General features: G+C 51.5%; 1 protein-coding gene and 1 long non-coding RNA gene across 2 annotated transcripts; one reads left to right on the top strand and one right to left on the bottom strand.

The window, feature by feature from the left end:
- Positions 1-631: 631 nt before the first annotated feature.
- Positions 632-58,839, bottom strand: Clip2 (CAP-Gly domain containing linker protein 2). Its single transcript, XM_038345570.1, has 16 exons — positions 58,543-58,839; positions 44,157-44,347; positions 31,961-32,517; positions 27,431-27,555; positions 26,382-26,595; positions 25,642-25,839; positions 23,421-23,524; positions 20,412-20,472; positions 12,970-13,884; positions 11,438-11,495; positions 9,845-9,928; positions 7,683-7,839; positions 5,486-5,645; positions 3,723-3,905; positions 3,299-3,361; positions 632-1,995 (listed from the first exon to the last, which is right to left on the bottom strand). The coding sequence occupies exons 2-16, from the start codon at positions 44,278-44,280 to the stop codon at positions 1,984-1,986; spliced, it is 3,015 nt and encodes a 1,004-aa protein (XP_038201498.1). The 5' UTR covers positions 44,281-44,347; positions 58,543-58,839; the 3' UTR covers positions 632-1,983.
- Positions 31,953-33,032, top strand: LOC119824981. Its single transcript, XR_005287153.1, has 2 exons — positions 31,953-32,096; positions 32,700-33,032. It is a non-coding gene; the product is annotated as an uncharacterized LOC119824981 (long non-coding RNA).
- Positions 58,840-70,888: the final 12,049 nt, after the last annotated feature.

A 70,888-nucleotide genomic window follows, 5' to 3' on the forward strand; every position in this document is an offset into this window, starting at 1 on the left:
GGTCACGGTGCTCTGTCACAACATCGGAAAAGTAGCTAGGACAGGACCTCGATTGAGAAAATGTCCCCACCAGACTGGCCTGTAGCTAAGTCTGTGGGGCATCTTCTTAACGAATGGTATGGGAAGATCTAGCTTACTGGGGACAGGGTCACTCCTGGGCAGGTAATCCTTGTGTGTGTAAGAGAGAAGGGCTGAGCAAACCACGGGGAGCAAGCCACCAAGCAGCACCGCTCCATGGCTTCTGCTCCAGTTCCTGCCCTGATTCTCAGCGGCGGACCGTGATGTGAAACGGACCGTGATGTGAAACCGTAAGCTGCAAGAAGCCCTTTTCTTCCCAAGTTGCTCATGCTGTTTTATTACAGCAATAGAAAACCTACGATACCTGCAGATTTAAAAAACAGGCTTGTGTATGGTGTATGTGTGTGCCTGTGTATGAATGTGTGTGTGGAAGTCAGGGGACAAACTCGGGTGTTATTCTGTAGGGACACGGTCCACCTCCTTCAAATCCAGCCCCTAGAAAGCACCCCCCCCCCCACCTCTGTTGACCCTTCACAGTTGAGAGCCAAGTCAGAACCCACTCCTGTCCCCAGGGTGTCCAAGACAGAAGCAGGCGACAGCAGGAGTCCTGTACCTCAGTCACAAGCTTTATTGTCCAAACAAGGACTGCCACACTTCCACAATTCCACTGGAGAAGGGGTGGGGAGGGGACGGCTGAGCCACAGTTGTGTGGTCACACCGGGTAGGCTGAGGGGGCCTTCAAAGGCCAGTGCTTGTGAGGAAATGGCTTCTTGCACACCTCCCAGGTGCAAGCCCACTCCGGGGTGGGGCTCAGCCCCTTTTGGTCCCTACTGTGGGAGCCTTTGGCTATTAGTTCCTAATCCGTGAGCTGCCCGATTGTGCTGAAAAGAGCAATATTTGGCTCTGCAGTTAGGCCACTAAAGCGTCAACTCTAGGCTCTAGGCTGCTTGTTGTTAAAGGCGAGCGCTACCCAAAGCAGAAAGGAGGGTGGAGATGCTAATTCGACGCCTCCCGACAGGCGAGCATGAGCGCCACCTGCTGGTCCCCAGGGGTGCTCATGGAGGCCACCTGGGCCATCCTTATAACTTATCATAGCGGTCACCCCCTGTGGTCCCACCCTGGGAAGACAGGAGCAGAGCCCTCTGTGGGTTGCTGGAGTCTTTGGAGGAACATGGCAGGGGTTCCCAGAAATAAAGGGAACCAGATCTATTTCTCTCCCCCCAGCAAAACACCATGTGAATGCTTTGTTTACGGAGTCTTGTACCTGTTCCAGCTTGACTCCAAGCCCCAAGCCAGGCCTGGCTCAAGGTCAGGAGGGGAGGAGGAAGGTCTGCGTGCTCACCTAATACTGTAGCTGTCTGCTCAATGCTTTCTGGGCAGCAGGTGGGGTAAGTATGCATACTAGCCTGGTGTTGAGGAAGGAGGAGCCTGTCAATCCCCAAATCTCCCCTGGCTAAAGAGGCCCAAGAGACCTTGTACCAATGTGTAAAAGAGTCAAGAATGCCCTTCCTAGTTTCTGAAGACTGAAGCCCTTCTCAGTGTGTAGGTGTCCAAGCAGGGGCCCTGCACCACTTCTCAGAGGCCTGCAAGAGACCTGGGGACACCAGAAGGGAAGGGAGGCAGGCAAGTACCCAGGTGCCCAGACAAGACTCAGAGCAGCCTGCTGTAGCCAAGAGAGGCCTAATTGGATCACTCCAGCCTCTGCAAAGTCCAGAAGCGCCTTGGGACAAGAGAGGTTGTCTGGGGCCAGGCCCAGCTGTACCGCGCTCTGTGGAAGGCCGTGTCTGTGGGAGCCTCCTGGTCCGGCAGGGGGTTCAGGTGGGAACTGTCCACAGCGGTGAGGACAATACAAACACAGTCTCATCTCCAAAGAGATAGTTCTGGCTCCTGCCTGGAGGTGGAGCCGCAGATGGGAAGCCCGGCGGGGCTCTGGTGGGAATGGGGCTGGTTCATGGCGTCCCTGGGTCAGTGTTTGTCCTAGAGAGAACAAGGGTTTGATCATCAACAGTCTTGAGGTATGAATGGGCAGATGAGGGAGGGACAGGGGGAAGAGAGCATGCAGGGTAGGGGAATACCATGTGTCAAGGCCCTGTGGCAGGAAAAGCCTGGATTCTATAAGGAGACCCAAGAACCTTTGTGGAGAATGGATCTCAAGAAATAAGAAGCAAGCTGGGTGATGGCAGCTGTCTCGAAAAAACCAAATAAATAAATAAGTTAAATTATATATATAAAAAAGAGAAAGAAACATGAAGCAGACCCTAAACTTCAGTCTCCACATCTGGAAGTGATAAGGACCATATTTCTTACAAGGTTGCTGGGAAAACAAACCTTCTCGTGGTCTAGACAACAGTTCCTAGGGTGGCAGCTGCTCTGCCACCCCAATGCTGCCAGCTGTGCTGCCCTCAGCTACCTGGCGAAGGACAGCCTTCAAGGTCCTCGTTCCCAAGCCCAACCCTTGTTAAATGCAGAAGGTCAAGGAGTAGCTGAGTTTGTCTTCATTCCAGCCTCACCTACCCAGGGTCATACAACTATCTGGGGACAAAGATGCTCCTAGACTAGGGGCTACGTCCATCATGGATGCTTGCAATAATCTGGGTGAATAATCTGGGGGAAAGGTGAGAAACTGGAACACTCTGTCTCTTCCAAAACCAAGGGCTGGGGATGTGGTTAGCAGTACAGCGCTTGCCTAGAATCCCCCAGTGAGGGGCTGGGGTGTGGCTCAGTGGTAGAGCCCCTGCCTAGAATCCCCCAGTGAGGGGCTGGGGTGTGGCTCAGCAGTGGAGCACCTGCCTAGAATCCCCCCCGTGAGGGGCTGGGGTGTGACTCAGTGGTAGAGCCCCTGCCTAGAATCCTCCAGTGAGGGACTGTGGTGTGGCTCAGTGGTAGAGCCCCTGCCTAGAATCCCCCAGTGAGGGACTGTGGTGTGGCTCAGTGGTAGAGCCCCTGCCTAGAGTCCCCCAGTGAGGGGCTGGGGTGTGGCTCAGTGGTAGAGCCCCTGCCTAGAATCCTCCAGTGAGGGGCTGGGGATCAATGCTAGGGCCCTGGTTCTATTCCCAGAACCACAGGGAGAAAAAAAGAAAGAAAAGCAGGACCATTCCTTGATAGGATAGACTAGTACTAGAATCTTCCTAAGCAAGCAATCCCCTGCTGTTACAGGGCACACACACACACACACACACACACACAGTGTTCTTGTTCCTTTGTGTACTTAATGACTTTCAAGAATCTTTTCAGAGGCCTGCTGGCTTGGGCGACCTAGAGAGACTGCTGGCGCACTTACCTCCTGTTTGTGGGCCTTGTCTGGCTGGTGGATACCGTTGGCAGAACCGGAATTGCTGATGGTCTGTGAAGGAAGGGAGGGAGGGATGGGGAGGGGGAGGCACCACTGAGCAGTTGGCCAGGATGCAGTTCCACATGTAACCACAAGGGGGAGCGGGGTCCCCAGTGGGACCAACGAGGCTCAGAGCCTAAGCCTTGTAGCAGGACCGGGCTGCTTGCTTCCTTTTCAGATTTAGATTCTTAGGATGGGACCACCCTCCTCATACTCGGGGATGGGGGGGGGTTTCCAAAGTTTGGTCAATCTCCTCTCTCAGATTGGGGTCCCCAGGATGGAGCTGCCTCCCATTTGGGGCTGGGGTTCTCGGACTCGGCCACCCTCCCACGACGGGGGCTTCCTGAGGCTGCAGCCCCGGATGTGTGCTCACCGGAGTCCTGTCTGAGCCCCTCAGAGCCTCCACCAGCCTCTCCACCTGTTGGGCCTGGTCCAGTGCGTCCCGCAGGGCATCCTCCGTGCTCACCAACTGGTGCTGCAGTCGCAGTAGCTCGGGCGCTGACGCTGGGTCAATGAGGGAGTAGCGTCTCTGCTCTGACAGGGACTTCTCCTTGTCCTGGAAGGGTGGAGGTGCGGGCGCGTGACCTGCCTGGGTGGGTGCTAACTGGTCCCACCTCCCTTTTGAGTGGAGCCTGGGTTTTACAGGGACCTCCCTTATAACATCTCCAAGCCCTAGACTCTAAAACCTCCCCCTTCAGCCTTACCCGAGCTGCCCCTTCCAAGTTCCACAGACTCAGCTACACCCAGTGCTCCTCTCTCACTCCCAAGTCCATGTGACGCTCCTCCCATCTCTCCCCGGCCCCTTACACGTGTCTCTTCTCTCCTCGCCACGATTTATGATGGTCAGTGTCCACATATGATACTCTGTCCTCCCATTAAAGCATCCTCCCAAGATGCACCTGGCCGGCCCAGCCTCCCCACTCCTCTCACCCCAGCCTGAGACTTCAGGCCTAGCTCTGAGCATCTATGCAAACCTCACTGTGGACCAGGACTCAGGCTCTTCATATGGCTTCCAGCTTATCACTGTTTTCCCTGAAGGACCAGGGCTGGTCTGTCGGGAGCCCCAGGGTACAAATACAAACTCCCCTCTACCTGTACCTCATATGGAAAGTCCACCAGCATAGGCTCCTCCTTCCTCCTGTGTCACAGAGCCACACAGGCCACAAGTACCCCGGAGTACACGTGTGCGCTGACACCTAAGCAGGCTAGACACAGGACCTGAATGCTGTCAGGGCATCTGGGCCTGACAGCCGCCATTCCTAGGACCCATGAAACCAGATGAACCCCATATGCCTAAAGAGCTCCTTTGTTTCCTGGGACAGGGTCTCATGTAGACCAGGCTAGCACAGAGCTTGCTATGTAGCTGAGGATAGCCTTAAACGACACCTCCCCAATACTGGGATCACAATCATAGGACACTCCATTTGGTTTTATATAGTGCTGGGGATAGAACCTAGGACTTCAAGCACCGAACAGCATCCCCAGCTCCCTGAATGTTCTTTACTGTTCCACCTTCCTTCCTGCCCCACGGATTCCTCCAGGGCCAGAAACGGCAGATCTAATCCCTGTACTCCAAAGTGCTGGGGTAAAGAAGCTCCCACCCTCCTTGGTCTACCCAATTCATACACCAAAGACGGCCAGAGATGGCCGGGGATCAAGCTTGCTGAAACGCCAATCAAAAAGGGAAGGGGGGTGGTCCTAATTCTGTCCTGTGTTGCCAATATCACCACCTGTCTCCATCCCCACCCTGGACAATTCAGCTCGAAGCCAAGTCGTTTTTACGGAAGAAACTCCAGCATCCTCTGACTGAACCTCTCGTCTCTTTGCCGAGACGGCCAACAACCCCACACAGCACTGAATAAGGAGCCCAGCCCCTGGTTTCTGGTTGCTTACCTCACCGCATGGATGTTTTCTGCCCTCCACACATGACTGACTTTTGCTCGTCTGGCTCTGGTCAGACCAGGCTGTGTGTGAGTGTGTGAGCATCTCTAGCTATGATGTACAAAAAGGGGCTACTAGGGACCCTCCAATTACAATGTGCTTGGGATCCCAGAGGACTGAATTTTCAGCCCCTCTGTAACTCTGGAAGGTCACTGTGGGGCTCCTTGGCCCGGCAACCCCTTTGCCTCCACGTACCAGCCCCGTCAGCTTTTCACGCAGGCTCCGGATGTCATCCTTCAGTTTTTGTTCCTTTATCCGCCATTCTGCCTTGTGCACCTCACGGCTCAGGTCTCTCTCGGGCCCTGGGGAGTGGCGATTGGCTTCTAACAGCAACACCCTCAGCTCATTCAGACTCCTGGGTGGGCAGACAGTCAGAGAACCAGGGCTTCAGTGCTGTACCTCACCCCCTTGTACAATGTAGTGTAAATCAGGTGCCTGGAGGCCTGGTACCACCAGGGGGCGCCAGCCACAGGCAATGGTGCATCAGAGACTAGCACGGAAGAGGGTAGTGGGTCTGCCACACCCAAGAGGGGCCTTTGGATGCAGGATGATCAAGAGGACTTGGCTTGTTTGGTTTTTAAAAAGGTTTATTTGTTTTTGTTTTATGTGTAAAAGTGTTTGGTCTTCATGTACGTCTGTGGACCATGTGCATACTTGGTAACCCCAGGGGCCAGAAGACCGTGTTGGATTCCCCCTGGAATTGGAGGTACAGATGTTTGGAGCCACCATGTAGGTGCTGGGAAGCAGCTATCTCCCCAGTCTCAGAACTTTTTTCCTGTTTTGTTTTGACAGAATCTCATGTAGCCTGGGCTGGCCTCCAATTCTCTACGGAGCACCTTGAATTCCTGACCCTCCTGCCTTCCCCTCCCAGATTTGATAACCACAGCCACGGGCCATTATGTCTGGTGTATGCGGTGCTGGGCATGGAATCCAGACGTCGTGTCTGCCAGTCAGGATTGCTACCAACGGAGTCACATCCCTTAGCCCTTAGATTCCCTTAGATTCGGTAATCTCTCGAATATCGGGATCACATGTGACACCATTGTGCTGGGTGTTACCAATCTGAGGTTAGAAGTAAATGAGAAAAGTATTCAAAGTCAGAGGAGGGCTGGTGGGACGGCTCAGTGGGTAAAGGCACTTGCCGCCAAGTTTGAGGACCTCGGTTCAATCCCCTGGGGCCCACACAGTGGAAGGAGAGATCTAACTCCTGACGGTTGCTTTCTGGACTTCACACCTATTCTGTGGCATACACAACCTCCCATAGGCAAATAAAAAATAAATAAATAAATGCAATTTAAAAAAAAAAAAGAAACAGGAGCCAGGCAGTGGTGGCACACACCTATAATTCCAGCACTTGGGAGGCAGAGGTAGACAGATCTCTGTGACGTTGAAGACAGCCTGGTCTACAGAGTGAGTTCCAGGACAGCCAAGGCTACACAGAGAGAAACCCTGTCTTGAAAAAAAAAAAAAGAAAGAAAGAAAAAGAAAAAACAAAACAAAACAAATGACAAACCTGAAAAACGCTTACATTAGATGAGCTGGGCATGGTGGCTCACCTCTATAATCCTAACACGTGGGGAGCTGAGGCAGGAGGATTAGGGAGTTCAAGGCAGGCCTGGGGTATGCAGAGAGGCCGTATATGAAAAAACAGAAACAAAAGCCAGAGCTGGAGAAACGGCTCCGTGGTTAGAACACTGGCTGATCTTTCAGACGACCTGAGTTTGATTCTCAGTTCCACCTGTAACTCCAGATCCAGATCTGATGCCCCCTCCCCTCAGCTTCCACAGGCACCTGCATACACACGGTGCACATTCAGACACACACACTAAAGTTCCGAGTAAACTTAATTATTTTACAAGTGGAGAGACATTCGCAAGACCACAACGTGAGGGGGGCACTCATCTTTCTCATACGTTAGGCTCTCGGAGGGGCTGGAGAGATTACTCAGTGGTTAGAGCACCTATTACTCCCGCAGAAGAGCCGAGTTCCATTCCCAGAACACACGTGTCAGCTCACAACCTTCTGTTACCTCAGTTTCCTGGGATCTGATGTCCTCTTCTGGCCTCTGTGAGCATCAGGCACCCATGGGGTACACAGACATACATGCAGGCAAAACACTCACATACATAAAATAAAGACATCTAAAAAAACAGTCAGGTGGTGGAGGCGGCATTCCCCTTTGATCCCAGCATTCGAGAGGCAGAGACAGGTGGATCTCTGTGAGTTCTAGGCCAGCCTGGTCTACAGAGTGAGATCCAGGACAGCCAGGGCCACACAGAGAAACCCTGACTCAAAAAAACAAAAAACAAAAAGAAAAAAATAAAGAAGGAAGGAAGAAGGAAGAAAAGCAACAGTCTTTGCAGCCTCATTGCAACTGAGCGGAGCCACTCACCGCTCCTTCCGCAGCAACTCTTGGCTAATGTGGACCAGCTGGCCAGAGGCATCATGGGTCTTCCGAGACACAGCTTCCAGCTCTGCCTCTAGACGCCTCTTCTCCTTCAGGACAGACTCCATCTTCTTCTCTCCTGATTTGCACTTGTTCTCCAGGGCTGGCGGAAGCCACAGAGAAAGGAGAAAGTTCAGACACAAATGGGAACTGGGGCTGTGGCTCAGTGGGTAGAGTGCTGGCTCCAGCACATCAGAGGCCCTGGGTTCGAGTCCCAGCACTGCCTACACTGGAGTGTAGCATACACTGGCCTATGATGCAAACACTTCAGATATGGAAACAGGAGGAGGATCAGGAATTCAAGGCCAGTCTGGGAAAACCAGGGTTTCAGGAGACCCCCACTGCATCTCAAACACCAATGAGAGGCTGGTCTAGCCAGAGTGGTCACCCTAAGATGCAGGCGGTGCCAAACATTGTGCACAGGTTTTTAATTCCAACACTGGGGAGGCTGAGGCAGGAGGATCACTGGTTACATAGTGAGTTTCAGATCAGCCTAGGATAGAGAGACCCTGTCCCATACAACAACAAGAGTAGTCAAGGCCTCGCAAGCATGACGCCCTGGGTCCACCCCCAGCACCACTTAAACCAGGCGTGGAAGCACACATGGGTCCCCTCAGCACCTGGGAGGCAGAAGGAGGGTTAGCACTTCAAGGCCATTCTCAGCTATGTTGGGAATTCAGGATCTGCTATAACTACATGAGACTCTGCCTCAAAAAAGAAGGGAAAGAAAAGAAGGGGAGGGGCTGGAGAGATGGCTCAGAGGTTAAGAGCACTGACTGTTCTTCCAGAGGTTCTGAATTCAATTCTCAGCAACCACATGATGGCTCACAACCATCTGTAATAAGATCTGGTGCCCTTTTCTGGCCTGCAGGGACACATGCAAGTAGAATGCTGTACACGTAATTAAGAAATAAATCTTAAAAAAAGGAAAAGAAAAGAAAGGAAGAAAGGGAAGAAAAAAAGGAGGTAGCGTCTAAGTTAGTACTGACTCCCAATTGGACACAGTCTAGAGTCAACCAAAAAGAGCATTGCAACTGAGTTACTCTCTTTATCAGGCTGGTCTGTGGGTCTGTGAATGTGTATTCTTCTGATTGTTAATTGATACAAGTGGGTCCAGCCCACTGTAGGCAGCACCATTCCCTAGACAGATAGTCCAGCCCACTGTGGGCGCACCATTCCCTAGACAGATAGTCCAGCCCACTGTGGGCACACCATTCCCTGGACAGGTGGTCCTGGGCTGTATCACAAAGCTAACAACACACAAGGCATCTACCAAGCCAGTAAGCAACTTTCCTGTGGTTTCTACTTTATGCTCCTGCTTGAGTTTCTGCCCTGACTTCCTTCAGTGATAGACTGTGACTTGATAAGCCCAGCTCACCCAAGCCAGCATCCCTGGCTCTGTAGGGTGGGGATGTACAGTCACTATGGCTGTTTTCACACTGCTATCCAGACAAAGGAAAAGCTGAGGCTATTGGGAGAGTCTACAGTCCAATTACCTTTCTCAAGACCTGTGAGGCCAGGTAAATGTAACCAGGACTGGAAGAAAAGTGGGGTAGGAACCAGGCCCCGGGAGTTAGCGGGGTGTTCCTAGAGCAATGCCAAGGGCACTCTGAACCAGTGAGTTCCACAGTCAGAATTCTAGACTTCCGACCTCTCCCAGGCCCTTTGTATACTTTGCTTATGGCTGTGGCCCAGACTCTATATTTTATTTCATCTCTTTTATATTTTATTTCTTTTAAGACTGTTTTATGTAGCCCAGGCTAGCCCCGAAATTTCAACACAGCCTTGAATGTTCTGATCCTCCTGCCTCTACCTCCTGAGTGCTGGGATTACAGGTGTGTGGCACCATGCCAGGTTTCTTGCAGTCCCTCCTACCTTTCCTGGGGACCAGGGGCTGCGTGGAAGAGGCCTGTGAGACTCAAGTCTTCAAGAAGGCCATGGACAAGACCTGGTGGGTCCTAGGCGCATGAACTCAGTTCCATATATGTGATTGCTCAGCAGAGCCCAGGTATGGATCTCAAGGAGACAGCCCAGCCCAGCTGGACCTCAGAGCCGCAGAGCCAGCCTCCACTAAGCCCCAACATCCGGCCCTAGGGAAGGAGACTTACCACTTACTTGGGCCCTGAGCATGTCCATCTGGGATGTCAAGGCTGCTACCTCTTTGTCTCTCTTGTTCAGTTTGTCCTGCAGGCCTAGAAGAGGAAGAAAAGACAGGGACCCATGAATACCCAAGGGTCACTAGTGTGGGCAAGGGGTGACCCTCCTAGGGGCCACACTCTTGTGTCAAAGATCTCTTCTAACCGCCTGATCACCCACTCAGGAGAAGATGATCCAATACCCTGTGGTTCAGGGAACATGAATCTCCATCTCCTTGGCTTCCTCAAGCCAAAGGATTCGAACTAGTGAAGTAAGGATGGTGGCTGTAGAACCATCACAACAATCCTGTACGGGATTGCTTCCCAAACCACCAGGAAGATGCGTTGGAGCCTATGGACGGTTCTCAAGTTCGTTTGTTTATCACCTAGCTCTTTTGCATAGCCCAGGCTGGCCTCAAATGTATGACACAGCTGAGGATAACCTTGAACTTCTCATTCTCTTGCTTCCATTTCCAAAGGATCACAGACACACATCACCAAGCTGTTTTATGTGGTGCTGGGGGCATAACCAGGGCTGCACACATGCCAAACAAGCACCCCACCGAGCCACACCCTCAGCTGCAACATATACCTACTTTTCTTGAAATAGCATCCTGATACACAGCCCAGGCTAGATCTGGTCTCATGAGAAGACCATCTTACAGATTTTTTTTTTTGAGACAGGGTTTCTCTGTAGCTTTGGAGCCTGTCCTGGAGCTAGCTCTTATAGACCAGGCTGGCCTCAAACTCACAGAGATCCACCTGCCTCTGCCTCCCGAGTGCTGGGATTAAAAGTGTTCACCACCACTGCCTGGCACAATTATTTTTTGAGACAGGGCCTCCACATGTAACCCATGCTAGCCTTGAATTCATGGCAGCCTTGCCCCAGCCTCCCTAATGCTGGGATTGTAAGTGTGTGCCACTGTGCCTGGCTAGTTTACATCTAATTTTTAAAAGATAAGGTAAAAACCAAACAAATGTCAAGGGGCAGCAGTAGGCAGAGAGGCATCTGTTGTCTGCAATCCCACCTTACTTACTGCATCCCAGCTTTCCAGAGCGAACCGTCACCAAGGTCAGAGCGGCTCACCACAGGGAGGCCGACGCTCCGCGAGTCACAATTTTAGCATACATTCTCCAGTTTCCCATCTCTGTATATCCCAGACATGGACGGTCCTTCAGTTCTTGTTTACAAATTCCACTTATTTATCTTATTGTGTAGATGTGTGTGTGTGTGTGTGCGTGCTCACAGCTCATAGGTGGAGCAACTTGCAGGCCAGAGAGCAAACTTCAAAAGTAGATTCTCTCCTGCCAACCACGTGCCAGCCAGGGAATCGAACTTAACTCCTCAGGCTTGGCGAGTATCTTTACCTGCAGGGCCACCTCACAGGCCCATGGGAAGGTGGCTTATGAGATACCAAGACACCTGTTCCTTCCCTGGTTCTGGAGGGGTGACTGCACACAGCAGGTGGCTCAATGAGGAGCTGATGACAGACCTTGTGACTGAGCTCCAAGGAGGCCTCCAGGGGTCTTTCCACAAAGCCTGGATTCCCGCCCAAGGCTACTTACCCTCCACAGTCTCTTTCATGCGAATCTTCTCCTCAGAAAGGTCATTGGGCTCGATCACCTGAAAGGACAGTTCAGTAAGAGGACACACTTGCCACCCTACCCAAGACGGTTCTTACACCTCAGCTTATGAGAAGAAACCTTGCGGATGCAGGGACCCAGTATGCCAGCAGAGGGCGCAGACATACTTGGATTCTTCTGAGAAAAGAAAAGCCCAGGTTGGCTTCCAAGTCCCTTGAAGGATTCCCCTGCAGCCCCAGATCCACTATTTTGGAGAGTGAGGAACAGAGGATGGACCTTAGAACCTTTTCCTTATTAGGCAGGTGCCCTAAGCCACGCCCCCAGCCCCTCACTGGGGGATTCTAGGCAGATGCTCTACCACTGAGCCACACTCAAGCCCCACACTGGGGGATTCTAGGCAGGGGCTCTACAGCTGAGTCCCATCCCCAACCCTTTTAAATTTCTCATTTTCACCATTGACTCATTAGATTGTATAAACTGGCTTTCGACTCTCTCTGTAGCCTCAAACTTGCGACCCTCCTACCTCAGTCTCCTCAGGTATTATGTATTGGTCTGGTGTAGATAGCTCCTTGATTAAACAGGTTTATTACAATAAATTGGTGCCTCTTTTCTTGAGATCTGCCTTGGGAATCTTTCCAGTCATCCCTAGGAACCCGGTCTTGATGCTCCAATCATAAACTAAGCACTGACTGCATACAGCAGAGCCCAGGGCCGGCTCCTCCAGGGACACCCTTACACTGCATTCTACCCAGCGCTTATTTAATAGTAAACTCGGAGTCAAGGAAGAAAAAGTTGATTGAAAAAGAAAAATTGGGGATCTGGGTAGATGATTCAATTGGTAAAGTACTTCCCTTGAAATCAGGACTTGAGTTTGGGACCCAGAAGCCACATAAAGAACCTGGGCACAGCCGGGTATGGTGACACACACTTTCAATCCCACCCCTGGGAAGCAGAGGCCTGCCGGTGCTAGATGGACAGCCAGCCAGCCTAGCCTACCTCCAGGCCAGGTAAATGGGTCAAAAACAAAGTAGATAGCAGCCAAGGTTGACCTCCGGCCTCCACACACGCACACGTGTGTATGCGCACACACCTGAGCATGCGCACAGAGACACATATCCGCAAAGTGTAAGCATAGCTCTTGAGAGGTAAAGGCAGAGGACTGGGAACTTAGGGTTATCCTCAGCCACAGATGAGTCTGTAAGTTTGAGGCTAGCCTGAGACAAACAAACAAATAAGAAATGTCTCTTCCTGGGAGAAAGGCTACAGACAACTGATTCCCTAAACGGCACACTGCAGAGAGAGACCGTGCCTCTCTATGAAGAACCAAACAGGGTCGTCTCAGACCACGCTGCTCCCAATGATCACCATGGCTCTGAGGGAGATGAAAAGGCCCCCTTTGAACCCCCTTTCGGCTAGCTCTGAGCACAAGGGAAATGCTCCCCACGCAGCACACAGAGGCCCCACCTTCCCAGCCCCTCCCCATCGGAGCCCCAGAGGAGCAAAGTGCAGCCTACATGGCTGTGCTGGGCAGAGCACAGGGACTCCACGGCTTGGAGTCTATTCTCAGCCACCAGAAGCTTTTCCCGCAGCTGCTCTCCCTCCCTCTGCAGCATCTCGAAATCCAACATCTTCTTCTCGGCCAGGGAGATCTGTTCTTTGAGGAACTCGATGGCCCGAGTCTGGCCACGGTACTCCAGGTCCAGCCCCTCCAGCTCCTGCACGCGCAGCTGGGCGTCGCGACACTGGTCCTGGGCCTCCTGGAGCTCCAGCCGGTGCTGGCTGGCCTGCTCCTCCAGTTGCGCCCTCCAGTGCTGCTGCAGCCCGGCCAACTCCTCCTGAGCCTCCTGCAGCTTCTGCCGCAGGCCCTCCTTCTCCTTCCCGAGCATGGCTGTCTCCAAGTCGTGCTTGGCCTGCAGGTTGCCTAATTCCAGCTGGTGTTCCATCTTGATGCCCTCTACCAGCGCCTTCAGCTCCCCGATCTCCTTCTGCTGAGCGCCGGGGCCAGAGTTCAGCGTGGCTTTCAGGTCCTCCAGGGACTTCTGGTGATCGGAGGCCAGGGAGTCCAGCTTGGATTTCCAGTTGTCCATGAGCCCCATGTTCTCGCTGGTGGCCTGCTGGACCTTGGCTTTGAGGTCTGCCACCTCCTGTGCGTACTTCTCGTTGGCCGTCCGGAGCTTGTCCACCTCAGCCTGGTAAGTCTTTAGCATCTTCTCATACTTGTCCTGGAGCAGGGTGCTGTCTCGCTGGTGCTCTTTGCTAGCCGACAGCAGTCGCTCTCGCAGCCGCAGGGTCTCGGCGGCCTCAGGGTGGTCCTGGGGTGGTGGGCCCGACTGCAGGAGACACTGCTGCAGCTCTTCGATCTCACCGCGCCGCAGGCTCAGCTCCTCTTCTAGCTGCAGCACCCGAGACTTCTCGGCCACTGTGGTGAGCTAGCGTGAGAGAAAGGGAGACGGGTCAGTGGCCCAGGCTGAGCGTAGTAGACACACAAGCCCTGACGGAGGGGAGTCAGATGACGGGAAGGTGCCTATTCCTACCTAGGTACTGGCTTTTCTCCAGGACCCTACTGGACCCTGAATGATAGGGTGAAGCACAAAGCCTTGTTGCTCAGGTGACTTAGAACCCATAAGTGCATGAGAGAAGTTTGAGGTTAGAACTTTCTAGAAGCCAATGCTATAGGTGCATGCCTGTCTCAACAGTCTTCCTGCCTCCACTTTCCAAAGGCTGGGATTGCAGGTATGTGCCACTATGCCCAGCTGGAGAGACTTTCTCTGACTTGCAGTCTGGCTGAGCCTGTCTAGAGGGCGCTAATCCATCTAGTGAGTTTCTCCGCAAATGGCATTCTGGCACACAAAGCGCATAGGGCATTTGATCACCAGGCAAAGGCCAGTGTACATACGAATGTGTCTCCAGCCGCCCACGTGCCCTGCATGGCGCTATGGCCACCAAGCAGAAACGGAGCCCTTGCCTCAAGCCTGCCTGTAAGGAAGTTTTCCTGATCAATGCTTGCTGTTTGGTCAAACTCCTCCCCGTAGAGCTATCGCTGGGTTGGACAGCTGTATGGACACATGTACAGTGCATGTACAACAGGTGTGGAAGGGTCAGCTGGGTCTCGAGTGTGGGACACAGAACCACACCCTCGGATTGATGGGACCATTGTCCCAAATGTAGCTTCTCAGGGCCTCCCTGACACACTTATGGCTACGTTCAGACTTGGAGACTGACATAGTTCTATTCTTTGGGAATATCCCAACTTACGAAAAGCCCCACTGCTTGAGCCCCAGAGATTCTCCAGGTTGGCCCTCTGCTGCCACCCTAAGACTCTCTAGGCTAGAGTACCCTGTATCTGCATTGCTATCTCTGACCTCCAAGGCAGCTCTGACAAGGAAGCCCGTGTCCACCTGAGACCGCTAAGACCACTCCCAGAAGGCTTCTTTGTCGCGATGGACAGAAAGGAGGCTCAGGGGAAGGTCTCAGAGAGATGCCTCGGTTCAAGGAGTCATAAACTTGGGAGCAATCCCAGAGAACCAATACCCCCTTCCCAAAGAGCCACAGTGGGCCTGACTCAAATCTCAACTTCCGTCCCAAAGGGGAGCACAGAAGGAAATTCTAAAAAGGGAGAGCGGCCATCGCGATGGCTGAGGAAATGATAACAGGCAAGAGGGGTATCGAGGGGCCGAGGTGACGGCCAGGTGGGTGGCGGTGGCGGGCGCGTTTTACCCTGTTATCCGCTAATTCTCTGAGCAGCCGCTCGGCCTGCGCCTTCTCCAATAGCAGGCTCTGCTCCAACTCCCCAATGCGCGCGTGCTCCAGCTGGGTCTGGGTCTGCTCCACCCAGAGGGAGGGGAAGGGATGGCAGGGCAGACAAGGAAGGCAGGGGTGTGGGGAGGAGGGCACAGGGAACAGGAAGCCGGAGAAAGAAAGAATGGGAGTGAGAGAGAAAAGGAGAAGGAGAAAGAGAGAAAGAGAGGAGGCGTCATCTTCAGCGAACAAGACTGTGAAAACAGATCAATGAGCCGGAATCTCTTGGGGGGAAGAGAGAGAAGATCTCAGAAGTGGGGTGCGTGGGGGGCTGGGTGCCCTCCCCTCATGGTAACATAGCCGTGATTATATTCAAAGCAGAGGAGGCTGTGGGAACCATCCCTTACCAGCCTCTGGCGATGCCGTGGCAATGGCTTCCCGAATTTCCTCTCCTGACTCTCAAGTCCTGCCCTTTCCTGCTGCCGCTTTGGGAGCCTGTGGGCTTTTTTAAGGGTCTTCTCCCTCCCCACCCCGAAACAGGGTTTCTCTGAGTAACAGTCCTGGCTGTCCTTGAACTCATTTTGTAGACTAGGCTGGCCTCAAATGCACAGAGTTCCGCCTACCTCTAAGTCCCGGGATCAAACAAGTGTGCCACCACCACCCAGCCTTTTCTTTCTTTTTTGCTAATTACATTTTATTGATTCATTTAGTGCATGCGTGTGCGAGCGTGCACATATACACATGCCACGGTGCACATGAGGGCAGTTTGAGTTCTCACCTTCCACTATGTGGGTCCCGGGGATCAAACTCAGGCTGTCAGTTTGGGCAGCAAGCCCCTTTACCTGCTGGGCCATCTTGCCAGCCCTTCCTGTCTTGTCAACTCTGGCTGGCCTTGAATGCCCTACATACACCTCTGCCTCCTGAGTGCTGGGACTAAAGGCACACACCACCGCACCTGCTTTCTTTTTGGTCTTTCGAAGCAGGGTTTTACTACACAGCCAATCAAGTGCTGTCTTTACGTGTAGGCGCGTGCCTTTACTTCCAGCTTTAAGTCTTAGCTATAGCCTCCTCAGAGAGGATGAAATAATGATCCCAGGACTTCAAGACACCCAGGCCTGTATTCAAGGGGGGAAAACCTTACAGATCACGGTTTCCCAAATCATCTTGACTTTGCTGTTTAGTTTGGTTGGTTTTTTGAGACAGGGGCTCACTATGTTGTCAAGGCTGACCCCTCACTTCCCAAGTATGAAAACTGTACCAAGCCCAGCTTGGTTTAGAACTCAGTATGTAATCCAGAATGCCCTTGAACCTACAATCCTTCTGCCTCAGCCTCCTTAGTGCTGGGATAAGAGGTACCCGCCAGTGGTGATCCCTGCCTAACGGAACTCACGCCATCTTGATTCTCCTCAGCAGACCTCCTAGGTGGGGACTGGGCTAACACCCACTGCCCTTCCTGGAGCCTAGCTTAGCCGGCATCCCTCCTCCTCCTCCCTGTCCCCCAGGCTCTGCAGAGGATGCCTGGTCTCTGTGAAGGACAAGGGCATTCTTGTCCCCCTCTTTACAACACCCGTTTCATTAGAGAACAAAGCACGACATTCTCTGGGTGGCACAGGGTTGGCATTCGGGTGGCCCGTGATGGATTTTTGCAAGTCAGCGGGGAGGTGGGGAAGGACACGCACCCTGGGGTACTCCTAGGAGACCAGAATGGAAACCAGGTTTGTCTCGGGAGAGTGGGGAGGGTGCAACTCACCCTTAGGGAAGCACAGGTTAAAGCGACATCTCCCCCACCCCCACAACCCTGCAGCAAGTCTGAAGGGGTGGGCGGGGCTTAGACATCAGGGATAATATTCAGATGCCAGGAAGAAGTGGCCAGCCATGGAGACTGGAAGATTGGAACCTAATACCAGCCACTCAGGAAAAGAAAGGGGAGAGGGAGGCCTAACGAGCAATAATGAGTTTAGTCACGAGAGTCACGAGGACAGTAAAGGATGGGGTGACCTGGCCCGAGGGGATCAAGTGTTCTCTTTAGGACAGGGTTCAGGCTTTCAATTTTGACTTTGGTGTGTGTGTGTGTGTGTGTGTGTGTGTGTGTGTGTGTGTGTGTGTGTGTGTGTGTGCGTGCGTGCGTGTGTGTGTGTGTGTGTGTGTGTGTGTGTAGACCAGAGGTGGATACCAGGATTTAACCAATCTCCACCCTGTTTTCGGAGGGCAGGGTCTTGTTGACACTGGAGCTCACCGGCTAGGCCAGCCAGCTTGTCTCCAGGGATCCTGTCTCTAGTTCCTCAGCCATGGGGTTAGACATGTGCCATGCCAGTTTCTAAGGAGAGTGCTAGGGATCCAAACTCTGTTGATTGTCCTCATCGTGGGCCCCTAACTAGGGGGTCCTACATAAGTCCTGCTGAGTCATGCCCCTAATGTCCCTAGGCCCTATGGATTTCTAGGTAAGTTATTTACTGCTGAGTCAAACCCCCAGCCCTTGGTTTTGACTTAGTCTTTTTTCTATTTATGTATTTATTTTCATGTGTGTAAGTGTATCGCCTGCATGTATGTATAATACCATGTATGTGCAGTGCCCTTGGAGGCTAAAAGGTATCAGACGCCCTGGAACTGGAGTTACAGATGGTTGTGAGCCACCATGTGGGTGCTAGGAGCAGAATTCAGGTCCTCTGCAATAATAGCAAGTTCTCTTAACCACCCAGATTTTTGTCTGTTTGTGTTTTTTATTTTTTTTTTTTGAGACAGGATTTCTCTATGTAGCCCTGGCTGTCCTGGAACTCACTCTATAGAAGCAGGCTGGCCTCCAACTCACAGATATCCACCTGCCTCTGCCTCCCGAGTGCTGGGATTAAAGATGTGTACTGCCACCACTCAGCTAATTTTGATTTTTTTTTTTCAAAAAAAAATGAAAAAAAGTGTGTGTGTGTGTGTGTGTGTGTGTTCATGGGTGTACATGTAGGTCCCCATGGAGGTCAGAAGACTGCGCTACAACCCTTGGAGCTGGTGGTAAGGAAACTGTGAGCCACCTGGGAACCGAACCCCAGGTTCTCTGGAAGTGTAGTGAGTGCTCCTAACCACTGAGCCATCTCTAAAGCCTCTGGGTTTGTCTTTTAAGATGGGTGGGGAAAACAGCATGGATGTTTGCAGGCTGAGGCAGGAGAATTCTAAGTCCCAGGCCTGCCTGGGCCATCTTGAAAAAACCCAAACCAAACCAAGTGTGCGTGGGGGGATATGTTGGACTTTAGCACGGTTCACACTCTGGTTGCTCCAAATATCATCACAATTTCGTCTTCAGAGTAAAAAAAAAAATCAAAACTGGATGCCACAGCCCTTCTGGCTAAACTGGCTATACACCGTTTGCCCTGTCCCCCTTCCTCGATGCCCGTGCCAGACTACTGGCAGTCCTGGGACCCACCAGATTCTCTCCAGGGGCTAACTGGGTGGTAATGTCTGGCAGGCTGGAACAGGGAGCAGATGTAGTAAGAGACCAGACAGACAGGCGGCAGACAGACTGGCTGACCAGGGTCACCAAGGGTCTGCTAGCACCTGGCACCACCCTGGCTGGCTCTAGTTCCTTGAACTGCCGGCCCGGGGCGGTGTGATGTGTGCATTTCCCTGCCTGAGCCTCTGTTGATGGGAGCAGGTGGAGGGGGCTCAGATCTGGCAGCCCCTGCACCCCATAAGCCCACCCATCTGTCCTCTGCAGGGGGACTGCTGCCCGTCAGATAAGCCGGACACAACCACCTGTCCTGTCCCTTTGTAACAAAAACACAATCATAACGGCTTCGGGATGGCTAAGGATGTTGGTCTTTTCCCGTTCTTCCTTCCTCCCTCCCTCCCTCCCTCCCTCCCTCCCTCCCTCCCTCCCTCCCTCCCTCCCTCCCTCCCTCCCTATCTTCCTTCTTGGCTCTCATTTATCCATTTATCCCAGGTTGCCCTCAAGCCCAGAGCATAGCTGAGGCTGGCCTTGAACTCCTGACTTCCTGCTTCTACTTCCTAACGCCTGGGATTACAGGTGTGTGCCATCATGTCCAATTTTTATCGTTGTTTAAAAGACAGAGTCTTACTATGTCGTCCTGCCTGTCTTAGACCAGATTGGACCACACAGACCAGACCAGCCTTGAATTTGCCATGTAGCCAAAGATGACTGTAACGTCTATTCCCTGGCCTCTACCTCCCTATGCTACCATGCTGAGATTTGAACCCCAGGCCTCACAGATGCTAAGTATGCACTCTACAGACTGAGTTACAGCTCCAGCTCCTTTTTACTGTTTTCCTGACAGGGTCTTGCTAAGAAGCGCAGACTGATTTGGACTTGGTATGTAGCCCAGGCTAGCCCTGAACTTACAATCATGCTTCTCAGCTGCCCTAGAAAGCTAGGGTGCCACCAAGCCCAGACCAATCTGGAACCCAGAAATGACCTATGGCTGGGCCTTCTAAGGTCCTTCAGGGACCTGGGAATTAGTCACGCATGCAGACCACTGGATTTAAACAAGCCCCACAGGGATGGACACTTGTTCCTGACGGCCTGTAATGGACCTCGACCATGGAGGAAGCTGAGGGCTGCCAAAGGGAAGTGTATATAGGAGGCAAAATGGAGAGGGTACAGGCTGAACCAGAACCCAGCAATCGCCATCTCTGGTGCCCACACTTGTTAGCTGGTTAGAGCACTGGGATAGTCTCAACTTTCTTGAGCTCTGGTGCTTTTTTCCTCCCCTTCATGTAGCCCAGGCTAGCCTTAAACTCACTAGCTAGCGGAGGATGACCTCGAATTCAGCTCCTGAGTGCTCTGCAAGCACTCCGCCAACGGAGACACAGCCCCAGCAGGCGAGCTCTGGTTCTCTCATCTGTAAATTCTGTGCTCCCAACTGCTCCTAGCCAGGCCTGTGTCTATGACCCTGGGAGTCCGGCTCCTATGTTGTTAGGTAAAAGCCTAAAACATCAGTAACCTCGTCTGTCCCGACTCTACCTTCAACCAACAGTGCAGTGTCCTCTGGATTCCTGGAACACAGCTATGCCCATTTCTGACACTAGATGTCCTAAGAACGCCCCTCCTCTACTCTTCCACGGAGGGGGCCTTTGACTCTTCCCCATTTTTCTTTTGAGTCACCCAGGCCTCTCCAAGGAGGTCTGGGCTTGCTGCCTGAATGCCAAGGTCGTTTCTCATGGCAAGGACTGGGCCTACAGTGCCAAGTGAGCAGAGGAGGACAGCATCTGTTACCTCTAGGTCTCCTTTGGTGATGGATTCTTCTTCCACCCGGAACTGTAGGTCCTCCACCTTCCTGTGGGCAGGAAAAGAGGCGGAGGTAGTAGTGGGCTTTCATGGTCAAGGATATAGTGCACATACGCATACACGCACAAATACCTGTGCGTGCGCGCGCGCGCGCACACACACACACCATCAAACCGTGGCTTCCTACACTCAGATACATATGCTATGTACAAGCTCAAGCAATTTTTTTTCATTCAAAATGAGGCATCGTGGGGGCTGTGTTCACCAAGAGCCTCGATGCGGGTCCCAGCATTGTGTAACGTCGCTTTATGGCCTCCTCCGTTGCCTTATAGGTATGCCTCAGCTGTCACCTAGCCCCGTTTGTAATGGCGGTATGAGCTAGTGCTGTGTCCTGCTCTGGGCTCATTTGGTATGTGTTCAGGTGAACATGTGTCCCTGAAGGGAGTCCCTGACTCCTGCAGTGGGGTCCTGGGGAACTTCTACATCAGTGGAAGCCCAGGAAATGTGTGCTGGGACCTCAGCTCTGAACTTTGAGGATGAGAGTGGAGCTAGCGAATAGGAAGTCTCCTGGCCTCCCTCATCCTCTTGGCTGAGAGAGGATCACATGGCGTAGTATGCCCACTGAAGAGCCACGGTCCTGAGTTGGCATGGGTTCTTTATTGTTTTTGTTTATTCATTTATTTTGAGACAGGGTTTCTCTGTAACTGACAGTTCAGGAGCCTATCCTGGAACTAGCCCTTGTAGAACAGGCTGGCCTCGAACTCACAGAGATCTGCCTGCCTCTGCTTCCCAAGTGCTAGGATTAAAGATGTGTGCCAGTACCGCCCAGCCCAGCTTTGTGTTTATTTTTTGTGGGTTTGTTTTGTTGTTGTTGCTTGTTTTTTTTTTTTTTGAATTTTTTGTTTGTTTGTGTGGTTTTTTTTTTAATACATGGTTTCTATGTGTAACAGTCCTGGCTGTGCGGTAACTAGCTCTGTAGACCAGGCTGGCCTCGATCTCACTGAGATCCACCTGCCTCTGCCTCCCAAGTGCTGTGATTAAAGTTGTGTGCCACCACCGTCCAGTCCTGATTTAGTGTTTTGAGGCAAGGTCTCACTTTGTAACTCAGGCTGGCCTCTTAACTCCCAAACCTCCTGCCTTGACCTCCCAGTGCTGTGCTCCACCACAGCTGGCTCAGACTATTGTCCTCTGTTTTCCATGGACATACTGAGAGGAAGGAGGCCTCCCCGGTGCTGTTCAAAGGTGCCTGGCTCACCTTTCGAGGCAGAGGCTCTCCCTGAACCTGGTGGTACTAACTGGACAGACTGGTCAAGGGGCTCTAGGGATCTGCAGGTCTTCGTGAGGGTTAAAGACGTGTGTGACCACGCCTGTCTTATAGCTAGGGATCTGAATCCTGGCCTTCCCGTAGCAGGCGCTTTACCAACTGAGCCATCTCCCAGCCCCCACTTCAGGATGCTTTAAAAGACTGGGTTTTTGTTTGGTTTTTTTTTTTCTGGCATGAGATGCATCACCATGGGAACCAGATGTGTGGGCCAGACTACCATCTCATGCAGATATAAATAACCCCTCATTTCCCCCCAGTGAGACTGTAACTGCAGGACTTGGCGGAATGCCCAAAACAGATGCACATGGGGGTGTCAAGACTGGGGGCTGCTGCCAGCATGGGGGAAGGAAGGACCATACAGACAGAAATTGTCATCTTTTGGGAAGGAGGTGACAGGCTCAGCCCTGTATCCCAGCAGGAGACCCAGGAAGAAGACAGGCCCTGTATCTCTGGTTGGGTCTGATGGGCAAAGTCTGTGTCTTTCTATGGGTCTCTGGGTCTGCATTAGCGTGCTCACGTCCCCCACGTCGGTTAAGGGCTTTCCTAGGGAACTGGGAGTTGGGGGAACTTCTGCTCCATCCTTGGGGCAATCTCAAAAATTGATGTATAGGCCAGCAAGATGGCTCAGTAGTGAGTAAAGGTGCTTGCCACAAAGCCTGGTGACCTGAGTTCAATACCCAGGACTCACACAGTGAAAGGAACTAATGTCCACAGGTTGTTCGCTGATGTTCACACATGTGCACACACACAGACACACATAGAGACACTTTTTTTTTTGAGACAGGTTTCTCTGTGTAGCCCTGGCCAGTCTAGAACTTACTCTTCAGACCTGGCTGGTTTCGAACTCACAGAGATCCGCCTGCCTCTTGCCTCCCCCCCACCCCCGCGTCCCCCAGCTCCAGTGCTGCATTTAAAGGTGTGCACCACCACCACCTGGCTTTAAGTATTTTTTAAAAAGAACCCAACGCTACACACAATTCCTGCCTAGGGATGAAAGCCAGTCTTCCGCAGGTTCAACAGGCGCTCTCTCTCACTAAGCTCCAGCTCCTTCTACAGAGGGCTTTAGAGAACTTGCTATGTGGCTCAACCTGACACGGAATCTGCTATCTATACAGTCCAAGCTATCCTCAAACTGTCAGCAATCCTCCTGCCTCAGTCTCCTTAGTGTTGGGCTTATAAATGTGAACCATCATACCTGGTCCAAGCCCTTGCTGTTAAAAAAAAAAATTATTAGCTCTCTTTCTGAGACAGGGTCTTATGTAGCCCAGGCTGGTCTCAGACTCACTACGTAGCTGATCAGGACCCTGAACTCCTGATCCTCCCTCTTCTACCTTCTGAATGTCAAAATTACCGGCATCTAACACCACTCCCAGTTCATGTGGTCCTGGGACTCCGGCCCAGGGCTTTGTGTACGCTAGACAAACACTCTACCAACTGAGCTACATTCCCAACCACATTTTTTGTTTGCTTTTTTATTTTAAGGTTGTTGTGCTAGGTTGCCCAGGTAGCCCAGGCTAGGCTGGAACTACTGATCCACCTACTTTAGCTCCCAAGTACTAGGATTACAGACAGGCCTATGCTGTCGTCACACCCGACACCCCCTTCTCCCATTCCCCCTTTTCACTGGGCTCAGGAATGACTGCACTCTGGCCCAGCAGGTGCCCGGGACGTACCTCCTCTCCTCCTCCAGCTGATTGGACAGGTCCACTTTCTCTTTCCTCACGTTCTCCACCAGCAACCGTGCCCGCTGCAGCTTCTCCTCGGCTTCTGCAACATACTGACCCAGAGCAAGGCCAGGATAGACAGGGTCAAGTCAATTCCAGCCTTCTCCTGGGGACAGGACTGAAGTAGGGGAGGGTTCAGGAGAGGAGGCCCACGCTTCCTGTCCCCTGTTGGCCCCAACCAGGCAGGAATAGTGAACCAGACATGAAGAGAGAAGGCCCAGCAGGGAAGGAAGCATAGGGCCCACAGTGTGTGAGTGTGTGTGAGTGTGTGTGTGTGTGTATGTGTGCATGTATGTACCCTAGGATCCTCTGAACATATAGATGAGGTTGGCTTTAAGATAGTTGGGTTTTTTGTTTTGTTTTATTTACTACTGGGGATCAAACTCAGAGTCTTATATAGGCTAGGCAAGTGCTCTAATGCTAAGCCATGCCCCTAACCCCTCACAAGGGGCTCTAGACAAGTACTCTACTACTAAACATTCCAACACTGATGTGACTGTATTAATCCAAGCCCTCAACACCCAGAGAAGGACAAGCTAGCTCACAAATGGGCACAGGGGCCTAGCACAGAACCTCACACAGCAGACAGGCATTGAAAGTCAAGTGTGATGGTACAGCCCCGTGGTCGCAGCACCCAGGGAGGGAAGGAGCTTGAGTTTAGCTAGCCTGTGCTACAAAAAGACTGTTTCAAGAAAAAAAAGGGGGAAAAAAACAGGAATCTGGGAAATTTGGCTCAGTGGTGGAACACAGGCCTAGCATGGATCTCTATTGTTGCCAAAATACATTCATACACACATCAGAAAAAAAGATTAGGATAGGTAACAATAAACACTAGGCTTAGGGTAAGAGGCTCTATCTCTGAAATATATTCCACAGATGTGTGTGCCCCGAAGCATTATCTGACATATGAGCAGTCCTACCCTAGAGATGACCATTTCAGTTAGGAATCTGGACACAGCGTGGTGGATGTCAACAAACATAATTCTGTGTGTGTGTGTGTGTGTGTGTGCATGTGATGACAAGGGTGGAACTTAAGGCTACACACACGAGACAAGCAATCAACCACTGAGCTACACACGCCTCAACCCCACTACCTCAACTATCACCAAAGCAGAGGGAGCAGGGTGGGGGGGAGGACAGAGAAGAAAGAAAAATGGCTCAGTGGGTACAGACGCCAAGCCTGATGGCTAGAGTTCAATCCATGGTGTCCACATGATGGACGGAGAGAACGGACTCCCCCAGTTGTCCTCTGACCTCCACATGCACACTGTGGCACATAATGCTCTCTCAAAAAACAAATAAATTAAAATGTCCCAAAAGGCTTTTTAGGAAAAGAGAAAAACTGGTCAGTCAGTGTTGGTGCACGCTTTTAACCCAGCACTCGAGAGGCAGAGGCCAGTGAATCTCTGAGTTCGAGGCCAGCCTGGTCTACAGACTGAGTTCCAGGACAGTTAGGGGTACACAGAAAAACCGTATCTTAAAAAACAAAAACAAAAGAGAGAAACTCAGCCAGATATGGTGGTCCACACCTGTAATTCCAGCACTTGGGAGAAGGAGGCAGGAATGCAAAGAGTTTGAGGCTAGCCTGGTTAACAGGGTGGGCTCCAGGCCAGCCTGGGCTACAAAGGGAGACTCCTCTGTCTAAAAAAACAGCAAAAACAGAAAAGTCTCTCACCTAGAAAACACTGGTACGGGAGTACTAAAAGCAGGAAACACAGGTTTAAAAGCCAGTTCTTCACTTGATTATGGCCAAATGACTGAGAAGTAGTTATGGGCCTCCCTCCAAGATGGGTCCCTAGAAGGAATCCTATCTTGGAGGCAAGCTGTTAAAACTCAGGATGTTCTAAAGGGATGTAAAACCATCCATCTTGGAGGGAAACTTGTGAAAACTCAGGAAATAAACAACTCAATAACTTCAGGAAGTCCCTGAAACTGACAAAACTCACTAGGGCCCTGCCCCTTCAGCTTATGTAAGGGAACGCTCTCAAACAAGCTGCCTGTTAAGAGGCCCAAAGCAATTGAGCTCACTAGTAGAGAGACTTTCCAAACTGTTGAGCTGGCTGGAGGTTGTGCAATGGGCTCTGGGTTTCAGTTTCCATGACCTCCAGTGGCTTCTCCAGCCCCGTGGGAAGAGGTGTTCGGAGCACCCTGGAGCCTGCCAGTTACACACCTGCTCATGCTGTGCCTTCAGCAGGGCGATCTCCTTCTCCACCTCACAGATATGGCTGGTGGCCTTGGCTACTTCGGCCCTCTCCAAGTCACGCTCAGCCAGAAGCTGCTCAATGTGCTGCTGCTTCTCCTTCAGCGCTTCCTGCAGGGCTGTCGTGCCTGAGATCTTCCGGGCGTAGCGTGATGAGGTCTCTGTGAGCTGGAGAGAGTGGGCAGGGGTGGGACTCAAGACACTCGGGGTATCATAGCTCCGCTCACTCCCTCCGGCCTCACAGGAACTAACACAGAACGGGAGGCCTTGTGCTTCTCTGCCTCTGCCCCAGGATATTTGAAACTCACTCGCTGATTCACCCACAAAAGCAACATGATAGCTGAGACCCCACTTTCAACAGGGCTGCCTCACCTTGGCCAGCTCCACTCTAGACCAAGAGGTACCGAATGAAGTCCTTCTACCCAGACCCAAGTCACCTCCTCTTCTCTCCTCACCTAGGGTTCCTGTGACAGGAATTCCCTGCCTGTATCTACCCTGTACTGTTTACCTGGGGAAGGTGACCAAGAAGCCAGTCATAACAATAATAAAACACATAAATGGACCAATGTTTCCTACAAAGAGATCACACTGCCCCCACCCCCACCCGAGGGATGCCTGGAATCAGAGCAAGCCGGGGACAGAATAGGACACTTGATCCCGCCCTCCACCCTTAACATCGGCCTTCTCCACCTCCCCAGTTCTACCCTTACCAGGCCACTCCGGCTGGGCCGGCCGCCAACTGAGGAGGCCACGGAGCTGACAGAGCTGATGGAGGAGCTGCTGGGGCTGTGGGTCAAGGCCGAGACGCCCATAGCCATCCGTTTCGTCTTCTTGGCCTTGGCTGGACTGGTGGATGGGAAGCCAATTCGGATGACCTTGTGGATGGGTGCAAAGAGACCAAACTTGGGTGGGCACTGGAAATACCTGGGAAGCACGACAGAGCCACAAGTGATGTTATCGTTCCCTGGGGTCTCCCCTGCCTCCTACTCCATCTCTGAGCCCGAAAGACACAGGTGTCTCCTCAGGCCCCCCTGCCAGCCACATCCACGGTGATAGGTCCTCCAGATGGAGGAGTCGGACACATGGTGCACGCCTGTAACCCCAGCACTGAAGAGGTGGAGGCAGGGGGTTAGGAGGATGGGAGTGCCAAGAATATACAGCTCTAGAAATAATATTAAGTCACACACAGAAAAAGCAGCAAAATCAAGATGGGACCTCCCAGGCTACACTGTTCCAGGACCCTACAAACTATCTAGGGTACTCCAACTGTAACTTCAGTTGGTCTACTTCCCAAACCAGCTCTCTATCCCTGGGGGCCCCCTGCAGAGAGAAGAAAAACCCTGAAGGAGAGGGTGCAAGTCCAGCCTGTGCTATGTAGTGGACTAGAGGCCAGCCTGTGCTACACAGGGCTGTTTCTAAAAAGGAGGCGGGAGGGCGCAGGACACCTGCAGCTTTTTGCATCGCTCAGGAAACACTTAGATTCTCACTTTCTGCCTCCCTCGTACTCCTGCCCAACTCAGCCCTGTGTGGTAAGCAAGGGAACACAGAGCAGAGGGACTCTCTTAGTGCTTGCCTATGACAATGGCCTCTGCCCTTAGCTCTCTTGTCAATCAAATGGGATGATCACTCCCCCTGCCTAGCCTGACAGGCTGTTAGGAGGAAGCACATGGCCATCATGGCGTCTAATACACCAAGGCTACTGTACCTCTGCCGCCTCATCCTTGTCCCTTCTGACAGTCCTCACGAGAGCCCACTGTACCTGGTGCCTGCCACGGCCCCGTCGTTCTTCCCAAGGGGCTCATCTAGCTCCACGCCACACCACTCGCCTTTCGCAAAGTCCGTCTCCCCAACATATCGTACCACGCCAGTCTTCGTCCCACCGACCTGTTGGCATATGGAGAGAGGCAGGTCCAGAGGATGCAGGGGACACAGGTTGAGCCTGGCAGAGGGCAGATGAGAAAGAGGAGATACCCACGGACAGCTGGGAGGAACACAGGGTCCAGGGAGTCACATGACTGCTATGTGCAAGGGCACAGGCTGGGAGAGAGACACACAGATCTGAACTCAAACCCTGCTGCAAGCTGTATGAGTTTAGGCAAGTGACAGAACCACTCTGAACCCCAGTGTCTTCATCTACCAAAGGAGCGTTTGTGATAATTAAATACTGTATGTACGTAACATCTGCATGATGCTAGAGCCCAGGTAAATGCTCTCAGTAAAAATACAGAAGCAGTTTTCAGGGATGGGGCAGTGGTCTAGTAATAAAGCCCTGCCTAGAATCCCCCAGTGAGGGGCTGGGGTGTGACTCAGTGGTAGAGCACCTGCCTAGAATCCCCCAGTGAGGGGCTGGAGTGTGGCTCAGTGGTAGAGTCCCTGCCTAGAATCCCCAAAGAGACAGCACCCTCTTCTTGGGCAACTGCATGCATACATGCACACACACACACACACACACACACACAAACACACACACACACACATAAAATTTAAAAAAAATCAAAACAGAAGAAAGTATATAGTACTGCAAAAAATAAAGTTAACTGGACAAAACAAACAAAATTCCAAGCTATACAGACACATAAATTAGACGCTGAAGTATGTGCAAAACCAGGTCTGACCTAATTTCCTTCTGTTGCTGCCATGATAAAGGACCCTGGGAGAATGCAACCGAGAGGAGAAGGGGTTACTCAGCTCACAGTTCAGGTTACAATCTAACACCGTGGAGAAGTCAAGGCAGGAAACGAAAACATCACATCCACAAGAGCAAACACGTGTCCTTTGCTTGCTTCTGACACTCTGCTTTCTCTATTCTTACACTGCTCAAGAACCCCTGGTAGGGGATGGTGCCGCCCACTGTGGGCTGGGTCTTCCTACATCAGTTAACAACCAAGGCCACCCCCTTCCCAGACATGTCCATATGCCAATGTGACCTGGCTAGTTCCTCATCTGAGACTCCCTTCTCAGTTAAAACTGACCAGTACACCAGGGGTTCTCACCCTTCCTAACGCTGCGACCCTTTAATACAGTTCCTCATGTTGTGGGCACCCCCAACCATAAAATTCCTTTTGTTGCTACTTCATAACTATAATTTTGCTACTGTTATGAAGAGTAATGTAAGATCTGTGTTTTCTGATGGTCTTACACGACCCACATGTTGAGAACTGCCACAACCCACCTTTCAAAGTCCAGAAGCTTCTTTCCTTTCCCCCCAAAATAAATACCATTTCCTCTTTTAGTGGAATGATTCCATAACCATGCCCATCTCTCTAAATAGCAGGCTTCTGCTGCGACTTCTGCTTGAAACATTTAAGGTATTTTTAACTGACATGTAAGAATAGTCTGTACTTCAGTGATCCTCATTTTTGCGTGCACTGGTATTTGGCTTGCATGCTATCTGTGTGAGGGTGTTGGGTCCCCTGCAACTGGAGTTAAAGACAGTTGTGAGCTGTCATATGTGTGCAGGGAATTGAACCTGGGTCCTCTGGAAGACTAGCCAGTGCTCTTCACCACGGAGCCATCTCCCCAGGCTCCACCCCTCATTTTTTTAAACTGACAATAGCTGTACTTACAAATGGGGTCCATGTGATTGTGCATACAGTGTCCGTATTTCTACAGTGTGCATTGTTCAACTCAGGGAACTATTGCTCCTATCCCTTGACATAACCATCTACTTTTTTTTTCTTAAATAGGGAGCCTTTGAAAATCTCTCCAGTGTTTGCAATAAAATACACAAACAGGGTGCTGGGGATGCAGCTCAGCTGGCAGAGGGCTTGGCTAGCAGGCAGGAGCCCTGGGTTCCAACCCCAGCACTGCAGCGCTGAACATGCATGCGTCTGTGGTCCCAGCACTCAGGAGGTGGAGGCAGGAGGGGTCAGGAGTTCAAGGCCATCCTTAGATACACAGTAGGTTAAGGTAACACTCCAAACTCGCACGCGCATGCACGCGTCTCTGTGTGTGTACGTGCATGCGTGTGTGTAAATATGTGCTATTATGAGCTACTGTCACCTACTCTGCTTGACCTCAGTTCCATTTATTATTTATTTCACATGACCTCCAGTTCCATTTAATTTACTGAAATGGCAGGGTTTTATTGTGAGTGTGTGTGTGTAAATCTTCTCTTTTGTGTGTGTCCATGTGACTACGTACATGTGTATCTGGACCAGAGGACACTATCAGGTGCCTCTTCATCTGCTACACCTTGGTTTTTGAGACAGGGTCTCTCACGGAACCTGGAGCTCGACTTGGCTAGGCTGAGATTTAGCTGGGATGCTGGTCAGCAAGCCCCAGGGATCCTCCTGCCTCCACCTCCCCAGATGTGGGATGATAGGCACGCACCCCCACAGTCCAAATTTTCCACCTTGGTTCTGGGGGTTAAAGGTAGGTCCTCGTGCAGTGCTTACAACTGAGTCATTGCCCCGGCAATTGTTGTTCAGAGAGGTCTTCTTCTGCCGCCCAGGTTGAACCGATACTTTGTAGCCTAGACTGGCCTCTTAGGAACTGACACCTCCTGCCCCTCTCCCTAGAATGCTGGGATTACAGACATGCCTCGGCACTCTCCACGCCTCTTTATCTTCTAACACGTCTGGACATTTTCTTATTTCAGTAACCATATTTTTCACTCCCCCTAGAGTCTTTTTTGCCCCAATGAATATTCACAAGCACATGAATATTCATATATACATATTTGTCTCCACATGAATATCTGTAGTGGTATGAATATTCATGGCCCTATATTCAGTGGTAGTCTGAAGTGCCTTCTCCAGTTTCTCAGATGACTGACCATCTTCCCCATGGAAAGTTCTGGAAGCCTCTATCATGAAAACTGCCATATCGGTTGCCAACCTCAGGGGGGTGAAGGAGGAGGAGGCTGGAGAGAAGCAGGGGAGTCTCGGCCTTCATGACAGAAGTGCTTGTCCTACAGTCTCAGCCTCAGGTTCACCTAGAACCCTGATCTTCCTGCCGCCACCTCCCAAGTGCTGAGATGACAGGTGTGAGCCGGCATGTTTTATGGGGTGCTGGGGATCAAACCCTTGGATCTGTACTTGCTGGACAAGCACTCAACCAGCTGAGCTATAGCCCCAGCTGGAGACTCCCATCTTGTAAAAAGCATCATGGTTGGGCAAGACCAGCCTGGTCTGCATAGAAAGCTCTAGGCTGGCTAGGGCTACATGGTGGGATCCTGTCAAGAAAGGAAAGAAAGAAATAAGAAAGAAAGAAAGAAAGAAAGAAGAGAAAGAAGAGAGAAGAAGAAAGAAGAAGAAAGAAGCGAGGGAGCGGAGGAAGAAGGGAAGGAAGGAAGGAAAGAAAAGAAAGAAGGGAAGGACAGTGAAGGAAAAAGAAGAAGAAGAAACGAAATTAAGGAAAAGAAAGAAGAAAGCACAGAAAGAAAGAAAGAAAGGAAGGAAGAAAGAAAGAAAAAGAGAGCCGGGCGGTGGTGGCGCACGCCTTTAATCCCAGCACTTGGGAGGCAGAGGCAGGCAGATCTCTGTGAGTTCGAGGCCAGCCTGGTCTACAAGAGCTAGTTCCAGGCCAGGCTCTAAAAAAGCTGCAGAGAAACCCTGTCTCGAAAAACAAAAAAACAAAAAAACAAAAAAAAGAAAGAAAGAGAAAGAACCAGTCTGGATTTAAATGCACCACCATCATCACCACACACACACAGACACACACACACACACACACACACACACACACACACACAAGAAACGCTCAAGTGTTGAAGACTCCATCCCCAGCTGGGAGCAGGACTGAGAAGGGATTGATCACGAGGGCACTGATTCATCCGTGTTAAATTACGATGAGTTCATAGCTGGATGGGCCGTTAGGAGGTGGGGCCTGCTCAGAGGAAGTACACACTGTGGATGTTTTGACATCGGGTCTCTGCACTCAGCTTGCACTCGGCTTGCATCCCCTTCCCAGCTTTCTCCCACTGTGCCTTTCTCTCCAGACCCAAAACGATGGAGCTGGCCAACTCTGACCCGATCCCTCCCAAGTCACATGCTTAAGCCCATCTTTCCTCTCGTGTTCATCCCTGGTATTTCATCACAGCCACGAAAAGCTGACAGACAGATGGGTCTAAGACCCAGAAAGTACACTTTCCCAGGGTCACACAGCAACAGGCTTCGGAGCCAATGTCTTCTCTGCTATTCTAGGTGGTACCAATGAGGAACGCGGCCTCAGCCTGGACCTTGTTCAAGTTCCCTTTGAGTCCCTTCTCCGCTCAGCCCCTGGGTTCCAGCTTATCCACGAAGTGGCAAGGGGGCGGTGCGACCAGCCAGGTACCACCCACACTTACCAGCACACGATCTCCCAGGTGGAGGTCCTTGTCACCACGCTTCACAGAACCGCTGTCAGAGAGGTTGGAACCAGACTCATTGCCTGTCTTCACGGAGCTGTTAAGGACACTCTCCCGCAGGGGGATGACTCGGCTGGTGAGTGGGGGTGTGGCGGTGCCAGAATGCAAGGACAGGTTCTGGGCAGTGAGGGATTCCACTGAGTGGGCGTCACTGCCTGAGCCCTCTGCTGTGGGCTGGCGGGTCAGCTTGGAGGGCCGCGTGAAGATGCCCTGCAGAGCCGGGCACTCGAAGTAGCGCACGCCACCCACCGCTCCATCATTCTTGCCCACTGGGTCGTCCAGGACCACGCCGGCCCACTGGCCTGGCGCGAACTGTGTCTCACCGAGGTACTGCACCACGCCTGGCTTCACGCCATTCACCCACACCCTTTCGCCCACCACAAAGTCTCCCAGGAAATCATCACCCACTTCAGCTGCCTTTGGACCTGGCTTCTCAGAGACAGCGGTGGCGGCTCCGGCTGAGGAGGGGCCCGACGCCTGCTTGTGCAGGGGAGACCCTGTGGATAAGTTAAGAGGCAGTAGTTAGGACTAGCCTGGGAACTGGGAGACAGATAGTCAAAGCTGAAGGGTGTCAGTTATCTGACGGGGAAACTGAGGCAGGCCTGGTCAGCAGTATGATGTGTGAACGGCTTATTCCCTCTGGACAGTGGGTAACTCAGAGGCTTTCCTTATTCTTTAGGCTACCAGGGGTGTCCAGTGTTTGAGCATCTCAGGGACACACTGCCCACACAGGGACACGGTCTGCACTGGAGGGGCTGATAGGGTAGAGCTCTTGCATGAGGCCTGGGCTCCATCCTCAGGACCTCAAAACACAAACAAACAAAAAACAAAACAGAAGTTGGACTGATTAGTGGGAAAAGGAGCCTGCCCCCCAAGCCCAACAATTTGAATTCAATCCTCAGGACCCACATGTTGGAAAGATTCAACTTTTTTAAGGAGTCCTTTGACCTCCAGATGTGTGCCAAGGAATGAATGCCACCCCTCCCTTCCATAATAAACAAACAAATGCGAACCAGTCCTATAAAGTGTGCTTGGCAGGCCTAAGCAGCTATGGGCCGTAGCTCTTTAAAGCCCCGAGCGGTGACCCATTTTTACTTGTCCTCTTTTGCTTACAACACAAGAAGGGGTCCTGGGGTCTCGGCGGCCCAGTGTGGCTATTCTTAGAAAAAAGCTACCAGCTCAGCTGTCCCGACCCTCAGCTGTCCCAGCCCACAGGACCCTCAGATAATCTCTCCTGACCCCTGCCTCTCGCAAGGGTCACAGGTCCTCCAACCAATTGCTTCAACAGCTGCGACAACTCAGGTCACAAGTCTGTGACGCCAGCCGAGAGTTTCTTTGATTTATTTTTCCTCTTTTAGCCACCCCCAGCCCCGTTTGGTCCTCCCAGCTGCCCCTGCCTCACAGGGACTAAACCCTTTTCAAATTCCCCACAAAGACAGGCAGGGAGATTTCAGCTGCCTGGGGATGGGAGAACACAGGACGCCCCAACAAGATTTGTATTCCTATTCCCAGATTTGTAACACATTGGCCAGGCTTGGTTAAACCCCCTCCCTAAATTGGTGTCTCAGTTTCATTTTCCCCAAGAGACAACTAGATTATAGAGCTGTGTGTGTATATATGTATCAATCATAGCCCAACAGTGTATGCACACACAACAGCCTTAATCTTCCCTCCTCCACCTCATGAGTGCTGGGAATACAGATGTGCACCACCACACCTAATTTATGGGAGGCTGGGGATGAAACCCCGGGCTTCTAGCATGCTAGGCAAACACGATACCAATTAGACCACATTCCCAGGGCCTTTCTATTGTTTCGTTTTTAGAGTCAAATTACTTAGCCTTGGTTGGCCATGAGGAAAAATCGAGCCTTCAACTTACAGCAATCCACCTGCCTTATCTTTCCCAAGATCTTAAGCATGAGGTCACCATCACGTCTACCGATACTGCCAATCTCTGCCAGGGCAGGTGGTAAGTGTAGTGAGAGCTCTTAAGTTGTCACATGGGCCAGGCAGCGGAGATGTATGCCTTTGAGTCCAGTACTTGGGAGGCAGAGGCAGGCAGATCTGTCAGTTCTAGGCCAGCCTGGTCTACAGAGCGAGTTTCAGGACAGCCAGGGCTACACAGAGAACCCGTGTCTTGGTGGGGAGGGAGGGCAAAAACACAAAACAAAAACAAAGCATGCTACACATGGGTGGTTCTCTTGGCCCACACCCTCACGGAACCACCCGAGTCTGGAGCCTGGACTCAGCACTGCCTCTGAGATCCCCACCATGGCACACAGTGGCCCAGGAACCCCATGAAGGCTGAAGGCCAGCCACATCTGACAATACACATCTGTCATTCCAGAACTGGGAGGCTGAAGCACAAGGACTTCTGAAGCCGCCTGAGCTACTGACTGACAGAGTTCAGGATGGGACCAGACAAGTTAGTGAGCTCCTCAGCCAGGTGTCAGGGACACAAACCTCATGTAAGCAATTTATCCTTTTCCTGGACGGCGATTCCCGTCAGGAGAAAGGCACAACAGAATTTATTTTGAGTGGCTGGGTGTGGTGGACCCCGCTCTTCAGAGGGATAGGAGGAAGGATCAAAAGGTAAGGGTCATCCCCAGCTATACAGAGAGCCTGAAGCCAGCCTGGGCTACATGAGAACCTGTCTCAGATTTCACTGTTGCTGTTGCTGTTACTGTAGGTTTCAAGTTCAAACTAAACCCAGTGTGGAAGCGCACACCTTTAATCTTTCGACCCAGCACCAGGAAGCAGGTGGATTTCTAGCAATTCCAGGCCAGCCAGGTCTACATATTGAATTCCAGGCTCATCAGAACTGCATCGTGAGACCCGGTCTCAAAAACATTCCGAGTAGAGCTTTGAGGCCAAGGATTAAGGATAACGTGAGGAGGAAACAGCCGCAAGTCTGGTTCAGCAGCAGGTGTGGGGCTCAGGGTGAGGACCCAGACGGCAGTGTCCCCTGCATGAAGAGGACTCAAGACTTGCTTTGTCTTGGGCAGGGCACAAACCTTTTCTTCTGTGTGTGCATGGGTGTGTGTATGCACGCATGCCACACATGCATATATGGTGTGTGTGTGTGTGTGTGTGTGTGTGTGTGTGTATGTGTGTGTGTGTGTGTGTGTGTGTGTGTGTGTGTGTGAGTATGCACGCATGCCACACATGCATATACCAAGTGTCTGGAGAGGTCAGAAGACGGTGCAAAATCTCGGGAGCTAACCATATAGGCGGTTGCCAGCTGCCAGCTGTGGGTGCTGGGAACTGAGCTCTGGAAGAGCAGCGAGTGCCCTGAGGCACTGAGCCATCTCCAGCCCCTCACCTTGTTTTTCCCAGACAGGCTCTCTCACTGCGCAGCCTGCCTGCCAAGTATCTCTGTCTCCCCAGGGCTGGGATTACAGCGCAGGTGCACCACCTCACCTCATTTTTCTAGTGTCTCCTAACATAAGTTAGCCTGGAATTTCCTAAGGAGCCAAGGATGACCTTGAACTCCTAACCCTTTTCTGTCTCTACCTCTGAAGTGTTGTGACAGACAGACACTTGTTTATGTGATGTTAGGGATGATCCCCCACAGCTTCCTACACGCTTGGTCAACAGAGTCCCATCCCAGCCCCACCCTCAATCTGTTTTTTGTTTTTGTTTTTTTTTTCCACACAGGTTTTTTTGAACTTAGGTCCTCATTCTTGCAAGGCAAGCCCTTATGGTCTGAACTATTTGCTCAACCCTGACAGGGTTTTTCCTTACCTGCCAAGGCTAAGTCAGGAGGAACCCCAGCTCACTGAGCAACTACTACTGGCCAACCCTGTGGTCACAAGGAGGCCACCAGGGAGGACAAATGAGGGCCATCAAGGGATGGGGCACACAATAGGAAAAGCTGTAATTCAGCCAGCTGAGCCTAAGGAAGGAAGGGAGGGAGCAAGAGCTCTGGGGTACTGAAGGAAAGGGGCACTCGACCCTGAATGGGGTTCCCATGATCCCTAGCTGGGCTGTGAACACGGCTCCGTTGGTAAAGTGCACACATGAAGCCCACCTCCAACACCACAGGAACATGATGTGATGGCACATGCCTGTTATCACAGCATTCTGGAAGCAGAAGCAGGACAGTCAGGAGTTCATGGTCAGCCTGAGCTACAGGAGACTGTCTTATAAACAAAACAAAAAAACAAAAATCCACATACACACAAAAATAAAAGAGAAAAAGAATAAAGTTGGGGAGATGGCTCAGTGGTTATATGCTCACTCAACATGCCTGAAGACCGGAGTTTGGATCCCAGAACCACCATAAATGCTAAGTGGCCACGTTATCCCAGCCTCAGAAGGTGGAGGATGAAATAGCCATATTGATGAGTTTGGCATTTGATTGAGAGACCCTGCCTCGGGGCATAAGGTGAAAGAGAGATGAAGAGGAATCCTACAGTAGCTCCAGGCCTGCAAGGCCAACCCACACAAATAGATGCAGCCCTACACGCAAGTGCACACTGGTTACCAGAACCTATAAGCTCTGGGATGAGCTCGGCTTTTGCCCTGATGGCCTTGGATGGAAGAAACGTACCCTACTCTAGGTCCTTGGCCTCCTAGGAGGCAGTCACCTCTCTAAATGCTCCATGAGACACAGTTCTAGTAACACATGATGCTACGAAGTGGGACAATATAATTAACTTCTAAGCTAAAAAACAAAACAAAAAACCCACCTTACAGGGGCTAGAGAGATGGCTCAGAGGTTAAGAGCACTGGCTGCTCTTCCAGAGGACCTGGGTTCAATTCCCAGCAACCACATGGTGGCTCACATCTGTCTGTAATGGGATCTGGTGACCTCTTCTGGCATGTAGTAACACATGCAGGCAGAACACTGAGTAAATAATAAAAAATAAAAAAAGAAGAGGGAGAAAGAGGAGGAGGAGGAGGAAGAGGAGGAAGAGGAAGTGGAGGAGGAGGAGGACGAGGAGGAAGTGGAGGAGGAGGAGGAAGAAGAGGCGGAGGAGGAAGAGGAAGAGGTGGAGGAGGAGGAAGAGGAGGAGGAGGAAGAGGTGGAGGAGGAGGAGGAAGAGGAAGAGGTAGAGGAGGAGGAAGAGGAGGAGGAGGAAGAGGAGGAGGTGGAGAAAGAAGATGAGGAAGAGGAGGAGGTGGAGGAAGAGGAAGAGGTGGAAGAAGAAGAGGAGGAGGAGGAAGAGGTGGAGGAGGAGGAGGAAGAGGAAGAGGTAGAGGAGGAGGAAGAGGAGGAGGAGGAAGAGGAGGAGGTGGAGAAAGAAGATGAGGAAGAGGAGGAGGTGGAGGAAGAGGAAGAGGTGGAAGAAGAAGAGGAGGAGGAGGAGGAGGAGAAGGAGGAGAAGAAGAAGAGGAGCCTTAGGGGTACTTTCCTGTGGGGCCTCTGGGAGCTCTTATGTTAATGACCACACAGGAGGGGCTAGAATAAGGTAAGCCTACTGATGCCTCAGTGAATCTGCCATCTTTGGCAGCAAGAAATGCTAAAGCAGGTAAGGTGTATCACCCTGCCACGGAAACAGCAGTTTCTTGGTGCCACATAAGGAGGCCTGCATGTTCACCTGTGCCAACTCCCAACAACCCCTCACACAGCAGCCACAGAAAGCCCCTCACTTAGCATCTCCACCCTCCCCAACTCCACAGTGCTATGCTTTCTTAGTCCACACAGGTCTACTGGCTGGGCTATTGGACTTCAGCTCCAGCAGCTGGATATATACCAACTCCTCTGGACAGGCTGTGCATCCTTAGGGGGTTCCCTCCCGCACCAAAGGAACATATATACATGACCTGAAGCCCCAAGTGATTTTCTGTTCCTAGCCCCTCCCTCTCTCCAGGGGCTCTCAGAGGCGCAGGCCATGAAGGAAGGAATGACATCCAGAACGACGAACCCCTCCGGAATGGCATCTTCCTTCAATCAGCCTTCAGACAGTTCCCACCCACATGGCGCTCAAGGAAGGCTGGGTCTGTCCCTCCCATAGTGAAAGAGCCCTCTGCAGATAGAACACCCCCACCCTGTGGCACCTAGCCAGCAAAGCTGCCTCTGTATCCTGCATTTCCCTAAAGGCATCCTCCATTCGCTTACTCCGGGTCCAGGAGTGCTCAGCAGCCTTCCACAGTCAAATGCCACTCGTGAGCCCTCTCTGTCCCCGCTACTCAGGGCCTGGAGACAGCTGGGGAGCCCGGGCTGGGATGGGGAGGGGATGTGACAAGCTTCTTACCCTGAAATGAGCAGAGCCAGCTCCCCATGGAGAAGCTTCAGGCACTGGCTATAGGGTCTAGTGGGCAGGCAGGCCGGCAGGCAGGCGCTGGCCTTGGTCCCCGCCTCCCAGATCGATAGTGGACAGAACGTCAGGAGTGTTAGGAGGCAGCCCTGCCCCCTGCCACACAGCTCCGGAAAAGCTCATCTTGGCTTCCCCATCCTGACACCATTAAAAAGTTTAGGATGTGGTTAGGGGAGTGGAGTGGAGAAGCCGGCCTTGAAGGAATGCTCTTGACCTTGGCTGATTGAAAGTGGTTAAGGACAACAGGAGGGCCTGGTCCACAGTGATCCAAACATCTCAGACTAGGCACTCGAGTGATGGGCAGGGAGTGGAGGAGCCAGACTATACCTCAGGAGGGTGAAGCAGGAGGATTGCCACAGATCTAGGCTGGCCTGGATTACATAGGGAAACTATCTCAAAAACAGGAGGGTCAGTGGGAAGGCTCAGGGTTGCAAGGCACTTGCCACCAAGTTTGACAACCTGAGTTCAATCCCTGGGACCCACACAGTGGAAGGAAAGCACCAACTCCTACAAGTAGGCATCTGACCTCCACACGCCTGCTGTGGCATGTGCACTCACACACATACTACACATAATACATGTGTAAAATAAGTAACAGGAAAATATATCTAAAATAAATGAACATACATCTGAGGGGCTGGGGTGTGGTTCAGTGGTAGAGCTGGTAGAGCCCCTGCCTAGAATCCCCCAGTGAGGGGCTGGGGTGTGGCTCAGTGGGAGAGCCCCTGCCTAGAATCCCCCAGTGAGGGCTGGGGTGTGGCTCAGTGGTAGGAAGAACTACCACTGGGTCATTCAAATGTGACAAGACGAATGCTGTGACAAGGTGAGTGACAAGCACAACCAGGGAAGTCCTTCAAGGCCTGCCTGAATGATAGAGACACAATGGTTGCCTGTGGCCCATATTTCTCTGCTTGGTAATCCCAGGTCCCAGCACATCTTCCAAGGGCCAGAAGGGACTTCTAAGGTATTGCATTAGAAGGAGACTCCAGAGACTAGGGAAATGGCTCAGTGGTAAAGCATTTGATATCGATACACATGCATTAGGACCTGAGTTCAAAGCCCCAGGACCCATGTAAAACTGGGCATGGTCATGTACCTCTGTGCACTGATAGCCTGGACAGCGTCATGGGTGATGGAGACAGGAAAATCCTTGGATGCTCATAGGCCAGTTAACTTGATGTAAACGGGTAAATGATAAGAGATCCTGTCTCCAGTGAGTTCTAAGCCAGCTAGGACTACACAGTAAGAAACATATCTCCAAGAGAGAGAGAGAGAGAGAGAGAGAAGAGACTCTCAATATGGAAGCTACATGAACACCTGAGCAGTCCTCTGACCTCTGCATTGTGCTGTGCACACCTGGATTCCCATTGTCACAGGTACATCAACACACAAACACACACACACACACACACACACACACACACACACACACACGAGACTCCAGAGAACCTTCAGAACCAACAGAACCTTCCTTCCCAGTGCAGAGTGGAGGCCACATGAGCAGGCACCTGTTCACTGCCCAGGATAGATGCTAACATCTGCCTGGGTCCCACTGACATACAAGTCCTAGAGCATCCTCCACAGATGCTCCATCTTATCCGAGTTCCTCCACCTAGCTCCACACCTGCCCACCTTTGGAACCACCTCGGTTTGCATCCCAGGGAGATATCTGTCCATCAAGTCTCCTCCCTGGGCCCCTGCTGCATCCTGTGTCAGGCTTCTGGGTACCAATACAGACCTCCTCTGCTACACTTGGCATCCATCCAGGCTATTTCCCGGGCCAGACCCTCTCTGCCCAAAGCTGACATCATGCCTTGGGAGGGAGCCACAGCCCTGCTTCCCAAGGCAGGCGCCAATTCACACGTGGCTCTCTCAAATCGTCCTGGGTGTCCCTCACGGAGTCCCAGTCTCCTCAATGCTTTGTGTTACTGACCGATAAATCTCCTTTGAGAGAGGGTCTCCAATGTCCGGAACTAGCCTAGAGGATAACCTTTAACTCTTAATCCTTCCCCTATTCCCCATAGGCTGGGATGACAGATGTTCATTATATCTGGTTTACGTAGTGCTGGGGATGGAATCCAGAGCCTTGTGCATGCTGGGTAAAATATCCTACAAACTAAGCTACGTTTCCAGATTTTGAGACAGGGTCTCTCATATTTAGCCCTCGTCTCACAATCCTCCTGCTTCCGCCTGAGTGCTGGGATTACATATATGTACCACCATGCCTGGTACCTCCATCGCTTCAGAGTCCCATGGGTGGCTGGGAACCTAAAGAGCCCATGAATGGGGAGTGTTTTCCCTAACACTTGTTACCAAGGCTCTTGGCACTGACAACCCAAAGCATAAAGGTAGAATCTTTGCCTAAAATGACCCAGTGAGAGACTTGGGGGTATGGCTCAATAGTAGAATACCTGCCTGGAAATGCCCCCACCCCTGGGAGGGGCTAGAGATGTGGCTCCATGAAACGCTGGCTTGGCATGTGTGAGCTTCTGGATTAAATCCCAGACACTTGGAAAAAAAGAAGTTAGGGCCCCACTTGATGAGGGGGGCCAACGAAGAAAGAACCCAGAAGAGACAATGGGCCTTTCTCCCTGAAGGTCATGTCCTGGCCTAGGGCCAGGCTGGCTGGTACACTTCCCCAGCCACTGGCTTCCAGAGTTACTCCAGCTGGAGTAAGCTCAGCCCTCTGGGAGCCTGGGGCTAATCTTGTCTCTTTGTACTTAAACTGCCCTAATGCTTATTTTTTATTTTATGCGTAAGGGTGTTTATCTCATGGAAGTATGTGCACCATGTGTGCGCAAGTGCCCGACCAGAGGGGGGCATCGGATCCTCTGACACTGGAGTTACAGATGGCTGTGAGCCAGCGTGTAAATGCTGGGAGCTGAGCCTGGGTCCTCTGCAAGAGCAGCAAGACCAAGTGTTCTTAGCCACTGGGCCATCTCTTCAGCTCCTGGAATTCTGTCTTTGTTGCTGCGTGTATGTATGCGTGTGTGTACGGTGCTGGCTGTGTGCAGTACAGGGGTTGGGGTGTGTGCCATAGTTCTTGGAAGACATCTGGCAGGGTCATTTCTCTCTTCATGTCATATGGGTCCAGGGATTGAGCTCACAAGCCCAACAAAGCCGTTTTTCAACCTAACATTACTCAGCACACTCAAGCTCCTCCCACGAAAGGACAGAGACCCTGGGGCCTCCCCATGACAGGCAGTAAGCACGCATCCTTCACCTCAATGACTGTACATTTGCTCTCTAGCCTGGTCCTCCCGTCAACCCCCACAGTCTGTGCTCACAGTGGAGCTAATATACTTGGGGGTCTCCTAGGCCACACCCTGTACAGTTCTTCCCATGCTGGAAAGACACCTGAATCCCTGCCCTTGATCTGATACCTCCCAACCTCAGCCCCCACGCCTTTCCACAGATGTGTCTTTGTGTGTGTACACAGTCATGCTGTACGTGTGTGTACACAGTCATGGTGTGCATGCATGCACAGGAGGCTGGAGGTCAGTACTGAGTGTCGTAGTGGCATGCTTCTGTGATAAAATACCCTGACAGAAGGCAACGTAGGGAGGAAGTGTTAGCTTCTCAGTTCCAGGCCACGGTCCATCATAGAAAAGCCATGGCAGGAACTTAGATGGCTGGACACATCACATCCACAGTCAAGACAGAAAGAAATGAATGCCTGAATACTCAATGTTCTCTACTCTCACACAATCCAGGGCTCCAAACCAGAGACCAGTGCTGCCCACTTTCAGGTTGGGTCTTCCCAGGTTGATTAACAATCAAAAGAATCCAAACAGACAGGCAAGTTCATAGGCCAATCCAATGTCAACCATCTTCTGTGAGATTCTCTCTTGCCACGGAATTCTACGTTATGTCAAGTTGACAATTAAAACTGGCCACCATACTGGGTGCACGTCTTTAATCCCAGCACTCGGGAGGCAGAGGCAGGTGGATCTCTAAGAGTTTGAGGCCAGCCTGATCTACAGAATGAGTTCCAGAACAGCCAGGACTGTTATGCTGTCTTGGAAATTCTCCCCTCCCCCAGCAAAAAATAAACTACCCACCGCTTTGGGAGTCTTCCTTTATTACTTTCCACCTCACTCTTTGGGACAGGGTCTCTGTCTGTCTGTCTGTCTGTCTGTCTGAACCCAGAACTGGTCAATTCAGCTAGGCTGGCTGGCCAGCAAGCCCCAGGGATTTGCTTGTTGAACTGCCATGCCCTCCCTGTGTTTGATATGGGTGCTGAGGATCCAAACTCCGGCCCTCACACTTGTGTGGTAAACAGTTTACCAACCAAGTCATCTCTCCAGCCCCGAGAAGGGTCTTATTTCTGCACAAGCCAAATTAACTTTGAGCCCCAGGGCTTTTGTATCACCATCCCAACCCCCTGCAGGATCACTTCCCCTCTCTCTCTTTCTAGCTTCTTGTTTTGTTGTTTTGTTTTGTTTCTCAAGACAGGGTTTTTCTGTTTAACAGCCCTGGCTGTCCTGGATGAAATTCGCTCTGTAGACCAGGCTGGCCTTGAACTCACAGAGATCCGTCTGTCTCTACCTCCCCAGTGCTGGGATTGAAGGCGTGCATCACTACCACCCAGCATTTTGTTTTTGTTTTCTTCGAGACAGGGTTTCTCTGTGTAACAGTCCTGTCTGTCCTGGATGGAACTTGCTCTGTAGACCAGGTTGGGCTCAAACTCACAGAGATCCCCTGCCTCTGCCTTCCAAGTGCTGGGACTAAAAGGTTCTAAAGGTTCTTCTGGAATGGCTCCCATGAGTAGAAGGGGACCTGCCATCTTGGAGGGGACACTGGACTGCACCGCACTGTCTCCCAACCTTTGGAACAATCCAGTGAGCTGGGCAGAATCCTATGCTGCTGTGTGAAGTGTAACATACAGGGGACTGTGTGGAGCTGTGTCTCACTGGGTACTCATCAAAGATACGGAAAGACAAATCTCTAGCTGGGTGTGGTAGATCTTGCCCATACTCTTAGCACTGGAGGACTTGGCAGGATGAACAGGAGTTTGAGGCCAGCTTGAGCTGTACAACTTGAGACCTTGTCTCAAAACCTAACCAAACTCTTCCCAATTCTAGTATACCTCTATGATAGTGAAATCTGTCAATTGACGGAATCTGGAATCCCCAAGGAGACAGGCCTCTGGGCATGCCTGTGGGGATGTCCGTGCTTCTGTTGACTGATTCAGGAAGACCCATTTTAACAGTGGGTGGGATTACTCCCCGAGCGGGGAACCCTGGACCGCAGAAGACAGAGACAGAGATGGACAGCAGTGTGCATACACCTCTGCTTCTTGATGATGGGTGAGATGTGACCGACGGCTTCAAGTTCCTGTCATCTAGATTTCCCCACCATGATGGCCTCCTTGAATTGTGAACCAAGACCCAACCCTTCTCCCTTAAGCGCTGCCGGGGTATTTTACCACAGCAACAGCAAAAGAAACTAAGAGATCCCTCGTGGTTTAAAATTTCGTTGTTGGGGTTGAGGATGAGTTGGCAGAGCGCTTGCCCGTCATGCACGAAGCCCCAGGTTCCATTCCCAGCACCGTACAAACCGGGCATGCTGGCACACAGCGGTACTCTTAGCATCTAAGAGGCAGAGGCAAGAGAATCGCTGAATGTCTGAGGCTAGCCTGGGCTACACAATAGGTTTCTTGAGCCCTGCAAGTGACACAGCTCCCTCTGAGTTACCCAACACTCCTGTAAGAAACCCCAATCAATTCACTAGTTCATCATGCCGGATTTTGGTGGAATCCTTCGTTTGGCCTGCTGTTAATATCCTATCCGCGTGGGGTACACATTTGCTCGTGTCTCCCCAGGAAAAGTCCCCATGCTGCAGCCCCCCTTCCCACTCTCGGCCCCACCTACCTTCCTTGGAGCCACTGGCTGATGCCACCACAGAGGATGAAGCTGACCCTATGGATGGCCTACCCACGGGACTGGAGTGCTTGCCCCCTCGACCAGGGGGCTTCAGGCCACTGGGCTTCTGCATGGTGGGGCCACTAGGAGGGCAGACAAAGGCAGATGATGGTCACATCCTCCCTGCCATCCTTGGTCACCTGCGGACAGAACACAGGGGCAATGGAGTCATAATGTCCTCACTAGCACGTGGGAACTTGGCTGGTTCCAGTAGTTCTGAAACTGACTGAGCCCATCAGAGGCTGCCAGTATTTCCTCCCCATTTTGTTTGGGATAGGGTATCCTGCAGCCCAGGCTGGTCTCCAACTCATTATACAGTAGAGGAAGACACTGAGCTCCGCCTCCACCTCCTGAGGGCGGGGTTACGGATGCGAACCACCACACCTGACTTACTCAGGCCTGGGGATGGGCTCAGGGCTGGTGTGTGGCACGGGCACTCTTCCCCTTCGGTCTGCTATTTCTGACACGGGGTCTCACTATATATCCAGAGTGGATCTTTTGCTCCTAAGCCAGCCTCCGGAGTTGTGATTACCAGTGTACCTCACCAAGCTCCACGACACTGGGTCACTTGTAGACGGAGAAGTGATCTGTGTTTTGGGGCTGCCTAGCCATGGCTGCTAGCGACCACAGGGGACAGCTAGCTGGTGAACCAGGCCACCACGGAAGGCTGAGCAGAGTCTGTCCCTCCGTCCACTAGTCTCACTTGTTGGTCTGGCCTATACCTATATGAAGGGCACTGCCACACGCACCAGAAAAGATCTAAAAGAAAAAAAAAAACCTGTCAGCTCACTCCTTTAATCCCAGCACTTGGGAGACTGAGGCAGGAGGATTGCTGCAAGTTTGTTTGTTTGTTTGTTTTTCGAGACAGGGTTTCTCTGTAGCTTTGGAGCCTGTCCTAGGACTAGCTCTGTAGATCTGGCTGGCCTCGAACTTACAGAGATCCACCGGCTTCCTCCACCCGAGTGCTGGGATTAAAGGTGTGTGCCACTACCACTTAGCTGCTACAAGTCTGAAGTCACCCTGGGATGCATAGCAAGACCCTGTCTCAAAAAAGCCAAGAGTGGCTAGGCAGTGGTGACACACACCTTTAATCCCAGCATTCAGGAGGCAGAGGCAGGTGGATCTCTGTGAGTTCGAGGCCAGCCTGGTCTACAGAGTGAGTTCCAAGACAGGCTCTAAAGCTACAGAGAAACCCTAGCTCGGAAAAAAAGAAAAGCCAAGAGAGAAGAGGTGGCAGCAAAGAATGGAAGAAAAGGAAACACACACACACACACACACACACACACACACACAGACACAGTACAGGGAGCTCTTGGCAGAAATGCTTGGCTATCTCAGAAGGTCTCTCAGTCATGTGTTCAGCAGTCAGTGGGTGTTTTAGTTGTTTGCTTGTGTGTGTGTGTGTGTGTGTGTGTGTATGTGTGTGTGTGTAGTAGGCATTAGCCCATAGTTATTCACATGCTGAGTAGGGGCTCTACCACTGAACCACAGCCAGCCCCTTACTGGGGGATTCTAGGCAGGGGCTCCACCACAGAGCCACACCCCAGCCCCTCATTGGGGGATTCTAGGCAGGTGCTCTACCACTGAGCCACACCCCAGCCTCTCACTGGGGGATTCTAGGCAGGGGCTCTACCACTGAGCCACACCCCAGCCCCTCACTGGGGGATTCTAGGCAGGGGCTCCACCACTGAGCCACACCCCAGCCTCTCACTGGGGGATTCTAGGCAGGGGCTCTACCACTGAGCCACACCCCAGCCCCTCACTGGGGGATTCTAGGCAGGAGCTCTTCCACTGAGCCACACCCCAGCCCCTCACCGGGGGATTCTAGGCAGGGGCTCTACCTAGGTAGCACTATATGAAAAGGATTAGGAGGTGTGGCCTCGTGAGAGGAAGTGTGTCACTGTGGGGTGGGCTTGAGGTTTCAAAAGCCCACTCCAGACCCAGTCTCTCTGTCTCTCCTTCTGTCTCTCCCTCTGTTTGTGGATCCTTCTCCAGCACCACACAGCATGCTGCCATGTTTCCTGTCATGATGATAATGGATGAAACCTCAAACTGTAAGCCAGCCCCCAGTTAAATGTTTTCTTTTACACGGGTTGTCCTGGTCATGGTGACTCTTCGCAATAGAACAGTAACTAAGACAGAGATGCATGCATTTAACCCTAGTGCTGGAAGGCAGAGATGGGTGAATTCCCTGGCCGGCCAGCCTAGTCTTCTTGGTGACCCCAGGCTAGTGGAAAAGCCTGTCTCAAAAACCAAAGAAACAACTTCCAGAGTTGACCCCTGACCTCCACACATGAGTGCATATATGTGCACTGGGACCATAGAAACACACACACAAACACACACACACACACACACACACACACACACGAAGAAAAGAGAAGGGAGAAAGGAAAGAAGGAAGGAGAGACAGAGGGAAAGGGAAGGAGAAACAGAGGGGATTAGTAAAGAAGGGGAAGGAAGAAGGGAAGAAAGAGAAGAAAAGGAAAGAAGAGATGTTGGCGAGATGCTTCAGAAGGTAAATGTGCCTGCTGCTAAACCCGAGGACCTGCGTTCAATCCCCAGGTCCTACACAGTAAGAGAGACCAAGTCTCGGAAACTGTCCTCCACATGAGCAGGCAGCACACGCGGGCAAAATAAAGGGAAATAGGTTATTTTAGGAAGAATGTACTCAGAGCCGGGAGCTAGAAAGATAAACTCTATTTCATGCTTTTCATCACAGTGCAGCCACGGTGGCGCGTCATGCTGAAGTGGCCCCCGGGCTAGTCCTTCCCTACCTCCCAGCCCAGTGGCCCTGCCCTGAAACAATATTTCCAAGACCCTGACCTCAAGGGACAGCGCCTGCTTGCTTCAACTAACAAAAGAGAGCCGGGAGCTGGCAGAAAGGAACGGAGCCGGCATTCAGCCAGTTCCAGCTATCCCAGCCAGGGGACTGGAGGGGACCGGAAGGGGGAGGGGGGAGGGGAGAGTGGGAGCAGGAAGAGGGGAGGAGGCCTAGGGCTGAGCTGGCCCTCTGTGACTCAGCCCTGCTCTGGGACAGAGAGCTGGTTGTGGGGTGGGGAGCGGGGACTTGGGAAAGCCGTGACTTGGCGATGTGGCCTCTGGCCACAGCACCGTCATGGTGGAGGCCATGAAGTCCTAGTGTAGCCTGAAGTCTAAATTCAGTCTCACTCCAAGGTGACAGTACCAGGGTTGTCACCTGTACGATGGGAGGGCAGCAGGAGTTCCGGGTAGGCAAATGGCCTAACAGGTTTAGACAATTGCCCCCAAACCTGATGACCTGAGTTGGATCCCCAGGGCCCACAGGGTGGAAGGGCAGAACTGGCAGATATACACACTAAAAGGTAATAAAATTAAAATTAAAAAAAAAAATCAAGCTGGGTTGGTAAGGTGTTTGCTCTAGCATCCATGAAGCCCTGGGTTCAATCCCCCCACACTGCATAAGCCAGGGGTGGTTATGCACACCTGTAATCCCAAAACTTGGGAGGTACAGCAGGAGGATCAGAAGTTTAGGGTTATCCTCAGCCACACTGTGAGTCTGAGGCCAGCCTGGGCTACAAAAAACAGTTTAAAAATTTTAAACCATCTTGGTGGTGCACATTTTAATCCCAGCATTTGGAAGGAAGGGGGCAGGCAGATCTCTATGAGTTTGAGGCTAGCCTGGCCTAGAGAGTAACAGTGTAGCCAGGGCTACACAGAAAAACCTTGCCTCAAAAAGAAAGGGAAGGAGGGAGGGAGGGAGAGAGGGAGGGAGGGAGAGGGAGGGAGGGAGGGAGGGAGAGGGAGGGAGGGTAAAAACGAAAACAAAAATTGGGGTCTTAGTATGGCTGCCTTGTGGGGGTGAGGATGCCTGAGTTGGGAAGACATAAGCCCAGGAGTATCCCAGATAACTTGACAAAATTCAGAAGTCCCATGTCCCAACTCTCCCTGGCTCTGTGCACAGGAGCACTGTCTGGGAACTCGGGTCCAACAAGAGCAGCAGGCCCCTCTGTGCTGCCCTGAACTGCCATTTCTTGGCAGAAATGGGAGCTCTGTTTCAGGGTTTCCATTTCAGCGGCCTGGGGGTGACTGGCCGCAGTTTCAGCAAGGGACAAGGCCCAGGATGTCGACCCAGTGAATTGGTGGTGCCCCAAAGATGGGAACAGTGCCAAGTGGGACAACAGAAAGCCCAACTCCTCGGAGATAATGTGGCCCCGGGGCAGGGAGGAGGGCACCAGGATACAGGCACCCTGGCTCAGAATTTCAGGAAAGCCCCTGGCCCTGACTCCTTCACTGGGTGCTTCTGCCAGGAGACAGTCCCTGGATCAGGGTACTACTACTACTGAGGCTCAAGTATATCCTGCCTCCTCTCTTTCAGTTTTTAATTTTTTACGGGGAGGCGGGGACAGGGGGGGTGGCTGTTCATGCATGTTCCATGTGTGAAGGGTGACAACAGGAACGGGTGGTCATTTCTCTTCTTCCACAAAAAGGTTCTGGGGATCAAACTCAGGTCATTGGGGCTTGTCAGCAAGCCCCTTTACCTGCTGAGCCAGCTTGAAGCCCCTTGTTTTGGGTATCTGATATACAGCTTAGGCTGGTCCCAAACTCTCCATCTTCCTGCCTCTTTCTCCCCAGTGCTAAGATTACCGGGCCTGGACACCATTCTGATTGCATCTGGCTGAGGGTCAGAGAACACAGGCAGCTTGCTATGGGTCACTGAGAGGTCACCCAAGTCCACGACCTCCCAGTCCAAGACAAACCAAAGGCAAGGCTGGGACGGGCTCTCCCTGTGAGTCTTGCCAACTTCTAAGCCTCAAACCAGCTGGGCCGCAGGCCTGGGAGAACCAGACAATGGAGTCCATCTGCCTGGCCCCTGACCTCACCCTCTTTCTTCCTCTCTCCTCCTGGACACCCGGATCACCAGGCAGCAGCCCAGGCCCCAAACCTGCAAGGCTGTGTTAACCACTGGGAAGCCCATGGCAGAGACGTGCAAAGGTTTGGGGTGAGGTCCCTGGTTATGTCTTGGGCCCCCATGAGAGTGCTGAGAAGGCAGAGCATCATGCAGAGAGAGCTATGGCAGCAGAGACCAGCGTGAGGCTCTGGGAGACAACACGAAAGCACCAGCTAGACACCAGGGAGACTTGGCTTCAGGGAGGGAAGTGGCAGAAGCTGGGAAAGCCGAACAGGGAAGACAGACCAACTGCAGCCAGCCCCACAGTCAACTGCCAATGTATTTTGTTTGTCTGTTTATTTGGTTGTTTTTGTTCGTTTGTTTTGTTTTTGTTGTTGTTGGTTTTTTTTTTAGACAGGGCCCCTTCATGAAGCCCTGGCTTTCCCTTAACTCATGTGGGTCAGGCTGGCCTCGAACTCACAAAAGTCTGCCTGCTTCTGCCTCCCCAGTGCTGGGATAAAAGACGTAGACCACCACACCTGGCCCAATTTGTTTATTGTCTCATGTAACCAGGTCTGGCATCAAACTCACCATCTGAACTCCTGAGCCTCCTGCCTCTACCTCCTGAGTGACAGGATTACAGGTATGAGACACCATGTGGATTTTTGTACGTAAGGTTATAGTCAGTATAAAGTTAACGTGTGTGTGTGTGTGTATGTGTGTGTGTGTGTGTTTGGAAACAGGGCCCTGCTATGTAGACCAGCTTCGCTTAGAACTGTGGATTCTGTCTCAGACTCTGGAGGGCTAGAGCAACAGGAATATACTAAAGCACACAGCCAGATGTTTGGTTGGTTTGTTTTTTAAACTACCTAGCAGGCCAATGTGACGGTTCAGATGGTAAAGGCACTTGCTGTGCAAACCTGCTGACCTGAGTTCAAGTCCCAGAACTCATGCAAAGATGAAAGGAGAGAACCAACTCCAAAGAGCTGTTCTCTGACCGTCAAAGATGCCGCATGATACACACAAACACACACTCTGCAAGATTACACACACAAACACCGTGCATGATACAGACACACACCATGCATCACATACACATGCATGATCATAGACACACACACACTATGCATGATCATACACACCATGCATGATCACACACACATACCAGGCATGATCACACACAAACACAAATACACATCATGCAAGACCATACATACACACCATGCATGAACACACACACACACACACACACACCATGCATGATACATATACACAGTAATAATAATTTGGTTGTTCAAACTATGCTGGAGAGCTGCCTCAGCAGTAAAAAATACTTGCTGTTCCTCTAGAGGACTTGAGTTCAGCTCCCAGAATTCACACTTGGCACCTCACAATGACCTGTATCTCTAGCTCTAGGGGTCTGATGGTCTCTTCTGGCCTCCAAGAACACCAATACACACACACACACACACACACACAGAGGCACACTCTACATGTGAGAGAGGCCAGCTAAGATTACATACTCTATCAAAAAAAAAGAAAAACCAAAGAAAGAAAATAATAACAAACAACTTTTAAAAACTGTATTAGATTTATTCATTTTATTGCACATGAGTCTTACTCGTATGTATGTATGTCTGGTGCCCACAGAGGCAAGGAGAGGGGGTTAGATCCCGGAGGAATGGATGGTTGTGAACCACTAAGTTGGTACTGGGAACCGAACTTGGGTCCTCAGCAAGAACAGCCAGTGCTCCAACAGCTAATCTAACTCTTTTTTTTGTTGTTGTTGTTAAGTTTTTTTGAAACAGGGTTTCTCTGTGTAACTTCAGAGTCTGTCCTGGAATTCTCTTTATAGACCAGGCTGGCCTCAAACTCACAGAGATTCACCAATTTCTGCCTCCCAAGTGCTGGGATTAAAAGTGTGCACCACCACCGCCCAGCTGCTAATCTAACTCTTTAGCCCCAATAAATGTAATAATATTTTTTCTTAAAAAAAGGCGGCAAGCCAGGTGTGGTGGCACACACCTTTAATCCCAGCATTCAGAAGGCAGAGGCAGGTGGATCTCTGTGAGTTCAAGGCCAGCCTGGTCTACAAATCAAGTTACAGGGCAACTAGAGCTGTTACACAAAGAAGTACTGTCTTGGAAAAAAATAATTGTAAAAAACAAATGAATAGGGCTGGAGTGATGGCTCAGTGGTTAAGAGCACTGGCTGCTCTTCCAGAGGTCCTGAGTTCAATTCCTAGCAACCACATGATGGCTCACAACCATCCCTAATGAGATCTGGTGCCCTTCTGTGGCACGCGGGCATACATGGAGGCAGAATGTTGTATACATAATAAATAAATAAATCTTTTAAAAAAAACAAAAAAAAACAAATGAATAAATAAATAAAATAATTAAGGTGGGGCTGGAGAGATGGCTCAGTGGTTAAAAGCACTGGCTGTTCTTCCAGAGATCCTGAGTTTAATTCCCAGCAACCACATGATGGCTCATAGCCACCTATAATAGGATCTGATGTTCTCTTCTGGTGTGCAAACACACACACACACACAAAATTAAAAATAAAAAAAAAGGTGGAGCAATACCTAAGGCTCTACTTTGGTCTCTCCATAGGCACATACATATTCACACATCTGCACAAACATGTATACATCTCACACTACACACACACACACACCTCTATTCTTCTACATCTATCTAACTGGGATTAGAAGTGAGAACAGGATGACTAAATCACCGGTAATTCCTTGGATTCTAGTTTAGGTACTTTGGTACCATCAGACCGCACTAGCTGCAAATGAGTGACCCCTGTCCTCCGGATCTATACCATGTGAGTCTCTCCCAAGGCTCTGACTCCCTGAGGGCAGGATGCGGCAGGCAGAGTCATAGTCTGGCACAATGTGGTACTGTACAGAACGAGTCTCTTCTCCACAGTAAGCCTTCATGTCAAAGGACACCCCAGCATCCTTTCCCATTCTGGCAACATCCTGAACAGGCAAGAGACGGGAAGGAAGAAGAGACAGGAAGAAGAGTTCTGGCCCTGGAGCAGCATGAGAGAATTCAGCCAGACAAGGGGAGGGCAAGGAGGGATGACTGAGAGGGGGCAGCGAGGAGAAAGAAGTCAAGAGTACCACCCACACATTTGATACTAAAGCCCAGTGATACTAAAGGGGTGGGGAGAAAAGAATGGAAGAGAGACGGGATACAGTGCAGCGACTCCCGAGATAAGCTCAGTCGCCACCAGCAAGACATCCCAATCGGCATTATCTACTGTTGCTTCCAAAAAGGCAGTCTCACCCTGGCTACCAATGGAGGCTGGACGCCAAACACCCACCATACAACGTGTACCGTCTTACTCATGCCCAGGTTTCCTGCAAAGTGGTACTCGGTGCCCGGAATGCCCTCTCCCACTTCTCACCGAGAGCAGAGGGGTGGGGCGAGCTTTTGCAAAGTTTATTCGCTGGGTGCGTCTCAGGACCTAGGACAGCGCCAGGCACGCAGCTAGCTTAATGGCTCCATTAAAGAGCCCTGGGAGGTGGGGGGATGAGTCCTGGCTTCACGTACACAAAGTCCTCGTCCATCCCTCAGGACCACATAGGCTTGGCCTTGCACATAGATAAGCGCCTGCAATTGACAGGGGAATCAGAAGTGCAAGGTCATCCTCCACTACTAGAGAGGTCGAGACCAACCTGGGTGAAGCGGGACCTTGTTGTTTGTTTTTAAAGGATCTGGGACTGGAGAGGTTGTTCAGTGGTTAAGAGCACCAACTGCTCTTCCAGAAGACCTAGGTTCAATTCTCAGCATCCACATGGCACCTCACAACCGTTAACTCCAGTTTCAGGGAATCTGACGCCCTCCTCTGGCCTCCACGAGTACTTCATGAATCTGGCGCACAGACGGGCATGCAGGCAAAACATCCATCCATATACATAAAAGAAAAAAATTTAAACAATCCTCATCTGGGCTGGAGGCGTGTTTCAGTGGCAGAGCACCTACCTAAAATCCCCCAGAGAGAGGCTAAGGGCATGAAACAGTGGTGGGTCCCTACCTAGAATCCTCTAATGGGGCGCAAGAAGTGTGGGTCAGCTGCCAAGCACCTGCCCAAGTCTGCCAATGCTCTGGGGCGGAGACCAGGGCAAGCCAGGAGTGACAGCACACAGCCCTGTATTTACAGCCTGCTAATGATTCCTCCCAGCCTCTGCTGCCTGGCGCTCTGAAAGACAACCGTTCATTACGCTTTCTCAGCAGTCCTGAAGGCATCACTTACAGTTAGGGTTTCATTCCAAGAGCAGGCAGATGGGGCCAACAGAGGCTCTGGGGCCTCAGAAAACGCAGGCGGCCGCAACTGGACCCATCTTCGGTATCCAGGGTCAGGGCTCCTTCTGGGTCAGGGCTGAGAGGGTTTACCTAGGTCACACTCTGCAGTTTCTCCGAAGTCACAGTATCAGGTGACACAACAGCGAACTCTCCACCACACTACCCCCCCCATCGTTACCACCAGCTCCGAGGTACAGCCATGCCCCAGTCCTCCAGACACAGACACACACATGCACACACACACATACACGCACACACACTTCATGCACCAAAACCTTGTCTGACAGACTATAGCAGCTGTACCCAGCCCCAGTCTACCACCAGCTGAGCATATGGGGGTAGCCCCCTCATTCGGTCTCTCTGGCAACCCAGGACTAAAGGGGGTACTACCAGGAGGGGCCTATGAACAGGAGCTGAAACTGGCGTTTGGGATAGCCACACTGGGCCAGGCCACAGAGGCAAGGAAAACATAAAACAGAGGCAAGATCAAAAGTAGAGAAAATGAAACCACCATCCAGGAAAAAAAACAAAAAACAAAAAACAGGAGGGGCCGGGCTGCAGGCCAGCTTCCCATGCTAGGTGTCCCAGAACACCCCCCCCCCCCCCCCCCCCGCAATTCTTCAGTGAATAAGTCTCATTTCTCTTACTCTGAAATCTCATTTGGGGGCCTGCAGGACGGTGAGATTGGTTCAGGAAAGCACTGGCTACCAAGCCGAGTGAACTCAGTTCAATCACTGGTACCCACACAGCAGAAAGAGAAACAAAACTCCCCAAAATTGGTCCCTGACCTCCACAGGCACACCACAGTACGTGGGAGTGCGCACAGGTACACACATGTGTGTGCACACACACAAATAAATACAAAATAAATAAGCAGATATTAACTGAAGCCTCGTTTTACTTAACTGAATGAGGCTCTGATTCCTGGGGCAAAACTTTCTCAAAGAAGCCAGACGCAGTGGGGCTATGGAGGTGGTTCCCTCGGCAAGTGACCTGCCACACAAGCACGAGGACCCGAGTTCAGATCCCCAGCACCCCTGTCAAAAAGCAGCATGTACCTGGAACTGCAGCACTAGAGAGGTAGCCAGGAGGACTGTGGGGCTGGATAGTTAGTCAGCCTCATTGAGTCAGTGAGGTCCAGGTTAAGTGAGATACCCTGTCTCAGAAAATAAGGTGAAGGGCCAGCGAGATGATGCAGGGGGCAATGGGGTTTGCCACCAAGTCCATCAACCTGACGTAATCCCTGGGATCCGCATGGCAGAGTGAGAGAAGAGCTCCGTGCAAGCTGTCCTCTGACCTCCATAAGTAGCCACGCATACACACACCCGCGCACAACCACAGAAACACAAAATAAATAAAGCAGGAAATGGACAGTGATTGAGGAAGACAGTTAACCTTTAGTCTCTACACACGCATGTCCACCCAAATGCACACACGTACACACACACAAATGCACGTGCACACGCACGCACGTACTTATGCACGAATGCCAACCATGGTGTTACATATCTGTAACCCCAGTACTTGGAAAGGACAATCAGGCTAGCCTCTGGTATGCAGCAAGTTTGAGGTCAGCCTGAACTACATGAGATCCTGTCTCAAAACAACAAAGACTCCTAACAACAGAGCATCCAAGGGGGCCGGGCCTCTTCCAATTCTGTGTCCCTTCCGTGACAGCTGGGTTCAACGAACCATGCCCATACTTATAGCTTATAAAGAGAATTGAGGTGACCTTAGTGGAGGCATGTAAACTCTGGATCTGGTCAGCTGATGAGAGAGAGAGAGAGAGAGAGAGGAGAGAGAGAGAGAGAGAGAGAGAGAGAGAGAGCGCTAGCAGACAGAGACACAGAGGGGAGCCGGTCTCACGGAAGGCAACTGTACAGGCTCCAAAAGCCAGACAGTGTTTAGACTTTGTACTGACAAAGGGTGTGGAGGTGTCGGCACAACTGTAATTACGCCTTAGAGACACAGACCTGGGAGCAGGGTAAAATGACTTTGAGGAAGATGATGTGTCCTGTAGGCACACAGTAAGTGCTTAACCAATGCACAGACAAAGCACACAGTGGGTGCAAACCTGTCATCCCAGAACTCCAGAAGTGGAGGCAGGAAGGTTAGCCTGGGCTATGTAGTGACTTTGAGGCCAGTCTGAGCTACAGGAAACTTTGCCTTTAAACAAACAAACAAACAAACAACCCAGAGCTGATATTGCGGCTCATTGGGTGACGTGCTAAACCAGGATGTATGAAGCCCAAGTCTACCCCCAACACCATATAAACCTGGAGGGTGGTACAGCTGTCACCCCAGCTGCTGGGAAACGCAGGCAGGAGGAGCAGAGAGCAGAAGTTCAAGGTCGGGGCTACATAAATCTAAGGCAAGCCTGGGATACATGAGACTTCATCTCCTATAAGCAAAGCAGGGGCTAAAGAGACGGCTCGGGAATCCGAAGTTGTTATTGCTGTTTCAGAGGACCCAGGTTCATTCCCAGCAGCCACATCAGGCAGCTCACAACAGTCTGTAACTCCATCTCCAGGGGATCCCATTCCCTCTCCTGGCTTCCATATTGTACCTCCACATACATGGCATACGGTTCCACAGATACACATGAATAAAGATAAACGTAAATCTTCAAAATAATGCAAAAACCAACAACTGAACGTATGTTCATACAAAAGACAGAACCACTGACCATGGTAGCATATGCCTTTAGTCCCAGCACTCAGCAAGCAGAGGCAGGCAGATATCTATGCATTCAAGGCCAGCCTGGGCTACCTAAGCAAGTTCCAAGCCAGCCTGGGCTACCCAGTCGAGACCCTGCCTCAAAAGGGAGTGGGAGTGTAGGACCAAATCTTCCTGGCTCAGAGTAAGCACTTAATATGTGTTTTTTAAAAACCTGTATGAAGGCCTAAACTCTGCTACGGGGCGGCAGAGTCGCCTCTCTGGGCAAAGCTATGCAGCTGCAGGACCAGAGAGAGGCTGGAAATCACACGGGGTCCACTACCAGCTGAAGACAGGGAAGACTTTAGTGCTAAGAGGATTTTTATAATGCATTGCCATCAGTGAAGGAAAGCAGGAAGTCGGAAGAAGAGAGGCAGAAAGAACAGGCCCTGGGGCGGGTCTAAAAGGTTAAGCTGTGTGAAGGTAGAGAGCTGCCAGAGTAGGGGAGAAGTCTCCTCCTGCCCCAGGCTGAGGGCCATTTCCTGTAGCAAAAAACTCAACTGGGACTGTAGTTCAATGGTGGCTCTCTTGTCAAGAATCTGCCCCAGGGGCGTGGCTCAGTGTAGAGTAGCTGCCTAGAATCCCCCAGTAAGGGGCTGGGGTGTAGCTCAGTGGTAGAGCCCCTGCCTAGAATCCCCCAGTAAGAGGATAGGGGCATGGCCCAGACAGAAAATGCATGAGGTCCTAGGTTCAATTCCCCATGCCACCAAATATACAAATAAGTAAAATCACAAAAGCTCTGTCCTAGGATATATGATTCTCTCAAAAGTCCTAAAAGGCAAATACCCTCAGTACACCCATTTTATTGATGGGGAAATGGAGACAGAGAGGTATATGATCTTGTCCAGAACCACACAGCTATGCAAGTAGCAGAGTGAGGATTTGAACTCACGATATCAAGCTCCAGCCCAGCATCTGAACTCTCAGCCACCCAAGCACACAGCAGCCCCTGCTCCTCAGGATGTGTTTTCCTGAGGAAATGTGGGGATTCGGGCACTGCTGAGACCCATGTGTCCTGTGTTAAGTGGGCACCTACTGTATGAAGGAAGAGAACTAGCAAACAGGCTCTGCCTTGAACTTCACGCCCCACTAACCTAAATCTTTCTCTGCGCATCTAAGCCAGAATGCCTCCTCTCCGGAAGCTCTTGCGGGAACCATCCATCTCCTATGCAAAAAGCACCCTTGGGCAGGGCACTGGGCTCAACCACCCTTCAGGGTCTGCCCCACCCTTCAGCTGTGCCACGTCTGTGTTCCAGCTTCTCCACAGATGGGGCATCAGGCTGGGCTGAACTGTGCAAAGCGGTTCCGGTTCTGTGTACCTGCCAGCCCCTGGTGGTGCCAATCCAGGTGACAGCAGCCTTATGAATGAAGGGCTCATTGTTTACATTACAACTGATGGAGAGGAGGCCTCTGGCTCACAACAGAGCTAAGGTAGCCCCACGTGGTGCTCTCTACCTCCTCAGAGCACAGCCCTAGGCCAGCCCCACCCCCACCATCCTCTGTCTGGGCACCTTTCAAGATTATGGCCAATTCCCTCTCTAGTTCTACCCCACTTCCCTACCCCCGCCATTTGTAGCCCAGAAGACAGGAGTGGAATCTCAGAGACTGGGTGCATTCCTGTGTTGTGACTCCTCTACCCCTAAGGTATTCCTCTGCAGCGACCTTTCCTGGCTTGGGCCAGGCTGTAGAGGAGGCACGCGTGGCAAAGCCCAGTGTGCCCGGGACAAACACACACAGGCCCCGCCTGGAGTCCACGCGGGCTGGCCCTGGAGGCTCAGCCCTGCATCCTGCGTCGCCACTGCCCCTCCCTGGGGGGAGGGAAAAAATCTGCTGCCTCACCAGCCACCAGCGCCAGCTTGGGGGGGCACCCCTGTGGAAAGCTACCCTGCCTGGGCCTCCCACTTACCCTACCCTCCTATTCCAAGCCAGACTATCCAATCAAGTTTTGCTAAGGGCACGAATCAGGCGACCCCAGGTGGTGGGGCGGGGGCCTCGGTGTCTCATCCCAGATGCCAGGTCTGGGGATGAGGACTGATGGCCGCGCCCACTAGGCTGTGCCCCCCCACCCCGAGTCTGAGAGCTTCCAAGAGCTCTGCAGCTCGTCCAGCTGTCTGAACTTGCTCTTGGAAAGAGGACCCCAACAAATAAACCCGAATCCCAGTCTGTGGATGTGCGCACCATCCGGGAGTGCAATCCAGGGGCGTCCCCCAATCCGAGCAGCGCGCCCTCCGGGATGAGGAAGTTGGGGTTCGTATCGCCCACGCCCACCAACGGCGGCGACCCTGCCCGCTGTCCCTGCCCACGCAACGACAATGCCTCGTTGATAGTTCTCCCCTTTTCTTCCCAGGCTAGGGTGCCGCCGCCCCCCGCGACTCTGCGTCCTTTGTTGCCCGCGCGCCCCCATCGCGCGCGTCCCCAGAGCTGCGCCTACCTTGGAGCTCCAGCAGCGACCAGGACGCGACACCCCTTTGCCTCCTCTCGGTCCGACCGTCCTAGAAACGAGGATGCTGCGCCCTTCCCGGCACGCCGCTACCCTAAACCGGTCTCCGCGCTCCGAGTCCGGGCCTCGCACACGATCTACGACCAGAAGACAGAGGGAGGGGCGGATCCAGTAAGCCGGGCTTCTGCCTGCGCTCCCGAGGCGGAGCCGAGCCGAGTCGAGCCGAGCCGAGCCGAGCCAGGAGGAGCCGAGTCGAGAGGAGCCAAGCCGGGAAGAGCCGAGCCGAGCGGGGCGGAGGCGTGAGGAGCCGAGCTCCGTGGAGCCCTGCCAAGGCGAGCCGAGCCCAGCCGAGTGGAGCCGAGCGCCAGGATTGCTCAGCGGCCGGAGAGCGAACAAAAGGGGCCGGCGCAGCGGCCGGCGCAGGAAGGTGGGGCCCGGAGCAACGGGGGAAGGAGGGGGGCGCGGGTAACCGGAGGGGAGGGGTGGTGTTGGGGGCGGAGCTCGTATTCGTGGTCTCACGGTTCTCCGACATTAGTGATGCTCAGAAACTTGGGGGCGGGAGGGCAGAGAAGTTTTTGGAACCTCATCTTCCCCACCCTGTCCACCTACAGCTGACTTGGACCTTGGAAATAGAAGTAGAAGTACCCGCGCTTCAGCTCTAGGCACATATGTGTGTTCCATTTTCTGTTGCAGCCGTGCTTGGTTTATGTGAATGTTCCATATTAGGAAGCTTGAGAGTGCAAGGGGCGGGGCGGCGATCTGGAAGGCTTCACGGAAGAGTTGAGTTAGGGACTGTGTTGAAAGAGGCCAGGAGGGGGTGGGAGGAATAATGTAACTGAAGTGAGAACTTCAGTGTTGAAATAGGACCCAAATCATGGCAGAGTGAAAAGAATCTACCTCCTGAGTTGGGTCCTGGCTCAGTGGTAGAGCACCTGCCTCAAATCCTCAAGTGAGGGGCTGGGATGTGGCTCAGTGGTAGAGCCCCTGCCTAGAATCTCCCAGTGAGGGGCTGGGGTGTGGCTCAGTGGTAGAGCATTTGCTTAGCATCAATGAGGCTCTTGGTTCCATCTCCATCAACAGAAAAAAATAATTAGCTGGGCATGGCAGCACCTGCCTTTACTCCCAGCACTTGAGATAGATCTGTATTAGCTCAGGCTAGCCTGGTATACATAGAGAGTTCCAGGCCAGCCGGGGCTATATATGAGACCCTGTCTCAAAGAGAAGGAAAATTAATACCACCTCCCACATAACATATACTGTTGTTGAAGAGCATATACTGCTCTTGTAGAGGACTTGAATTCAGTTTCCAACACCCGCATTAGGTAGCTCACAACTGCCTATAACTCAGATATGCGTGCACATAACTACACATATAAATATAATTAAACATATAATAAAAAATAAAAAGAAATGCGAAGTTGGGGGATATAGCTCAGTTGGTAGAATGTTCAATTTACACGCAGAGCCCTAAATTCAATCCCCAACACAGCATAAAACTGTGTGGTGACATATGCCTGTAACTCCAGTAGGAGATGGAGGAAGAAAAGTCGTGAGTTCAAGACCAGCTTTGGCTACTTAACAAGTTGGAGAAGAGCCCAGGCTATGTGAGACCCTACTTGAGAGGGAAAGGGTCACAAGTCCCCATGTGAGGCACCTGAGCATCCTGTTCGTGCCCTCAGCAGATAGACAGAAGGAACCCCCAACTGACAAGCCCCCAAATGGACCCAGAGCAAAATCCTGCAGGCTAAACACCTACCTCAGGCTCTTGCTATCAGCTCCAGAGCGTCACCTGGCAGCTCCTGGACAATGCCTCAAAGGGTGACTGGCCCGAGAGGGACACCTTTGGCCCTATTGGCAAGCTGGTTCTAGGTGAGGAAAAGGTAAACAACCCTTTCCTTCCTGGAGGATTTCTGGCAGGCACTCTATGTCTTAGCCACACCACCGGTTTCAGTGGGGGAGTTTAGGCCAGTGGTCTGCCCAGAAACTACACCCCCAGCCTCTCCTTTTATTTATTTTGGAAATAAATAAAAGAGTCTCACTAACTTACCCCGAATAGCTTGGAACTCCCTCTGTAGCTCACACTGGTCCAGTACACCAGACCCACTTGCCTTTGCCTCTCCTATGCTGTGATTCCAGTCTGTGTCATCATGTCTGGTCCCAGCCCATAATCTTAATATTAGGTACATATGAAGACAGGGATTGAATTCAGACAGCTGGCATGCTAACTAAGCAAGTGCTTTGCCACTGAGTTCTCCCCCACCCCACCCCACCCCCCTTTTTTGGAAGGTTTATTTTATTTTTTGAAATAGAGTCTCACTACATAGTCCTGGCTGGCCTGGAACCCATTAGTGAACCAGTTTGGCCTTGAACTCACGACCTGAGACTGTCTCCCAAATGCTCAGATTAAAGGCATGCACCACCAAGTCTGACAGAGCTGATATTATTTTAATTATGTTTATGTGTGTGCTTTTGGGTAGGCATGTGTACTTGAGTGGGGGCACCTGCCAAGGCCAAAGGAGGGTTTGGAATTGCCCAAAGCTGGAGTTACTGGTGACCGTAAGGCCCCATCCTCCCATTGTGGGTGCTGGGAACAGAACTCAGGTATTCTGGGTGAGTAGCAAACATTGTTAACCACGGGTTCTTCCCTACAGCCATCGCCTCCTTTAATGGGATATTTTCCAGTCTCTGAATGGCTATTTAAAGCAGGGCATAGTGGAACAGGTCTTTCATCCCAGCACTGGGAGGACAGAAGCAAGTGGATCTCTGTGAGTTCAAGGCCAGCCTGGTCTACACAGTGAGTTTCAGGGCTACATAGTGAAACCTGTCTCAAAATACATTAGAATCTGTTTTCAAGGAATTTGGAATAATATGAGAAACACTCATGTCTTTGAACCTCACTTAAAACCCTGGACAGGGGCTGGAGAGATGGCTCAGAGGTTAAGAGCATTGCCTGCTCTTCCAAAGGTCCTGAGTTCAATTCCCAGCAACCACATGGTGGCTCACAACCATCTGTAATGGGGTCTGGTGCCCTCTTCTGGCCTGCAGGCATATACACAGACAGAATATTGTATACATAATAAATAAATAAATATTTTTTAAAAAAAAAAACCTGGACAAAACACTGGATTCAGCATATCATTAACCCTGTGTGCTCCTGCTCTAATGGTTTTGGTAGCGGGTATTTGTGGGAGTTTTCGATTTCTACTACACCACCCGCCTTTTCAGTGTCTCCTCGCAATAGCCATTAAGGAAATTTCAAGTCCAGATACCACTGTGTGGAGACTCTGGTTTGAATGAGGATGGTAGCCTCTACTTATTGGACCTGAGGTAGCCTGGCCTTACAGCTGAGCCCTCCTCCGCATCAGGATGGGCGTGGCGTCGCTATGGAGACGTCTGCTGAGGGGTCCACCACCGGGCTGTTCCAGACACATGGACTTGGCTGGTTCCGGATTCTTCCTGCCGTGGAGGAAGCCTATCTATCTATGCCTGTGGTTGGTACAACTGACGGAGGAAGGGGAAGCTGACATCATGAAAAGGACGCAGGGCTCTGCAATCCGCTGGCGGGAGCCAGACTTCTGAGGTCCTGGGAGCTTTTCCCTGCAGCCTTCCGGATTTCCTGAGAGAACTCCCTCCGTAAATAAAACTGTGCAGATTCAGCTTTTTGAGATAAGGTCTCACTTAGGTAGCCCAGGCTGACCTTAAACTCTCCAGCCCGTAGGCCGAGCCTCCCGAGGGTTGGAATGACAGGCATGCTGATGTACCCAGTTCTCTGTGAGCTCTTTGCCTGAGGTCAGGGGTCTCTATGCTGTCGTCTTCCTCCAGCCCTGGCCTAGGAACAGTACCAACCCTAAGGGGACATCTGTTTAAAGACTGTTTTTTAAATAATGTGCATGTATGTACACCTGGGCGCAGTTTCTTTTGAGTCAGAAAAGAGAACAGGTTTCGCAGAAGCCCGAGTTTCTGGCCGCTGTGAGCCACCCAGTCTTGGTTGCTGGGAACCGAACTGAGAGAAGCAAGCACTCTTAACCACGGACCTAATTTCTCCAGCCCTGTAAAGGGGCATCTCTTTTGAGAATTTTGGGCCTTTCAGGGAATTCACGACACTACGATCTTTCTGTTTCCTCCCAGAACACAGCACTAGAGGTAGATGGACAAATGGAATGTCACCAGTTCGTGCCTCTGTCTAAGCAACAACGTTAGAGGGGGCTGGAGAGATGGCTCAGTGGTTAAGTGCATTAACTGTTCTTCCATAGGACCTGAGTTCAATTCCCAGCAACCACATGGTGGCTCACAACCATCTGTAATGAGATCTGGCATCTTCTTCTGGCATGCAGGCACACATGGAGGCAGAATGTTGTATACATAATAAATAAATAAAATCTAATAAAAAAAAGAAACGTTAGAGCTGAGTGTGGTGATGCATTCCTGTGGTTCCAAGAACTCAAGAAACTGAGGCAGGAGCATCACTGTGATGAGTTTAGGTCTAGCCTGGACTACATTTCATATATGCTAGGTAAGATTCCAGTGCCGAGCCGGGCGGCAGTGGCGCACGCCTTTAATCCCAGCACTCGGGAGGCAGAGGCAGGCGGATCTCTGTGAGTTCGAGGCCAGCCTGGTCTACAAGAGCTAGTTCCAGGACAGGCTCTAGAAACTACAGGGAAACCCTGTCTCGAAAAACCAAAAAAAAAAAAAAAAAAAAAAAAAAAAAGATTCCAGTGCCGTTACCCTCTGTATTACTTTTCTATCTCTGTGATAAAAGCATCATGACCAGGGCTGGAGAGATGGCTCAGCGGTTAAGAGCACTGTCTGCTCTTCCAAAGGTCCTGAGTTCAATTCCCAGCAACCACATGGTGGCTCACAATCATCTGTAATGAGGTCTGGTGCCCTCTTCTGGCCTGCAGGCACACACACATTGTATTTTGTATACATAATATTGTATACATAATAAATATATATTTTAAAAAAAAACATCATGACCAAGGCAATTTAGGATTATTTGTCTTACTGTCCTGGAGTGGTAAGTCTCTCATGGTGGTAGACACAGCAGAAGCTGAAGGCTCACCTCTTCAACCACAGGCACAAGGCAGAGGCGGTAAACTCAAAGTTGCCTGGCTCTTTAAATTCTCCACGGCTCACCTTCAGGAGCACCCCTCTCCCAACAAGGCCACACCTCCTAAATCTCCCAGCAGCACCAACTGGGGACTCGGTATTAAAACATCTGAGCCTGTTGGGGACTTCCTCCCTGAAAGGATAAAAACCGCAGCAGAAGGGTACCTACAGAGGGCTCTGTCAAGGTATGCCCCTCAGAGAACACACACGTGCAGCAGTGTTAGTGCAGAAGGTTTATGGGGGGCGGGGTGAATGGGAGAAAGGTTGTGGGGACATGAGAGAGAGGGGCAGTCAGAGAGAACAGGCGAGAGAAGCAGGAGAGGGGACTGTAGCAGACAGGCCCTTTTAAGCGTGTTTCATAGCTGATGAAGGAAAGGCACCTCGAGGCAGGTGATTGGCATAACTGCCTCAGCGCCTGAGGCCATCTGAGTGTCCCTTTAATGCTCCCCTTAACAGAAAGGACACATGGCAAGAGGTAGGCCCACAGCCTATGTTTGGAATAATAGAGTCCTTTGTAAATCAAGTGAACTTAGCTGTCTAGAAGATTCACAGTTTTGTGCATTTGGCAGCAGCAGCAGGGGAAATACATTCAAGGTTGACCCTTGTCCCTGGAACTGGGGAGCCAGCATCCAGATAAGTTCCTCTGGTTCAGAAGCCCACAGGGTGGTGGCTGAAAAGTCTAAGGAAGGAAAAATAAACAAGGAAATAAGCAACTTCTACAACAGGATGGTTTAATCCGAGAAAAATGTTGGGAAGGGAGGTCTGTGCTTCCAGAGTTGGGGGGATGGGGGTGAGGCCCAAAAGCTTCTATTGCTTCTATTGAGAGATCAAGAGTCAAAGAGCAGTGACTGGAGATAGCTGGGTGATTACAAACATTGCCAAGGGTCAGCCATTATGAGGGGTGCAAGTGATAACGGACATCAAAAAAAAAAAGCCTAGAATTCTAATTGTTGTGGTTTAGGGGAAAACTGCCATTTAAGCAAAATGGAGGTTTTCAAAATGGCGTGCACATGGCTAACATCGATGATGTTTATTTCTTTTTCTTTTTTTTTTTTCTTTTTTTTTTTTTTTTTGCTTTTTCGAGACAGGGTTTCTCTGCAGCTTTAGAGCCTGTCCTGGAACTAGCTCTTGTTCTTGTAGACCAGGCTGGTCTCGAACTCACAGAGATCCGCCTGCCTCTGCCTCCCGAGTGCTGGGATTAAAGGCATGCGCCACCACCGCCCGGCTGATGTTTATTTCTTCAGGTCGGTAAATAGAAATGGGAGGAAGCTGTGGCTCAGGTTCCTTCCTGCTAGACTGCGTTCTCCTCCGAGGGCTGCTGCGGAAGTCTCTTGTATTGGGAATCTCGAAGCAGAAGAATCTTGTCCACGTGCCCTTTGGTAGTGTTCTGAATGAAAGAACTCATTCGCTGGGATACAAAATGAGTCAGGCAGTTAAGAAGACAAGGCCCGAAAATGAGCAGAAAGAGGATAAAGAAAATGGGTCCCAAGAAGGAAGACAACCACGAGGGCAGCCAGTATCCCAACCCCAGCCCCTGGATCCAAGAGCTGGAGCTCGGACGGAATTCAGACGCTCTTTCTCCGAGTTTCCTTGCTGCGTCCCGGACTAGTCCAGACTGGTTTACGTAGAAGCAGCACTCTTCCTGCAGGAAGAGGCAGGTGCCCCCTTTCTCCGCAGTGATGAGGTCTAGAGCTCTCCGGTTTTGGAGGACGATGCCCGCCAGCGAGTCTATTTGGTCTTGGAGGGTAATAATGGAGGTGGCTATTTCGTCTAGGCTGTCTGAGAGAGCCTTCGAAAGCTGTTGGAAATAGATGGTCGAAGTGGTGACGCCAGCGATGCTTAACCCGAGGGCGGAAGTAATGCCCAGGCCCACAAGAAGAGGGAGGAGGTGAACGGCTCTCTTGCCCCGAGAAGTGGAGACCGCGGAGGGAATTGTAGCGAAAAGGGGGACGGTTATGGTTTGGTTACTGGGAAGGAGTTCAATGTTTGGGTATTGAAAGACAAGGGTACAGACACCGGACCAGTTGGCTGGAAGACAGACATAAGTGGAGCTTCCGCAGAGGAAGAAGACGCCGGAGGAGTTGAGACAAAATGAGTACGTTAAGGAGAGAAGATGTGAGAAGATGTTTGGGGTGACGTCCCCATTTTCCTGGACGATGGGTTCATATTCCCAGATTGAATATTGTCCAGAGAGGGCTGCCCCCATGAGGGGCTGGTACTGAAAGAGTGGATAGGGATCTTTGTGTCCCTGGAGTTTAATCTTGAAGTATGTGGTGTCCACAGACAGGCTGACCGAGTCATTTCTGTTGTCTGGTTCAAACAGCGTGAGGTTGTAGCAGGTGCTAGATGGGTGGGAAGGACAGTGTCTCCAGGGAGTGGTTGGGTAGGTGTGACAATGGATGTCATTGACCGGGCAAGGGTAGTAAGGCTGCCCTGGGGTTAGGGAAGGGGGTCCTGAAAAGCGTAAGGGGTTTCTCCACTTAGAGCCTGGCATGGTCATTAGTTCGGCAAAGGCATGACTGGCGGACAGGTCAATGGATTGGTGGTCCTCCGAGGGCAAAAGACGGAAGGTGTGGTTGCAGAGAGAGGCAGAGAGATTGCCCACGAAGGTGGCATGTTTTGAATCCTTGAAGACACGGGATACACAGAGAGGGGCCTGGGAGGCGAGAAGGGTCTGCGTAGAGACTGGCCCCCATATGGGGCGCTGGGCGGATTCATACATGCGATCATCAGTATATTTCACAGAGGTGAGTCGGGAAAGTAGCGGAAGTATGCCTGTTAAGCTCGTGAGCTGAAGAAGAGCAATGGCCCGCCGGTCGGGATTGGCGAACGAGTAATACGCAGTTAATGGTTGGAAATTCAGGAGGCGTTTTTCAAGGTCGGCGACAGGATAAGGGCCGGAGAGGGTCCGGGTCGAGTATGTAATATGAAGTTTCATGGGTGAGTCCGTCCAAGTCGTTAGTGGGGCTGGGACAGCTAGCGAGCGCTGGGTTTGGATGGGCAAACAGACCCAGCAGTCAGAAGAGAAGGAGGAGTTGGTGTCCTTGAGGAAGCGGTGGGCAAGGTTTATGAGGGGCATCCAGCTCTCAGAACAGGCAGAGGGGTACGAAACGAGGAGGAGACAGAGAACCCAAGGGCGAATCATGGCTCTTCAGGGGTGGCTGGCGGTGGTGGGAGACACAGGGAAGTGGTCCTGAGAACTCTGAAGTCCGATCTGTCTGTCACTGGTCCAGGAGTGACTGAGAAGTCAGGGAATCTCCGGGTTGTGCCGGTTAGCCTTATGGAGGGCAGACCTGTGAGAGCAGAAACACAAACAGGTGGAGGGTCCCAGAAGGGTTGGAAGTCTTAGAATCAGGGTCTGGAGCCGCTTTTGAGCTTAGACGTAGCCAGTGACAGATTCCCTTTACCTTGGCTTCTGTCACAACCCCTGAGTGTGGCTTTGGGCCACGGTGGATAGCTACCACTGCTGGTGGCCTGTGATGTGAGAGAGCCCCTCTCTTGCCAGATGAAGGCAGAAAAATGTTGTGTGTATTTAGAGTCAGTGTAGACACCAATCTTTCCTTTATGTGCTAGTGTTGGGGCCCTGGTAAAGGGTTAAGGCCTCTGCCTGCCTTGAGGCAGTGTTGGGGTGGGGCTCTGAGGTAGTGTTGCCTGTGACGGTGGCTTAGCTTTAAAGAGCGCCCATCAATATACCAGTTAGGGGGTCTAAGCACTGGGAACTTAGGGGTGGGGTTAGGGTTAGAAAGTAGCAGCAAGTCGGGGGATCAATAAAAGAATGGGAGTTTGTAGGGCTAAAGTCTACAGGAAGGAAAGTGGATGGATTAAGTGTTTTAGAGCATTGAAAGGGGATTAAAGGGTTTTTTTTTTTTTTTATAAACTGTGTATGTAAGCAGGGGCGGGGATGGGGAATGGGGAGGTGGTGCACGTCTTTAATCCTAGCACTTGGGAGGCAGAGGAAGGCGGATCTCTGTGAGTTCGAGGCCAGCCTGGTCTATGAGTTCAGGACAATCGGAGCTACACAGAGAAGCCCTATCTTGAAAAACCAAAAATAAATTAAATAAACAGCAGTGTATTTATCTGTTAAATGAGAGAGAGAGAGAGCGAGAGAGAGAGAGAGAGATTGTATGAGGGCTTCTGTTGTTAAAGGGGGGGGGGGCGCCCCAAGGGTTTTCAAGGAAGAAGGCCAGCCCTGAACCACCAAGTCTAACCACTTAGACAGACGGTAGTCATGACAGTGGCCGAGGAAACCTAGAGTTGCCAAGGATGAGCACAAAGGCAGGTTTGGAGGGGTCTGGATGCCCTTAGGCAGGAGCAGTTGTGAGGGCTTCTGAGCATAAGGAATGAGCTTGAGTAGGCTGTGGGGCTCCAGAGGCTCCGTGAAAGGGCCACCAGCAGCCTGGCTTACTAAGACCCTGAAGTTGGAGATCCAGATACAAAAGTACCCCGCTAGGCCCAGAAAGAAGAGAAAGTTTTCATTTAGCTTGGGGGTGGGGGAATAGGTGCCCTGTTTAAAGCTTTGCAACTTTGGGGTACCCCATGGGAAAAGGGGGCTTGAAGGAAGTCAAGGTATGTGACCTGGGAAGAGGTTACCTGAGCTTTAGAGGGGCTCAGCATCCCTGGCCAGCCAGAAGAGTGGAGAGGATAGAAGTGTTGTACACACAGCTCATTTGAAGGCACTTGGAGTGAGGTGGAGGCTTCGAGGTCAGGGCAAGAGCCCAGCTGAAAATATGAGGACCATCTCAAAATCCCTTGGAAAGACTGTCCATATTTAGTGGGTAGACATTTGGGCGCCAGGGGCTCCCCAGGTCAGTGTATAAAGGTCTTGACTAGAAGGGCCCAGATGCTGCCAGAGAGATGTTTAAGTGCTTTTGCTGCTCTCGCAGAGGACCCAGGTTCAGTTTTTAGCACCCCCATGGTGGCTTACAACCCTCGGTAACTCTCGTTGCCAGGGACTTCTGACCTTCTCGGGCACCAGCCATGCAGGTGATGCACATACATACATGCAAGCAAGGCACTCGTGCACATAAAATAAAATACAAAATCTTTTAAAAATAATAGCCCGGCAGTGGTGGCGCACGCCTTTAATCCCAGTACTCGGGAGGCAGAGGCAGGCGGATCTCTGTGAGTTTGAGGCCAGCCTGGTCTACAAGAGCTAGTTCCAGGACAGGCTCCAAAGCCACAGAGAAACCCTGACTGAAAACAAACAAACAAACAAAGAGTAGGCCATCTCTAAGAGTCTTCAGGAGGGGTCAGGTCTGGTGACAGAGTAACAGGAATGACAATGGTGGAGTAGAACTCATCTGAGTGCCACCTCCCAAGAGAGGCGCTGGGCAACCAGGAGTGACCGGGGAAGAATGAGGAAAGGAATGCCCGAGCAGTCTGCAGTACCCATCTGGGTTGCTTAAGAGTGGGCTGCTTGGGGGGGGAAGGAACTGATGTTGGGGTGCAGCCAATTCTGGTAAAACTGAGTAAGCAGCCCCCCCAATCCAATAAACATGATGTAATCTTACCAGCTATTCACAGGTCACCCAGGGTTCAGATGGTGGGAACGACCCCGATCCCAAGTCAGTAATAATCAACTGATAGCTTGCCAAGCTGGAGTTCAGGCTCGGATGGATTATTGGGACCTGATATAGAAAGAAGCAGGGTTCTGAGCAACTAGAGCTAAATGCAGTCTGGCTTGGGGTGTCTTTTCTCCCAACATGGGGGGCAGGGCGGAGTGGCAGGCTCTCGGAGGTGTAAAAGTCAGTCTCCAATCTTTGAAGCTTCCAATGCCCTCACCCCCAGCTCCCTGTAGGAACCACCCAAGGTCAGAGGCAATGAACAGCTTCTACAACCAGAGAGTTGGCTGTTCACAGAGTAGGGGTAGTTATGGGAGGATGGGGGGCGGGAGGAAGGGATGGGGGGATCAAATCTTCCAATTCCAGGAGTGGAGGGGTAAGTAGTACGAGAAAGAGAATTTATGTATGTCATAGTGGGTATAGCGGCACACACCTTTAACCTGCCCTTGGGAGGCAGAAGCAGGCAGCTCTCTCTGTGAGTACCAGGCCAGCTGGGCCTCCCTAGTGAGCTCCAGATTCAAGGATACACGGTGAGACCCTGTTTCAAAAAGCAAAACAGGGGCTGGAGAGATGGCTCAGAGGTTAAGAGCATTGCCTGCTCTTCCAGAGGTCCTGAGTTCAATTCCCAGCAACCACATGATGGTTCACAACCATCTGTAATGAGGTCTGGTGCCCTCTTCTGGCCTTCAGGCATACACGCAGAGTGAATATTGTATACATAATAAATAAATAAATAAATAAATAAATAAATAAAACTTTAAGAAAGCAAAACAGAATGTCAGGTGCTCATAAGCACCTCTTATGACCAGCTATCCTCAGCTGGTTGCAGGGTGTTAGGAGGAGTCTAGGAGAGCAAGCCTGGATTAATGTAGGTTAGTGTAGTTTTGAGAAACTATCGTTAATTCACCACAATGGAGAAAAACTTCAAGATGGCATGGCCATAGCTGGCAGCAGTGACCCTGATCCGTCTTCATTTCAAGAATTCTTGCCAGGCATAGTGATTCATTAGGAGGCAGAAGCAGGCAGATCTCTGTAAATTCAAGGCCAGCCTGGTTTACATAGCGAGCTTCAAGCCTGCTGAACTACATAGTGAGACCCTGTCTCAAACAAAGCAAAACCAAAAGAACTGTGTCCCTAAGGCATAAGCAACATCTCCTCACTCTTCATAAGATCCCAATGACAGGGCTGGAAAGTTGACTCAGTGGTTAAGAGCAAGAACTTCTTGTTCTTGCAAAGGACCCAGGTTCAATTCCCAGCACCCACATGGGGGCTCACAACCTCCACACATGCATTTCGTGCATAGACATACATGTGTACAAAACACACATACGCACAAAATAGTAAAAGTAAATCTTTAAAAAAAATCCCAATGACCAGCCAAAGTATGATTCCACCAAAGGTGGCCTTGGGGGAACCAGGGAGTTTATTACGCTTACCTACAGAGCATGGGTGACCCCAAAGCAGCTGTACTGGGAAGTCTTCGTCCAGCATGGATGATGGCTTCCACATGGCACGGAGCTTCTTCTGCTAATTCTCCTCAGTTTATATACTCTCCTACGTCCTTAGACAACACCTCTAGGCTATATATAATTAGAGCATAGTTCTGTAGAAGGAATGGCTGGAATCTCAGGTAAGGGTCCAGTGGCCCTCCCCACCCTCTCCTTCTA

The sequence above is a fragment of the Arvicola amphibius genome, chromosome 10 (assembly GCF_903992535.2).
Source record: "Arvicola amphibius chromosome 10, mArvAmp1.2, whole genome shotgun sequence".
Classification (NCBI taxonomy): domain Eukaryota; kingdom Metazoa; phylum Chordata; class Mammalia; order Rodentia; family Cricetidae; genus Arvicola; species Arvicola amphibius.

Coding starts and splice junctions, on each gene's coding strand:
- Clip2 (XM_038345570.1), bottom strand. CDS start 44,280: ATGCAGAAGCCCAGTGGCCTGAAGCCCCCTGGTCGAGGGGGCAAGCAC. Junction 23,525..25,641: donor TGAAGGCACAGCATGAGCAG/GTGTGTAACTGG, acceptor GCTCTGGGTCAG/TATGTTGCAGAAGCCGAGGA. Junction 13,885..20,411: donor TCACCAAAGGAGACCTAGAG/GTAACAGATGCT, acceptor CTCTCACGCTAG/CTCACCACAGTGGCCGAGAA.